General features: G+C 40.0%; 2 protein-coding genes across 3 annotated transcripts; both read left to right on the top strand.

The window, feature by feature from the left end:
• The first annotated feature begins 1,910 nt into the window (after positions 1-1,910).
• ZFP91 (ZFP91 zinc finger protein, atypical E3 ubiquitin ligase) lies at positions 1,911-44,793 on the top strand. Of its 2 annotated transcripts, none has more exons than XM_036076517.2 (11): positions 1,911-2,389; positions 7,349-7,377; positions 33,011-33,223; positions 33,370-33,406; positions 34,460-34,561; positions 35,085-35,219; positions 35,999-36,049; positions 36,468-36,546; positions 37,666-37,780; positions 40,593-40,692; positions 41,038-44,793. In XM_036076517.2, the coding sequence occupies exons 1-11, from the start codon at positions 2,040-2,042 to the stop codon at positions 41,546-41,548; spliced, it is 1,722 nt and encodes a 573-aa protein (XP_035932410.1). In that variant the 5' UTR covers positions 1,911-2,039; the 3' UTR covers positions 41,549-44,793. The 2 variants fall into 2 exon arrangements, with proteins under 2 accessions (XP_035932410.1, XP_035932409.1); XM_036076516.2 differs by having other exon boundaries at positions 1,912-2,389; positions 34,457-34,561.
• A 214-nt stretch (positions 44,794-45,007) lies between these two features.
• CNTF (ciliary neurotrophic factor) lies at positions 45,008-52,249 on the top strand. Its single transcript, XM_036076519.2, has 2 exons — positions 45,008-46,732; positions 47,952-52,249. The coding sequence occupies exons 1-2, from the start codon at positions 46,619-46,621 to the stop codon at positions 48,435-48,437; spliced, it is 600 nt and encodes a 199-aa protein (XP_035932412.1). The 5' UTR covers positions 45,008-46,618; the 3' UTR covers positions 48,438-52,249.
• Positions 52,250-59,826: the final 7,577 nt, after the last annotated feature.

Raw genomic sequence — 59,826 nt, 5'->3', positions numbered from 1 at the left:
AAGTGCAGAACATTTGATAGCGAATATAAAACATTTGCCTAATCTATGGTGGTAACTGAGCCAAAACACCGAGAGGAAAAATGCACTTCAGCACTTGGCTTGCAAATATTAGACCCTCTCTGTAGGTTAAATGGATGATTAATGTGAAATTTATAATTGGATCCCCAGATCTTGTTTCCATCCGCTTTCTGGGGGGGATGGGGGGTGGGGGCACACGGGGGGTTAACCCCAGAAGCTTTATTTTCCAGGGGTAAGAACCGTTCTTTCAAATTTCTCCTTGATTATAGTGCATGAAAGGAAGAAAGGAAGGAATGCTGGAGGCCCACTGCTGTCACTGAATGCAACTTGGAAAACAAATGGAAACTCCCATTTGACGCATTAGAATAATTTAGTTGCACGCGCTAGTGGGCAGAAAAGTAGTTTTTGACACAGCTGCTATTCTGACTGTGCTTCCTGTGCAGCAGAAACATTCAAAACCACAGAAGCCAAGTGGCTTCGAGGCAGGGAGCACGAAGGAGGCCTTCGGTTTCTGTGAGTAGGTCACAGAATCACACTAACAACCCTTCCCCCTTCCCTGCAGCCCAGGGACCACAGCCAAGTTAAGCAGCCGACGCCAGCTCCTTGGCACCGAAAATATCTAGTAGAACAGCAACTCTACAATTCTTTCCAGACTTTTATTAAGAACCAAATGAGTGGTGAGAATTGTGCTACGCCCCGAACACCCGACGGATCCAGATTCAGTCCCTGACCTCCGGGAGATCACAGGTTACTAAGTCACACACAGGATGACGAGGCGAATACTGCAGGCATGAATGCTAGGAGGTGCGAAGTAACCAATCCAAACTAAGGGCTACTAACGTGGCCACCCAAGAAATGTTTCGCCAACACCAACTTAAAAAGTCAGGAAAACCACCCCAAGCTATCCCGACCAGCAACTAGCTCGCCATTTCCGCTCAGATCTGTGCGGGCGTCGCGGCCTAACCCGGAAATACTACCTCCCTGAAAGAGCAAACGCTGACCGCAGAAAGAGTAAACTACCTTTCCCGTCGTGCATCAGTCAAAAACCTCCCAGCATCCTCTCTGCCTCTGGTTTCTCATCTTTTTTTCCTAAAGCTTAGGATATTTAGGACTTCATCTCCCAAGATGCCTTTTGACAAGTTAACCCTGCGCATGCGCCAAGAGGAGGGCCCTCCTTGCCCTCACGACCCCGCCTCTGTTCTACCGCCGCCATTTTTTCAGAGACTTTCATCCGGCAGTCGACGGGGTTTTTTTTCTTAAAGGAGAAGCGACAACTCAAAAAATTTCCCCCTTCTTCCCGCAAGACCTGGCGGCGCTGGGGACAGAAAGGCCACAGACAGGAAAGTGGGATCGGGGTGGAGGCAGAAGAACGCCAAGGCTACTTCCGCGGCTTAAGGAAGAAGGATAGAAAGAGCCCTGTGGCATTAGCGGCTCCTTAGGGAGGCAGGTGCGCGCGCAGCCAGTCCAGGGTGCGCGCGAGGCGGGGAAAAAGGTGCGTTTTCCTCCCACCAATCTCCTCGCGGGACCTGCTCCTCCCACTGCTCCTAGCGCGCATTGAGCTCGTGGCGCGGGGGGTGGGGGTGGAGGAAGGTCACTTTAGGATTGTCGCGAGACGCAGCCGTTTAACGGTGAGAACGGGTGCGCGGGGAAGGAAACCTCGCGCGCTCCCTTAGAGCCGTTTCCTGATTGGTTGAAGTAAGGGGTGGGGGAGGGAACCCAGGACGTCGCTGCGTGAGAGACCACGAGGGGCAGGGCGAAGAAGCCGTCCCTCCTCTCTGATTGGTCCGCTGAACGTCTGTGGCGGGCGCGCGCGCGCCGCCAGCCGTCGCGGGCCTTGAGTGGCAGGGGGCGGGGGGGGCGCCCTCGGAGCCGGGCAGAGGGGAGGGGGGGAAAGAGGAGCGCAGAGTGAGATTGAGCCGGACGCTCCGGGAGGCGAAGGGGGCGGGGGGAGCAGCGCCGCGGCCGCCGCCGCCTCCGCCTCCGCCGCCTGGGACGAGGGGGTGGGGGACGGACGAGCCCCGATGCCGGGGGAGACGGAAGAGCCGAGACCCCCGGAGCAACAGGACCAGGAAGGGGGAGAGGCGGCGGCGGCCAAGGCGGCTCCAGAGGAGCCCCAACAACAGCCCCCTGAGGCGGCGGCGGCGGCGGCGCCTGCGGGGACCACTAGCAGCCGCGTGCTGAGGGGAGGTCGGGACCGGGGCCGGGCCGCTGCGGCCGCCGCCGCCGCCGCTGTGTCTCGCCGGAGGAAGGCCGAGTATCCCCGCCGGCGGAGGAGCAGCCCGAGCGCCAGGCCTCCCGACGCCCCAGGGCAGCAGTCCCAGGCCGCGAAGCCCCCGTCTCCAGCTCAGGGCAAGAAGAGTCCGCGACTCCTGTGAGTAACGCAGTCTTTCAGGCGGTGGGAAAGACCCCCCTCTGTCCGCACGCAACCCTCTCGGCTCCCGTAGCGCCCACTCCACGTGACATCCTGCCTGCTCTGCCCCCTGCCGGCTCGCACGCCAGATGTCACACCGCTCCCCTGCTCGCTGTCTTATCGCTGCTCTTTGGCCCTCCCCCCGTGTCCTCTGTCTGTGGGGCCACTTCCCCTCTCCCTGAAGTCGTCCTTTGTGGGATACACCTCTCTTGCTCCTTGTGACCTTATTCTTGCCTGCCGCCGCAGGCTTCGCCCGCACTCTGGCATCTGCACTCCCTTTGTCAGCCTGTCCCTTCCCCTCGTACGGCGGCTCTCCAGTATTACATCACATCCCCGTTAGGAAATCTACAGCACAATCTTAGCCTTCGAAAGTGTGTGTCTCCCTCCCACCCCCATTAATTAGTTCAAGGGCTAGTTGTACTAGTAGCTTCATATAGCTTTTTCCGCTCTGCTAAATTTTCACATCACGTTTCACCTGTTTGAGAAATCTGGTACTTAGTAGGGTAAAACGTAGCTCTGCCAATTTTAAGTGTAGTCTTTCATACAACAAAATTAGCTGGGTATTTTTTTAGTGTTTTTTTTGTTTTTTTAGTTTTTGCTTGTCTGCTTGTGCTTATGTTTTAATGTAGGAACTTCGTTCTTAAAACTTAGGCTACTCTGAAAGGAATTACCTTATTAACTAGAGATAATGGAGGGACTAGGAACATACATATTTTAAGTTGTTAGTATTAAAATGTTCCTATGTTGAAAATATTGAAGTGCATGTGTTTGTAAATTGTAGAAATTAATCATATTAGTCATTGAATTCGTTACTGAAAACATCGTTTGTGTCTTTTGACTTTCAAGTGAAAAAAATTGATAAAAGGAGAAGTTGGATTGGGGGAATCACAGTTTTAAGGGTCCCCTCCCGTAGAGATTATGGCAAGATTTGGCTTATACCAAATTTAAAACTTGAAACACACCTGTTCCAAAGTTAAGAATTAAGTCTGTGACTTGCTTGCCTTAGAAGCTTGTCAGAGAAAATTCAAAGGTATATTGCGGTATTAGATATGCTTCAAATTTTTGAATGATGTGCTTCAAATTTTTGAATGTTATTGAAGTTAATATAATTTAGAGAATTTATTGTGTGACTACAGTTCTGTGGACAACAAAGATCTGTACTTACAAATCACTTGGCTGCAATTAGGATTCTAATTGCTATAGATGAATTTCACAGTCACAAAAATTTTAAGATTCTATATTTCATCTCACCAATTTGAAAAGAGCTGTCATTACCCTTACTTGGATTAAATTCCTTGAACAAATTTGTTAAACTGCATATGCCTTAGTTTCATTATCTGTAGGAAATAATGTTAATCCTTATGAGATGAATTAATGAGAATTAAGTATAGCATGTGAAGCACTTAACAAAGTCTGGTACATAGTACATACAATATTTGTTAAAAATTACTGTTTTGAGTGGTAATGGAATGATAGAGGTATAAGTGGTGTGTAGTGATTTTCATGTAAACTCTGCAGAATTGGAATTTTTTTTTACCTATTTCTATTGCCATACCTGGGAAGGTTAATAACTTAATATATTTTTTAAATGCCCTTCTGTCCTCACCTACCCATTTGAGAGTTAAATACCCCTAGATTTCCTTATCACATTTCCCTCCCACTGTTCTACCAGTTCTACTTACAGAAATGGTATCTTAAGATAATGACACCTAGTGCAGTAGTTTTTTCCACTTCATGTTTTGTTTTGTTTTTTTCATTAACTCTTGGCAAAAAGTACTTATGAGTCTTTTTATTTCTACAGTATAAATGTTAAAACAGTTGAACTTGGATGAAGATGACTTAATTAAATCCCTTCAATTTTTTCTCCATGTTGTTCCCTGTGGGGAGAGAAATATAATCTTAATTCTTAGTGTCCCTCCCTCTCACATCCAATGTCATGAAAGATAGTAGCGTTCCTTTGCCTTCTCTTAGCCTCAGAACTGTCTCTTTATTATGTATTTTAAGTTACGCAGTTTTGATCAGATTGTTAAAATAAATTTTCAGTGATAATTTATTTGTTACACATTTTTAATTTACTGCATATCCTGGAAATCATGATTGAGCAGTAACTGGGCCTGGTACTGTGCTGTCATCAGCACAGTAATAGGTTTTATAAAGGTAAATGAGACATGGCCCTAGTCTTCAAGGACCTTGCAGTATGAGGGGAAGATGCATTGATTAGTGGAGGTTTGTCAAATGTACACATGGTTTACAGATTTTCAGAGTGATAAACTTTAAAACTAAGTAAGAAATTTAATACTTTAAGACATTTCATGAGATTTTGAGTATCAGTTTACTGAATCCTGGTCAAGTACCTTCTGACCTTCTCTATATTCCTAACAACATGTGACCCTTTTTAAAAAGGAAGTAAGAGATTTATCTCTTAATTACTTGTTCTATTCAGGTTCTTTTACCATATCCCACCATTTCCTCCTATAAATTCTCAGTAATAGCTGTTTCACCTACATTTGTTTCTCTTGAATGAAGAGACAGCAAAATGTACAGTAGTTTAAAAGGTCAATAAATACAGAGATTTGGATTGATTGAGACCTTTCTGCTAGAAGGCAAAGTAGTGCAGTGGAAAAAGCATGGGACTGTATAGTCAAAGTTTCTGTCTCAGCTTTCTGCTTCTCAGCGAGTGACCCCAGGCAAGTCACTTAAGCTCTTTAAATCTGTGTCTTTATCTATAACTGGTGATTTATGATTTGTTACAAGCATAAATGTGTATAAATGATAATTAGGTTACAGTTTTTAGACACATTTATGTTTATAACAACATTTTCATTTGCATTGAAACATTCAGAAGTTAATGAAAAGAGCAGGAAATCCTTGTGAAAGGAAATAATTTTTTAGTGCAGTTTGCTCAAGAGAAAGGCATAAAGTTAAATGCTAAAATCATTTTAAAATAAAACTTAAAGCCAATTATAAGGAAAGAAACCAAATTTGAAGAAAGGTTATATCTATCAGTACTACTTAAGAATTAGGCTCATCATTTGCTGTATTTTGGTCCATAAACTCCAGAGTTCAGATTCTTATATTTTAAATATAGATGTTTATATACATGTCTAATTTTAAATATATATAGTACCAGTTTTTTTCTGATTCAGAAAGTTAAAACACCCATGCTTTCTACTAATACGGAAACTAATTGTTTAAGACTAGTTTAAATTGCAAAAAGGCTTCTTTTCATTCTACCATGATAATAAGTCCTCTGCATTTCATATCCAATGCATTTCATATAAAACTTCAATAAATACTTTTTTAAACTTTAATTTAGCTATTGAGTAACCCTATTGGCTAAAACTGCATATTCTTAGAGATACTACTATAGGTTCAGGTGGGTTCCAAATGAAGGAAACAAATATTGGTCTATTTTCTGGGATATGGAGCTCCATTTTTGCTTTATTTTCTTCTTAAGGTAAAATAGTAATAAAGCTTGAGGTGACACTTTCTTGCTATATCCTTTTGTAAGGAAAAGGTGAATGTCCTGGATAGTGAGAATGAAAAGGCAGTAATATTCTGAATTGAAACAGCTTTTGTGGCTCTCTGAAGAAAGTTACAGTTGTGTAAGTTTAAAATTCTGAGTTTTCCTCCCAGGGCAGTCAGTATGGTAATAGAAACATCTTCCTATTCCAAAAGGTTTTTGGAGGGAAGTTTATTGTGTAATGTTTCAAAATTTAGGTATTACATCTGTATTTCTCTTTAGAGTTGTCTTGTGTTAATTATTAATTGGGACATTGATGGTATAATTTAAAATAAAGTAATACCCAGCTTTTTAAAAAGTGGGATGAGAAAATGACAGCTATTCTTTCTAAAGAGAACAGAATTTGTATTACATTGTTTCTCTGTTTGGATATTTTTTGTGACATAACAGTCCTCATTTATATCAGGTTTACTTTCAAAAAAACAAAAAACAAAAACAAAAAAACTTTGTACTAGCTCAGAGATACCATGTAACATCTTTATAGTAAAGATCCAAGACCTGTGGACTTTTGAATTTGGGTAATGGCTCCAGCGTAGAGGTTCGTTACACTGTGCTTAACAGTTAGGAATGAAAGAAATGTTACCAAATTAAAAACATGACAACATTTTTTAACAGTTTATAACACATTAGACTCTTCACTGTTGCTAATTTGTAAAGTACAAGTTATATTAATTTCTGAGGTCCAGTCTGTTGCCTTTATAGACATAGATTTTGACTTGGGTATACCAAATATTAATTTGGGGTTTTCTGTTAGGTTCATTAAATTTTTATTATGAAAATTGTCAAGTATACACAAAGTACAAAAAATAGTACAGTGAAATGCCCAATATTTACCACTAGATTTAGCAGTTATCAAGATTTTGTCATGCTTATTACCTTTATCTCCCTGTGCCTCTTTTTATTTTTTTAAATTTATTTTTATTTATTTATTTATTTTTGCTGAAGTATTTTAGAGGAAATCTCAAACATTATTTCACCCCTAGTTACTGCATTTGGTAAAACAAGGACGTTTTCTTATATAACCACTTAATATAACAAAATCAGTAATATCTTCTTTGTATTTTTTTTTACAGTTAAAAACTTTTTGAATGATACTTTAGTTGTATGCTGTCAGATATGATAGCTGCGTGGTATCTATTTAAATTTACATTAATTAAAATTAAAAATTCACTTCCTCAATTACAAACAAGCTATTTCAAGCACTCAGTAGCAACACATGACTATCATATTGGACAGCAGATATAGAATATTTTCATCACTGCGGAAAGTTCTATTGACCACACTACTCTAGATGCTTTCTGCATCACTCTGAAGATGAACCTGAAAGAGATAAATATCTGTGTTTTAGGAAAGTATGCAAGATTGTTTATTTAATATTTGGTTCTCATTTCTTTCAGATGTGTAGACAAAGTGACAACTGACAAAGGTAAGACTTGGTCATTCTTAATCTGTCATGTATGTTAACACTGATTACTTTATGATCTGATAGGAAATAGAATAAGCTTCAGCCTGATAATTCAAATCATTCCCATTTAAAAGTGACCTTCATTTAGTAAAAAAAAAATAATTGGCGTAGTTAGAACCTGTTTGGCTAATAGGTTTGGGCTGGTGAAACATTTTGGCATTATTTGGAAACCTAATGATGGGAAATCAGATTATTTAACGTTAATTTATTACAATTTGTTTTTAGCTATTTGCGTTTTTAGTAAAGTAACAAGGAGAGGAATGATACACAATACAGAGTAAAGTGTAGACAAAATCTTGGTACTGGTAGAGACTCAAATTATAAATGCAGTTTGGAGAATGCGGAAAGAAAAATGTTCTAAGATTTCAGCCTGGTGAATAATTAAATGGGATCATTTGGTTGTTTCTCTTTAAAGAGTGTTACCAAAACAAATATATGTATTAAAGGTGGTCTTCTGCTTATCAGGATTACGAAGGAAAGCTAATGTCCACCTTTTTCTTTTTAAACACTTCTTTAAAAAGATTTCATTCCGGCTTTGCAGATTGGGTTATTAAAATTGCCCCTAATATGCTGGACCAGTTGCTCATTCATTATTCATATAAAATATATTTGTATAAAAAATGCTGTATTTTCTAGTTACTGGCTACATTTCTTAATGCTAAGTTCTAATATGCAGCACCCTTTTTAAAACTTGAATAGATATACTTCTAAGCATATTTAATTTATTATGTCTGACAGAAATCTACTTAATAACTGAGGGTTGGCCAATTTATTATATATGTGCATGTGTTTATGTATAAAAAATTAAGATTTTTCCCCTCACAAAGAATGCTTTGAGAATATGTAAAATACATATAACATGTATAAGGCAAGTTTAAAACCTGGATTTTACACTACTTAGAAGAATGATACTGTGGTTAGGAACCAGTAACTTGAATTGGTGGCTGCTTTGTAAATAATTAGCTATCAGTGATCAGTTTTCTTTTTTCTCTGAATTTTAGAATCTGAGGCTAGTATTTCATAGTTTACCAGGCAGAAGTATTTGTTCTAGGCAAATTTTTTGTGTAGAAAACTTTGCATGACTAATTTGTCTAGCAGATTTTCGGTTTTGTTGCTGCTGTTGCTTGAAAAATAGGGTATGTCTGCCAAGGATGGAAGGTCTTGTGCTCCTTATACAGAGATCATTTTGAAATGTTATGATGTGATGAAAATGTAGAGACAGGTGGCAATCAAGTTACCAGAGCAGTTTTTATTAAAACAAAAGACAAAACCCCCAACCTGCCTTTATAAGCTAAAAGTATTTCACGTGTTTAAAGAGTGCGTATAAAGAAATTACTTGGGTTGCCTTGAGGAGAACTTGGAGGATGTGGTGGAAATTTTGAATCCCTGTTGGAGATAAATTAATTGCTCTTTGTGTAGATGTCTTAAACCAGAAAAGTTGGCTTGTTAGGTAGTTGTGCAGCTGTGGCGAGATTACAACTGCATTCTGGGTAACCTCAGTTTCAAAATCAATCCCACTCTAATTCACTCGTTAGATGCTCGATCTAGAGTTAGAGCTCAGGGTTTGAACTCAAGTTCTGCCTTTTATTGCAAATTCAGTACCTGGAATCCAATGACCATGCAGTAAAAGGTAGCTTTTTGTAAAATTTTGAAAAAATACTCTCCAACTCCCATCTTCATCTCTTTTGGTTTATCTATTATTGTAGCTGTTCAACTTTGAGTAGTAAATAGGTACATAAAAACTGATTCTTTACATACATTTTAACAGCTAGATCAGGAAATAAAGAAATGAAGGCTGTGATGGTCACTTTTCCTTTGGTTTATCTATTATGGTAGCTGTTCAACTTTGAGTAGTAAATAGGTACATAAAAACTGATTCTTACATACATTTTAACAGCTAGATCAGGAAATAAAGAAATGAAGGCTGTGATGGTCACTTTTCCCTGTGCTCTGTAATATTTAGAATTCACCTCAATTCTTTCCCTTTTTCTTGTCACTTCTCAGAAAGTTGTTCTGTTACTCAGGAGTTTTCATGTTCAGTCTGCTGAATTTTAACTGAAGTAACTTGTACTTGTTTCAGAGGTTGAGGTTTTTTCAAAACTTTGAACAGGTTTTGATATTTTCTAGAGGTACGACTAGCTCTCTGTTTCATGAATATTGACAAGATGTTTTCAGGATTGTTTTGTTTTGTTTTCAGGATTGTTCTTATTTACTCCAAACGACTTGAAATATACTTTCCTTCAGTCAAAAATAAGAACCTTTGACATGTTTGAACAAATAATTTTGCACACACACAAAAAGCAACTTGCTGTTGTTTTAAAATTATTGTTGCAAAGTGCCATGTTCATTCGTCACACTGAAGTAATAGTGGTCCCTGTTCTTGCTATATTTATTTAATCCTGATGGGTATATATAAAAACAAGTGGAAATTTGCAAAGATAGTGTTTATTAATTCACTAAACAAGTAATTGTTGAGCATCCCACTATGTGTCCAGCACCATTCTAGATACTAGATTGTGCTGATAATCAAATCAGTGCAATGAAACACTTGATTAAAATGTGATACAGTGTTTGATGAAGTTAAGATGTCAAGGGAAGACCTCTTTTGAGAAGGTGACATTTGAGCTGAGACCTGAATATGCAAATAGATAGCCAGATGAAGAGCATCCCACACAGAAGAAGCAAAAAGGGGAAAACTTGAAACATGAAAGCTTAGTTTACCACTGCCAGAGGATTATCATCATCACAGTGGAGCTTCCAAGAGTGTTAGCAGAAATTTCGAGGGATGGAGCCTGGAAGGGTCCTTATTTTTTTTTTTTTTTTTGAGATTTTATTTATTCATTTGACAGAGACACAGCGAGAGAGGGAACACAAGCAGGGGGAGTGGGAAAGGGAGAAGCAGGCTTCCCGCAGAGCAGGGAACCGATGTGGGGCTCAATCCCAGGACCCTGGGATCATGACCTGAGTCAAAGGCAGCCGCTTAACAACTGAGCCACCCAGGCACCCCTGGCAGGGTCCTTTTTAACTTGGCTTTATGTTTTCGTTCTGTTCTCTGTTTTCAACTAATACTACTCTTACGGTAATGAAGTATAGCCAGTTTGTTTCAGTGTAGTTTATTAGTAATTCTAGTGTTACTTTATCCACTAATTTTCTTTCACTTTTAAAACTCCAACTAAAGCTGTGCAAAATAAAGCCTTATTAGAAAAGGGAGACTGTAATATCTTAATGTTTACTAAAGTGAGTTTCACGTGTTTCATGGAATAATGAGTATTAGAGTCAAATGTAGGTGCTGGAGTCATCAGTGTGCTGGTTTATTTGTTGCAGGACCTCTTAAGAGATTTTGATTGTGAGTAATAAGCAATATAAATACTGGGACGCCTGGGTGGCTCAGTCAATTAAGTGTCTACCTTTGGCTCAGGTCATGATCCCAGAGTCCTGGGATCGAGTCCCACATAGGGCTCCTTGCTCAGCGGGAAGCCTGCTTCTCCCTCTGCCTGCCACTCCCCCTGCTTGTGCACGCTTGCTCTCTATCTCTGACAAATAAAATCTTTAAAAAAAAAAAAAAGGCAATATAAGTACCAAAATATGCAGTAACTACCTAACTTAATTGATTATAAGATAGCCCCCCCCCCCCTTTTAATGGATGGTTCATAAAATTAGAATTTGTGGAAAACATATCTTGAAGCACTGGGTGCTTGAAAATTTGATTGTATTAAACTCTGGGTCTCACCTTTCATTCAAAATCATTTTACTATTTTTAGTTACTCCTGTTATGGATGGGGTATATTCTATAATTTGTTTAACCCTTACCTGATTAAAGGACACTTGATAATTCTCAGGTTTTTTTCCTAGGATTGCAGGTGGTCTTTTTGAAAGTCTTTTCAGATATACAATACATATGCAAAAGTACACTTAGCATAAACGTACAGCTGTGAATATTCACAAGGCAAGCTCAGTTATGTAATCATCACCCAGCTCAAGAAATAGAACCAGATCAACTACCCCCAAGTATAACCACCATTCTGACTTTGAACGGCACAGATCTGTTTTGCCATTTTTTGGATTCTATATAAATTGAATAACAGAGTATGTACTCTTGGGTAGGACTTCTTTGCTCACCATTATGTGAGGTTTCTCTAGGTTGTGTTTGTTAGAGATTGTTCGTTTTCGTTGTTGCATAGTATTCCATTGTGAAAGTATGATTTATTCATTTTACTGTTGATTGATAATTTGGGTAGCTTTTAGTTACTGGCTTTTATGACTAGTGCTGTGATGCATATATTATTAATATGATTTTATTGAGACATAACTTACATGTCATAAAATACACCCATTTCAAGTCTGTAATTCTATCCATATAGGTTTTCCTTCTCTGGGCATTTTATAAATGGACTTGTCCATAGAATATGTGTTTTTTGTTTTTGTGTCTGGCTTCTTTCACTTTGCATAATTTTGAGATTAATTCATGTTGTGGCACATGTCAATATTTTCATTCCTTTGTGTGGTATTTGTTTGTATGGAAATACTCCATTTGATTTATCCATTTATCAGTTAATCCACTTTTTAGCTATCATGAATAATGATAGTATGAATATTCATGGGCAAGCTTTTGTGTGGATGGATGTTTTTATTTCTTTTGTGTATACATGGGTAGATATCTACGAGTGAAATTTCTAGATCGTATATGGTAAATGTATGTTAAAGAGACTGGCGAAGAGTTTTCCATAGTGGCTGTGACATTTATGTTCCCTAGTGATAGATGAAGATTTCTGTTTCTCCACAACCTCACCAATGTTTGTTATTGTCATTCCACTATTCTGTCAAGCCAGCTACTTTAGGATGGTGGGGTACATGGTAAGACCAGTGAATTCCATGAGCCTGGGTCCATTGCTGCATTTCATTTGCTGAGAAGTGAGTTCCTTGTTCAGAAGAAATGCTGTGTGGAAAACCATGACTGGGATAAGGCATTCTATAAGTCCACAAATGGACTTTTTACAGAAGCACTGTAGGCAGGGAAGGCAAATCCATATCCAAAGTGTTGATTCAACTAAGATCAAAACATTGCCACTTCCATAATGGAAGTGGTCCATTTTAATGAACCTGCCATTAGGTAGCTGGCTGATGATCCTGGGGAATGGTACCATATCAGGAACTTACTGCTGGTCTCTGCTGCTAGCAGATGGCACTCAGCAGTGCCTACACCGGAGATTGGCCTTGGTGAGACTTTGGTTTGGTTTCCAGCAGTCTCAGCTGTGCAGCTGTAGGAGGTAGGGATTTCTTTCAGGGCAGGCGTAGAAACTTTCAGGTCATTTATGTGATGCTTGAACTAGGCATTTGAATCCCTAAGCACATGCCTGTGTTTCTCAACTTCATCCAGTGCAGTTAGAAGCAGTTAGCCAGTTTCATGTTCATTAGCTTAAAATATTCTAAGGTATCAAATACATGATAACTAGAACCTTGTCTCTTATTTAATAAGTATTTGATCAGGAGTATGCATTGGTGATTTTTTTACCTATTTCTGTTACCATATCACGCCATAGACTTTCAGTGTTCTCTTTACCACTGAAAATAGAGTTATTAGTACCTTTAAATCTAATCAAAGAAACAATTCCAGAAATCCCAGAACCAATTCAGAAAACTCATCCTTAAGATTCTCTTCTTCTAGGAAGTTTATAGCAATACAGGCCTGTATTGTATAAATCTCAAATAAACAACCTAACCTTACACCTAAAGGAGTTAGAAAAAGAACAAGCAAAACCCAAACCCCGTAGTAGGAAGGAAATAATAAAGAGTAGAGTAGAAATAGACAAAATAGAAACCAAAAAAAATTACAACAGATCAATGAAACCAGGAGCTGGTTCTTTGAAAAATCAACAGAATTAGGGGCATCTGGGTGGCTTAGTTGGCTAAGCGTCTGACTCATGATTTCGGCTCAGGTCATGATCTCGGCTCAGGTCATGATCTCAGGGTTGTGAGATTGAGCCCTGCATTGGGCTTCCGGCTCTGCACTCAGCGGGATGTCTACTTGAGATTCTTTTTTTCCTTCTGCCCCTTCCCCTGCTCACGCATGCTTGCACACATGCTGTCTCTAAAATAAATAAATAAAAATAATAAAAAATAAAAATAAATCAACAAAATTGGTAAATCTTTAGCCAGACTCATTTAAAAAAAAGAGCGTGAGGACTCAAAATCAGAAATGAAAGAGGAGAAATAAAAGCCACCACAGAAATACAAAGGACTGGGGCACCTGGGTGGCTCTGTTGGTTAAGCGTCTGACTCGATCTTAGCTCAGGTCTTGATCTCAGTGTTGTGGGTTCAGGCCCCATGTTGGGCTCCACACTGGGCATAGAACCTACTTTAAAAAAAATACAGAAGATTTATAAGAGAATATTATGAAAAATTAAATGCCAAAAAATGGGATAACCTTATAAGAAATCGATAAATTCCTGGAAACATAGAACCTCCCAAAACTGAATCAAGAAGAAATAGAACATTTGAACAGACTCATTATCAGCAATGAAATTGAATCAGTAATCAAAAAACTCCTAACAAGCAAAAGTCCAGGACCAGAGGGCCTCGCAGGTGAATTCTACCAAACATTTAAAGAAGAGTTAATCCCTATTCTTCTTAAACTATTCCAAAAACTAGAAGAGGAGGGAAAGCTTCCAAATTCATTCTATGAGGCCAGCATTACCTTGATACCAATACCAGATAAAGACACTACAAAAAAAAAGAGAACTACAGGCCAATATATCTGGTGAACATAGATGCAAAATTCCTCAACAAAATATTAGCAGACTGAATCCATCGATACATTTAAAAAATCATTCACCACAATCAAGTGGGATTTTTTTTTTCCTGGGACACAAGGTGGCTCAGTATTTGCAAAGCAATCAGCATGATACATTACATCAGTAAGAGAAAGGATAAAAACATGATTATTTCAATAGATGCAGGAAAAACATGTGACAAAGTACATTATCTGTTCATGAGAAAAACCCTCAACAAAGAAAGTTTAGAGGGAACAAACCTCAACAGAATTAAAAAAAAAATGAATGAAATGAATGAAAAACCCACAGCTAACATCATCCTCACTTGTGAAAAACTGAGCACTTTTTTCCTAAGATCAGGGACAAGACAAGCATGTCTACTCTTAGCACTTTTATTCAACATAGTACTGGAAATCCTAACCACAGCACTCAGACAAGAAAAAGAAAGAAAAGGCATCCAAATTGGTAAGGAAGAAGTGAAACTCGTACTATTTGCAGATACAGAAAGCCCTAAAGACTCCACCAAAAAGCTGCCAGAACTGATAAATGAATTCAGTAAGGTCCCATGATATAAAATCAATATAGAGAAATCCATTGCATTTCTATACACTAATAATAAAGTAGTAGAGAAATTAAGAAAAGTCTCATTTACAGTTGCACCAAAAATAATAAAATACCAGGAATAAACTTAATCAAGGAGGTAAAAGAAACTATAACACATTGATGAAATAAATTGAGATGACACAAACAAATGGAAAGATACTTCATGCTCATGGATTGGGAGGACAAATATTGTTAAAATGTCTCATGTGACCTAAAGCAATCTACAAATTTAATGCAGTCCCTATCAGAATACCAACAGCATTTTTTACAAAACTAGAACAAATAATCCTAAAATTTATAGGGAACCACAAAAGATCCTGAGTAACCAGAACAGTCTTGAAAAAGAACAAAACTGGAGGTACCACAATCCCTGATTTCAAGCTATACTACAAAGCTGTAATAAAACAGTATGGTACTGACACAAAAATAGACACATATATCAATGGAACAGAATAGAGAGCCCAGAAATAAACCCATGATTTTCTGGCCAATTTATCTTTGATAAAGGAGGCAAGAATATACAATGGGAAAAAGTCCGCTTAATAAATGGTGTTGGGAAAACTGGATAGCTACATGCAAAAGAATGAAACTGGACCATTTTATTATACCATATACAAAAAAAACTTGAATTAAAGACCTAAATTTGAGACCTGAAACCATAAAAATCCTAGAAGAGAGCATAGGCAGTAATTTTTCTGATATTGGCCATACCAACTTTTTTCTGTCTCCTGAGGCAGGGGCCACAAAAGCAAAAATAAACTCTTGGGACTTATATCAAAATGCTTCTGTGCAGCAAAGAAAACAATCAGCAAAACAGTCTACTGAATAGGAAAAGATATTTGCAAATGACATACCCAATAAAGTTTTAGTATACAAAATATATAAAAAACTACAACTCCACACCAAAGAAAAATCCAATTTAAAAAAACGGGCAGAAGACATGAACAGACATTTCTCCAAAGAAGACCTCCAGATGGCTAACAGACACATGAAAAGATGCTCAACATCACTCAACATCAGGAAAATGCAAGTCAAACCACAGTGGGGGAAAAAAAAAAAACGAGATACCACCTCACACCTGTCAGAATGGCTAAAGTCAAAAACACAAGCAACAAGTGTTGGTGAGGATATGGAGAAAAAACACTCCTGCACTGTTGGCCGGAATGCAAACTGGTGCAGCAACTGTGGAAGACAGTATGGAAGTTCCTCAGAAAATTAAAAACAGAACTGTATGATTCAGTAATTCCACTACTGGGTATTTACCCAAAGAATAAAGAAACACTAATTCGAAAAGATACATGTATCCCTGTGTTTATTGCAGCAATATTTGTAATAGCCAAATTATGGAAGCAACTCAAGTGTCCGTCGATAGAAGAGTGGGTAGAGAAGAAGTGGCTATATATACATGTATAATGGGATATTACTCAGCCATGAAAAAAGAGTGAAATTTTGCCATTTGCAACAACATGGATGGATCTAGAGGGTGTAATGCTAAGTGAAATAAATGAGAGAAAGCCATCTATCCTATGATTTCACTCATATATGGAATTTAAGAAATAAATGAACAAAGAAAAAAGAAAATACCCAGATTCTTAAATAGAAAAAACTGATGGTTACCAGAGGTGAGGTAGGTCCAGGGAGGATGGGTGAAATAGGTGAAGGGGGGATTAAGATACACTTTTTTTTTTTTTTTGACAGAGAGAGACTCGGTGAGAGGGAACACAAGCGGGGGGGCAGGGAGCCCAATGTGGGGCTCGATCCCAGGACCCTAGGTCCATGACCTGAGCTGAAGGCAGAGACGCTTAACGACTGAGCCACCCAGGCGCCCAGGGATTAAGATGCACTTACTATGATGAGCACTGAGTAATGTGTAGAATTGCTGTATTGTATACCTGAAACTAGTATCACACTGTATGTTAATTATACTGGATTTAAAATTTTAAAAATGTTTATGAAATTTAAAAAAGATTCTCTTCCTCTAGAACCACTTTCAGTACCAGAGTCTGTATTAGTTGGGGCCCTTGATTGAAGCAGAACCAATAGGACATATACAGAGAGAAGTTTATTTTAAGGAATTAGCTTATGTGATTGTGGTGGCTATCAAAATCCACAGGGCAAATCAGCAGACTGGAAATTCAGATAAGAGGTGGTCTTGCAATCTTGAAACTAAACTCCGTGAAATCTGTCTTTGCGCTTAGGCCTTCCACTGATTGGATAAGGCCCACCCACATTATAGAGGGTAGTTTACTCAAAGTCTACTGATTTAAATGTTAATCTTATCTAAAAAGGGCCTTCACAGCAACATTTAGTCTGGTGTTTGACCAAACAGCTAGGCACCATAGTGGGGTTGGAGAGGAGAGGGTTTCCCACACAGCAGCCAAGCAATTCTCAGACACCAGCAGGATATCTAAGAATTCAACTCAATCTGTCACTGTCTATAAGGAAATAGCATCAGATTCCATAGGTTAAGGGCTCAGTCCTACAAGACTGCTCCCCCACCCCCCATTCGGATGCCAGTAGCAGGTCCAGGTTGTTACCTGTTTTGAACAACTGGCTATAAATCAAAGGTTCCCATGACCCCCCCCCCCCCCCCCCCCGCCGCCTTGTGTTCAGTTAATTTGCTAGAGCTGCTCACAGAACTCAGAACCATTTTACTTACTGGATCACTTGTTTATTATAAAAGGATATAACTAAGGAAAAGCCAGGTGAAAGAGATGTATAGGGCAAGGTATGGGGGAAAGGGTGAGAAGTTTCTGTAATGGAACCAACATGAGTTAGCTCCTTGGTGAATAACAGATAGAAACTACACCAGAAAAAAGGAAAGGAAACTTTATTTGCAACAAATAAGGTGATCTGGGTGAATAACTTCCGAAGCTGTGACTCTCCTAGTAAGGGTGAATGGGTTCCTTTTATTTAGGGTTAGGGTGAATATTTAGATAGAGAAGCCTTATCATATGTAGAGGCTGGTGTAAGGCCATGTATGTGCCTTAAGGAAACATGCCTATACATATATATTTGTAAATGAGGCTTGTGCTCCTTCTTGGGCAGAGATTTTAGTGTTATAATGAGGTGACAGTAGTTGGTCATTCTAGGGGTTACTCCATGATCCATCTGGGCAGGCGCAAGTCAGGGGTTACATTCATACTGGTTTGGGTGGTGTGGGCTGGCTGGAGGTCTTGTCTGGACAGTCACTGTTGCTTGAGGGGTGGTTTCGGTTTCCATTTGCCTGAGTTAAGAGATAAGCTAGAAAGAGGAGAAAAAATGTGAGACAAAGGTCGGTGAGTACAAGCAGGTGGGCAGTAAAGGTCAGGTCTTGGGGTCTAGCTGGTGTCATTTCCCTTCCCTCCCCAGTCAGAGCATGCCATTCTCCCCAAATCTCCATGTCTTTACCAATCTGGAAGCTCTTTGAACCCTGTCTTGGGTTTTTATAGAGGCTTCATTGCAGCCATGATTGATTAAATCATTGGCTTTTGGTGTTCCATTCATCCTCCAGGCCCTCGTCTCCCCAGAAGTAGGGGGCAGGAGAATAAAAGTTCAACCTTCTGGCAACCAACTGCCTTCCTTAGGTGGGGTCCAAAAGTCATGTTATTAACATGATAAGAAACACCTTTGTCACTCTTAACAGGAAATTCCAAGGGTTTGGGGAGCTGCAAGTTAGGAACTTGTGATGAAGACCTAATAGATTTCTTACAGATCACAACATCACACTAGCCAAGTTGACACATAAAATTAACACATAAATGACATTAAATTAAATTAAAATTCATGTGTTCAATTTATAGCAGGTTTTATGTTCTTGTTAACTGTTACTTTTGCTTTCTCTGTTTAATTTGATCTTTTATCCCATTTCTTAATCCTTTCTACTTTTGTTCTATTTTCTCAGCGTAACACCTTTTCTTCAAGGTTTTAATTCTTGCTATCATATTTTTAATTTCCAAATACTTTTTTTTGAGTGTATTACTATTGGTTTTTTTTGAAGATGTATTTATTTTAGAGAGCAAGTGTGAGTTGGGGGAAAGGTAGAGAGGGGAAGAGAAAGAGAGAATCTTAAGCAGACTCCCTGCTGATCACGGAGCCCAATGCAGGACTTGATCTCATGACCCTGAGATCACCACCCAAGCCATAATCAAGAGTCGGCTGTTCAGGGGCACCTGGGTGGCTCAGTCGTTAAGCGTCTGTCTTCAGCTCAGGTCATGATCCCAGGGTCCTGGGATCGAGCCCTGCATTGGGCTCCCTGCTCCACGGGAAGCCTGCTTCTCCCTCTCCCTCTCCCACTCCCCCTGCTTGTGTTCCCTCTCTCGCTGTCTCTCTCTCTGTCAAATAAATAAAATCTTTAAAAAAAAAAAAAAAAAAGTCAGCTGTTTAACTGACTGAGCCACCCAGGTGCCTATATTCTTTAACAATATACTTGCCTCCCATCCTAGGATATATTTATGTGTGTGTGTGTGTGTGTATATATATATATATATATATATATTTTTTTTTTCTCTTCCCTGAATTGCCCATTTCTTTCAAGTTGTTTTTCCCATTTGTTTCTTTAGCCTCTCAGAAATTTTTATCAAGTTTTGGGTGTTCCCTAACTTCCTTCTGATTTTTTTAGAGTAAAGTACTAAAATGCTGATTGGGAGGGCTGTGTACACAGATTAGACTTCTATCTGCTATAAAGGGATGATGTGGGCCTGGTCTTTCTGTAGGCCATTTCTGTTTCCTCAGAGAGAAATTCTGCTGTCTCTGGTTACATGAGGTAGGTCAGTGATCAGTGAGGAGGGTCCTCAGCATTTATTATTTTTGCTTCCATTTAATTACCCCTATTCTCTGATAATACTTCACCTCTGCTCTTATCTGAAGTTGTTGCTGTCAGAGCCTGTCTAGTTCAGCCTTTCCTAAATAGTAAACCTCTGCTCAAAAGGAGGGATAGTTGCTGGCAGCATGGGATGAAAGGGTCTGGTTGTTCATACTGCTTTTAAAACCTTCCACCTGCTCTTTTCTCTTTTCAGTCTTACTCTTTGTAACCTCTTTCAGAGGTACCTGTGACTTTGATTCCTTTTTCTTTCTGAAGTGGCTAAAAGTGTATATGTGTATGTGTGCTTGCTTGCTACTCGTTTATTTCCCCACCTTCTAGTGTAAGTTTAAACTCCTTTTGATGTATAAAATCTTTATCACTATCCTGGTTTTGGTCTTCTAAAATTTTGTTAAATGAAATCATAGGACTGTTGTCTCCTTTAGAGTTCTTTGACTGTGTTTCTTAGTCATTTTTACTTCTGTCATTTTAGTGACATTTTAGAAGGAAACAGAAAAAAAAGTATATTTCAGTCTGCTGTGTTTAATAGTATTGAAGTCCCCCTGCACATTATTTAAAACTTAAAACCTTGATTAATTCTAATATTCCTCTTATTCCATCTAATCTATGTAACATCCCACCAAATCTATTCTTGTTTTGTTTCTTACATCCAAGAATGTGAAGAGTGAAAGAGTGAATCATTATGTTGGGGACGATCTCAGAGATCATCTCTAATCCTTCATTTTATAGACGAGAAAATTGAGACTATCAGCTATGTCTTTTGCTTTAGGACACATCATCCTGAATTAGTGTCCTAATACAGTTTATTATTTCTTGTCCTTTGGTTGGCTGGATGGTTCTCCTGCTGTTCTCCTGGGCTCATTGGGCAGCTGCAGGCACATAACAGCTGAAAGGGCTTGATGGAGCAAGATGGCTACGCCGGCATGTGTGGCAGTTGGTGCTGGCTGTGAGCCAGCACCATGGTTTTCCTCCTCATGGCCTCTCATCCTCCACTAGGCTAGTCCAGCTTCTTAATAACATGGCAGTCTCTGGGCAGCTTTCCAAAAGGGCAGGCCTCACTTGCAAAAGTGCCTCTCAAACCTCTGTTTGTGTCACATTTGCATCTTATATTCCATCACCAGAACCCTGTATTCCATTGTTTTGGACCTTTCTGTATCACTAAAAATCCTGGGCTTTGCTGTAAAACCAGAGGATTAGAAAGTTGCTTGGTGGACATGGTGTTAGAAAAAGAGAGGTTCTAGGAGAAGGAGAATTACGTGATTCCAGCATTTCCTAGCATCAAGTTACTTGGTAACTCATGCATCCTTTTTTTAAAGGTGTTGCCTGAACCACCATGTTTGACCACAGGATTAGTTTTCTGTTGCTGTGTATCAAATTACCACAAGCTGAAAACAACACCCGTTTATCATCTCTTAGTTCCTCTGGGTCAGGAGTCTGGACACAGTTTAGCTATGTCTTCCACTTCGGGTCTCACAAGTCTCGAAATTAAAGAGGAGATGACCAGTAGATAGTTGGTTATAAAAGTTTGGGCTTTTAGACCGTCCTTGAACTCGGGAGTGGATGAGATCATGCAGGTGTTTTGGTAAGAAGAGAAGCAGGCCTATAAACACCAACATTTCAGGTTGAGTATGGAGAGCCCAAATGAGACCGAGAAGGATGAAAGGTCCAAGAACAAATGGTAGAAGTGAAGGAAAGGCAAAGCATTTTAATTTTTCGGAGAGGGTAGCTGGGACAGTAGTGGCAAAGGCTACCGAAAGATTATGCGTGATTAAGAACAGAAAGGTATCATACTGTTAGCTTTAGTTCAAGGGATCTGTGGATTAACCATATTCCATTATAGTTTTCTTTGTAAGTCTTCTTTTCAAATCCTATTTTATACACTTAAAAATAATAATCCTGGGAAGGAGTATATAAGCTTTACCACATCCCCCAGAGGAGTCCATAACACACAAAGGTAAGAGCTCCTGCTCAACATTGTTGACCTTGGCAAAAGCAGTTTTAAAGGAACAGTAGTATCACAACCAAAGTGCAAGATCTAGAAATGATGATGTATAATGCTGAGATAGTGAAAGTGCATGTAGAGGACAGAAGTGAGTTCAGGGTTTCTTTACTGTAAGAGTATTACCGTTAAAGAGCATAATTTTCAAAATCAGACAACCTGGATTTGAACTCTGCTTTGCTCTGAACTTACCATGTGACCTTGGGAAGTTTTCTTAACTTTTCCAGGTCTCTCAGTTTGCCTGTCTGTAAAATTAGGAAAGTATGTAATAAGTACTTAATGGAAGTATTTTGAGAATTCAGTGTAAGGTGATTCATGTGAACTACTTAGAACACTGGCGGTCACATGATAATATTCCTTATTATTGGTCACTAATTAGGTTAGCTCACATGCTAGATTCATTTTTAGGTGATTCTGCGTATGTGCTGTATTTTCATTGTATATTGATTTGTACTTTAATTATTAAAAGGCAACTCTTTCATAGTACATGGTGAGTGCCTCCTTATTAAAGCACCACCATTGTCTCTCACCCACTATACTGAGTACATATTGAAACCCCTAGGAAGGTGGCTATTACGATGGATACTATTTGACAGGCAAAAGTAGATTACAGGGAGAATGATATACAATAAGAGGAGACTCTAGGGCTGAGCTGTGGCATTTAAATCTAAAGGACAGAGGAGGAGGAGAAGCTACCAAGGAAAACTGAAAAGGGGAAACCAGGGAAGTAGGAAAAAGACCAAGAAAGTGTGATACCGTGAAAGCCAACTGTCAAAAGATAAGTAAGATGGGAACTGAAAAATGTCAGATCTAACTACATTGGGAACCTGAACAACGGCTGTTCTGGTAGAATAGCAGGGGCAGAGGCCACATAGCCATGATGCCCCTTTCTTCCTTACCTCTATATCTCACTATGGTCAGGATCTTCTCGTTTTGTGTAAACCCCCCCCCACCACCACCAAACCTGACCTCAAGTCTATCAACCTTTTATCTACTAGACTTTTTAAGGGGCGCCTGGGTGGCTCAGTCGTTAAGCATCTGCCTTCAGCTCAGGTCATGATCCCAGAGTTCTGGGATCGAGCCCCACATCAGGCTCCCTGCTCCGCGGGAAGCCTGCTTCTCCCTCTCCCACTCCCCCTGCTTGTGTTCCCTCTCTCGCTGTGTCTCTCGGTCAAATAAATAAATAAAATATTTTTAAAAAAAAAAGAATTTTTAAGTAAGGTCCTTAGTGAAATTAGATACACTACAGTTCCATCCCAGTTGATTTCCTTAATTGCAACAACTCAAACTACCGCTCCTTTATTATGAATTCACCATGTGCCAGATTGATCTCCATTCAAGTCCTGTAACTCTTACCCTATAACCTTCAGAGATTCTGTAGTATCTGTCTAACTTCAAATTTCTTAGGCTTGCATCCAAAGCCTCTACAGTGTAGATGAATTATATTTCTTCAGCCTTATTGCTCATAATTCTCCTTAGGTGGACTCCCAAATTTCTCCCTATAGTATTTCCAAGACCGCATTATCTCTGAGCTTTTCTGTTTTTGCAGCACTGTTGTGCTTTTTCCTTTTCCTAGATTTATCTTCATTGTCAGCATCACACCCGTACTTCAGTACAACTGTCTTTACATGCCCAGATACCCTGCTACGCTATATTTTACCATCAAAATATGACAGAGTACTTAGGAGAGAATGGATTCAAAGACCTGAACAAAGCAAAACTGTATTATGGTTAATTTTTTTAAATAGATTTTATAATACAAAACTACTTCTGGAACAGAGGAACCAGTGAATAAGCAAATGTTGGGAATAGCTAAAAACATATTTCATGAAAGTTGAAAATGATCATTTTATGCAGACAATGCTAAATCTAGATCATAGCACTATAATTGAATATGATAATGGCAATTCCCAGTTGTAGGTAGGTAGCCCAGACCCCTTCCTCTGAACTTCACACCCACTGATGTTTTACTCAGCAGACATCTCAAATTGAACTTGTCCAGAATGGAATACATATTCTTGATACTGTTTCCTCAAAACAACAAAAGACACCTGATCTTTCTCTGTGAATACTTTCACCATCTATCCAGTTGTCCAGGTCATAAATCTAGAAACTAAATCCATGACTTCTTTCTATCCCCCTCTATCCTTTTATGAAGTCATTCTTTTAGTCCTCTCTAGTCTGTCTCCTAAGTATTTTGTAAGTCTCCAGTTCTTTTCATCTCCAGAGCTATTACTCCTTTTCAAGCTATTGTTTGTTGCCTGGTCTATTGCAGTAGACTTAGCTAGGTCTCTTTGAGTCCACTCTTCCCCCCCCCCCCCCCCCCAGAGGTGATTCTCTAGCCGGCAACCAGAGTGATCATTAAAACTGCAAATGTCATCGCGCCACATGCCGACTTAAATTCTTCCTCTGGCTTTCTGTGGCTATTAGGATAAAATCTAAAATCCTTCAAGGATCTTTGATCTTTTTTTTTTTCCCCCAAGATTTATATGAGAGAGAGAAAGAGCACTTGAGTGCAGTGGTGGCGGGGCGGTGGGAGAGCAGAGGGAGAGAGAATCTCAAGCAGACTCTGTGCTGAGCACAGAGCCCCATGCAGGGCTCGACTCGGGGCTCCATCTCACGACCCTGAGATCATGACCTGAGCCAGAATCAAAAGTTGGATGCTTAGCTGATTATAAGCCACCCAGGCTCCCCAGGGACCTTCTTTATTAGACATTTTCCTGCCTTTTCAGCAACAGTATAAATGATGACAGTTGTCCTGTTCTCTCTGCTCCAGTCATACTGGTCTTCTTTCTTTCAGTCCGCATCTCATGATATTTGCACATGCTCTTCTTCCTACTTCCCATCTATCACCTAGCTAGCACTTACTCATCCTTCAGAGTCCAGCCATATCTATTCAAATTTAAATGTTAAATTTTGAGCTATAGAGACTGTTCAGTTAATGAACACTAGTTTTCAAAGCGACAGTGTCAAGAATACATCCTTTCACTTTCTCAAACCTGCGTCTAAGCAAAGTCTCAATGTTTTTAAGAGAACTAATTCATCTAATGCCTGTACTTTGAAGATTAATAACTTAATCACTTTGTGATTCTCATTTTTTGACCTGAAATTTTAAGATCCATAGAAGTTTTATAAATGCTCATTAGTATTTTTTTATCCTTTACTTTCTCTGTGTTCCAGTGGCTGATAGCTGCCCTGGTAAGAAAGAAAATAAAAGCATAGATATAGTAAGTAGTGAAGAAAATGACTGTAATAAGAAAGAAAAATCCTAAGTATTAACACATATATACACACACAGTCTTGTTGATTTAAAAATGAGTAAACCAGATTGAAATGTACTAATCATTTGGGGCGCCTGGGTGGCTCAGTCGTTAAGCGTCTGCCTTCGGCTCAGGTCATGATCCCAGGGTCCTAGGATCGAGCCCCACATCGGGCTCCCCGCTCTGCGGGGGGCCTGGTTCTCCCTCTCCCACTCCCCCTGCTTGTGTTCCTTCTCTCGCTGTGTCTCTCTCTGTCAAAAAAAAAAAAGACTTGTTGAAATGTACTAATCATTTAATTTCTTAATTGAAGTTTGAAAATCTCTCAGCTTTGTTCTAGTTTTTTTTTTAAATTTTTTTATTGTTATGTTAATCCCCATACATTACATCATTAGTTTTAGATATTGTTCTAGTTTTTAATAATAAAATATGCCTTCTATTTCTCTGTTTTAAAACAAATATGTGCAGTTTTAGATTAAAAATTCACTTTCATGGAATAATTCTTGTGGTCTTTAAGTCAGTATATTGCATAAATGAGACCCTCTCTTGGCACCTTGAACCTTTGGCTGAGTGGAAATAAGCCAAATCTGAATTAAGCCCTTCACTGGCGCTTTTCCCATTTCTCTTTTATATGGTTAGGAGTGGTATAATAGAAAGAATACAGACTTTGGACTTGAATATACCTGGGTTCAAATCCCAGCTCCACAGCTTAATTTGTGAGGCTGAGGAAGTTAGTTACTTGCTTTCCTCATCTGTACAAACAAGAATAGACAATGTTATGAGGACTAAATTTGAAAAAAATATATCCTCATACTGTCAGGCACTTAATACTTGTCAAGTATTTTTTAGTTTTCCAGGGAAAAAATGTAAATATTTAAATAGAAATGAGAAGATCTTTACTGTGGTTTCTTCCCAGCTTACCAACCAACCATTCCCTGTTTCACCCCAAAGTCAGTGTTAGCTTTGTAATCTTGAACAAGGCATTTAATTTCTCTAAGCTTCAGTTAGAAAGCTAGGGCAACCTGAAGGAGAACCAGATCATACTAGAATAGCCCTTCTGCCTTGAAGTGTTTTATCATGATGAAGTGGCTCTCATCTTTTGGAATTTGATGAGTTAGGTTGTTTTGAAAGAATTATCTGTTGCTGTAGGATTGAGATAAATTACTGTTACATTTTCATCTTTTGCTGCCTAAAAGAATTAGGAGTAACTTCCCTGCCATTAGTGACAGTATCTTTTTGTCTTAATTATACTATCAACCATTCTTTCTTTGTCCCTTTTTCCTCTTTCAAGAATGTGGTTGTATGCTCTGTGCCTACATGTTATGTTGCTCAGACAGTAGTTTGCCTGATGTCTTCCTTCACTTAGGGTATTATGGGGGGTTTTTCTTCTTTCTTACTGTACATCAAGGAGCCTCTTCAAAGTCAACTGCTATTATAAGAAACAGCTAGAAATTAATCTTTAAAGTGTCACACAAAAGAAACTTGGTTCTTTTCTATCTGGTCATGATTGTTTATCCTAATGTATGGGTTATCCTTTGGTTGTCAATTTCTACTGTGGGAACCTGACAGTGCCTTTTGTTTTGGGATTTTTTGAGGTTAAATTCACCCAACAAAATTAACCATATTATTTTCGTATTTTTACTTTTTAGAGAGAGAAAGAGAGCGGGGTAGGGGTGGAGGGAATCTCAAGCAGGCTCCATGCCCAGTGTGGAACCTGTCTCCGGGCTCGATCTCACAATCCTGAGATCATGACCTGAGCTGAAATCAAGAGTTGGACACTTAACCAACTTTACCACCCAAGTGCCCCAAAATTAACCATTTTAAAGCCTACAATTTAGTGACATTTAGTACATTTATAATGTTATTTATACAACATCATTTCTATCTAGTTCCAGACATTTTCATTCCCACCAAACAAGACCCCATGCCCATTAAAAATAGTCTTCCTCTATTAACCCCCCTCCCTAACCTCTAACAAAGATTAATCTGCTTTTACCTCATTTACCTTAAAACATTAATTTGAATCTACCTATTTTGAATATTTTGTGTAAGTGGAATCCTACATACGACTTTCATGTCTCCTTCTGTTGTATAGCATAGTACTTTCAAGGTTCATCCATGTTGTAGCGTGTTAATACATACTAGTATTTCATTCCTTTTTATGAGTAATATGCTACTGTATGGATATACTTCATTTTGTTTATCCGTTCAGTGTTTGATGGACATTTGGATTGTTTTCACATTTTGGCTTTTGCGAATTGTACTGAAATGAACATTCATGTACAAGGATTTGTTTGGATACCTGTTTTCAATTTTGGGGGACCATACCTAAGAGTGGAATTGCTGGGTTAGATGGTAATTTTATATTTGTTTTTGAGGAACTGCCTGTTTTCCACAGTGGCTGCAGCCATCCTTTCACATTCCCACCAGCAATGTACAAGAGTTGTAGTTTCTCCACATCTCTCCAACATTTGTTATTTCTGGGTTGGTTTTTTTTTTTTTTTTAAGATTTTTATTTATTTATTTGACAGACAGTGAGAGAGGGAACACAAGCAGGGGGAATGGGAGAGGGAGAGGCAGCCTTCCCGTGGAGCAGGTAGCCCCAACGTGGGGCTCGATCCCAGGACCCTGGGATCATGACCTGAGCCGAAGGCAGATGCTTAACGACTGAGCCACCCAGGCGCCCTATTTCTGGGTTGTTTTTAAGTTATTATTAGAGCTATCCTAGTTAGTGTGAAATGGTAATCTCATTATGGTTTTTATTTGCATCTCATAAATGATTTATATTGAGCATCTTTTTGTGTTTTGTTTTTTTTTTTTTTGCCATTCATGTATCTTCTTTGGAGAAGTGTCTTAAAGTTCTTTGCTCATTTTTTAGTTGGTGTTTGTCTTTTTGTTGAACTGGGAGTTCTTTATATATTCTGAATATTAGGCTCTTATTAGATATATAATGCCTGTAAATAATTTTCTCTCGTTCTGTAGGTTTTTCTTCCAAGAGTTTTTTAGTGTTAGCTCTTATATTTAGGTCTTTGATCTATTTTGAATTAATTTTTACATATGGCATAAAGTAAGAGTTCAACTTCATTCTTTGCATGCAGATATATAGTTGTCCTAGCACTCTTTTTTGAGGAGACTATTCTTTCCCCATTAATGATCTCAGCAAACTTGTTGAAAATCTGTTGACCATAGATGTATGGGTTTATATTGAGACTGTGAATTCAGTTCCTTTGGTCATTCTGTCTGTCCTTATGCCAGTACCACACTGTGGTACTGATTGATTACTGCAGTTTTGTTTTTTGTTTGTGTGAGTGTAGGGGGGTGTTTAAGATTTTATTTATTCAAGAGAGAGAGAGCACAAGTAGGGGGAGCAGCAGAGCAGAGGGAGAAGCAGGCTTCCCGGTGAGCAGGGAGCCTGATGTGTGGCTCTAACACAGGACCCTGAGATCATGACCTGAGCTGAAGGCAGTCGCTTAACAGACTGAGCCACCCACGTGCCCTATTTCCTGCAGCTTTGTTGTGAGTTGTAAATTGTGAGACTGGGAAGAACAAAGTGAGTCTTTTTTCAAGATTGTTTTGGATAATCTAGGTCTCTTACATTTTCATATAAATTTTAGGATCACGTTGTCAATTTCTGCAAAAAAGGAAGCTGGGATTTTGATAGGGATTATATTTAATCTGTAGATCAATTTGGGGACTATTGACATTTTACCTATATTTAAGTGTTTTATTGTTTTTAATTGAATTGTAAATGGAATTATTTCCCTTTTTCGATTATTCATTGCTGGTACATTTAAAACAGAATATTTTTGTGTGTTGATCTTGTATTTTGCAACTTTGCCAAATTTGTTACCTTTAATAGTTTTGCAGAATCTTCAGAATTTTCTTTAGAAATAGGGTCATTTCATCTGCGAATAGAGGTAGTTTTACCTCTTTCTTTCCAATTTGGGTAGCTTCCACCACCCTCTTGGCTAATTGCTCTGGCTAGAACTTCCAGTACAGCTTTGAAAAGAAATGGAGAAAGGGGGCATCCTTGTCTTGTTCCTGATCTTAGGGAGAGAGCTTTTAGTCTTTTGTCATTGAGTATGTTAGCTCTGGGGTTTTGATAAGTGCCCTCTATCGGGTTGAGGAAGTTTCATTCTATTCTAGTTTGCTGTGTGTTCTTACCATGAAAGTCTGCTAAATTTTGTTAAATGCTTTTTCTACATCATTTGGGATGATTGTGTGGGGTTTTTTTCCCTTCATTCTATTAGTGTGGTATATTATAACAATTGATTTTTGTATATTGAACCACCCTCATAATCCTAGGATACATCCCATTTGATCTTAGTGTTAAAATGCTGCATAGTCTTAATATGCTGCTGACTTTGGTTTGCAAGGGAAATTGTTCAGTAGTTTTCTTGTGGTGTCTTTGTCTTTGGCATCAGAGTAATGATGGCCTTACAGAATGAATCGAGAAGTGTTCCCTCTTATTTTTTTGGAAGAATTTGAGAAGGGTTAGTGTTAATTCTTTAAATGATAAGTAGAATTCACCAGTGAAACCATCTGCTCCTGGGCTTTTTTTTTTTCTATTGGGAGGTATTTGATTTTGGAAGTCGTCATTGTATTTATTTTTTTGTTTGTTTCAAATTATTTAAATTCTAGTTAGTTAACATAATAGTGTAATGTTGGTTCAGATGTAGAATTCATTGATTCATCACTTACATACAACGCTCAGTGCTCATTACATCATGTGCCCTCCTTACTTAAAACCCATCACCCATTTGGCCCAACCCCATCCACCTCCTTCCATCCACCCTCAGTTTGTTCTCTGTAGTTGAGTCTCTTACGGTTTGCTTCCCTCTTTTTTTTTTTTTACCCCTTTCCCATATGTTCATCTGTTTTGTTTCTTAAATTCCACATATGAGTGAAATCGTATGGTATTTGTCCTTCTCGACTAACTTACTTTGCTTAGCATAATACTCTCTAGCTCCATCCATTTCATTGCAAATGGCAAGATTTCCTTCTTTTTGATAGCTGAGTAATACTCCATTGTGTGTGTGTGTGTATATACATATACACACACACACACATCACATCTTCTTTATCCATTCATCAGTGAGTGGACATTTAGGCTCTTTCCATAGTTTGGCTATGGTTGATAATGTTCTTTGGGAGGTTTTTGATTACTGATTCTTTGTCTTCACTTGTGTGTTCAGGTTTCTGTTTCTTCTTGAGTTAGTTTTCAGATGTGTCTAGGTGTTTATTTCATGTAGGTTATCTAATTTGTTCGCATACAATTGTTAATTGTGTTCTCAGTCCTTTTTATTTATGTAAGGTCGGTAATAATGTATTCACTTTAATTTCTAATTTTAGTAATTTGAGTCTCTCTCTCTTTTTTTTTTTTTTAGTTTAGCTGAAGGTTTTAATTCCTTCCTTCTGCTAGCTTTGGCTTCCTTTTTCCCTTTTTTTCTTTAAGGTGTAGATTATTGACATGTGGGTTTTTTTTTTTTTCTATTTTAATGTAAGCATTTATAGCTATAAATTTCTCCCCAAGCACTGCTTTTGCTGCAACGTTGTAAGTTATGCTATCTTGTGTTTTCCTTTTCACTCATCTTCAAGTGTTTTCTAATTTCCTTTGTGATTTCTGTAACCTATTTGTTTGAAGAGTGTGTTTAATTTCCACATATTTGTGAATTTTCTAGTTTTCTTTCTGATACTGATATCTGGTTTCATTCCATTGTGATTAGAGAACATTCTTTATATGATCTGTCTTTTTAAATTTCTTGAGACTTGTTTTGTGGCCTAGCATATGATCTTCCCTGGAGAATCTTCTGTGTGCACTTGAGAAGACTGTGTATTCTGGTTTTGTGTGAAGTATTTTTTATGTATCTGTTAGGTCTGATTTTTTCATAGGATTGCTCAAGTCCTCTATTTCCTAACTGGACTTCTGACTAGTTACTCTATCCATTACTGAAAGTAAGGTATTGAAGTCTCTCTCTTATTTTAGTACTGGCTGTTTCTCCTTTTAATTCTGTCATTTTTTTTGCTTCATATATTAGGTGTGTATATGTTTATAATCTTTATATCTTCTCGATTGACCCTTTTATCAATATACAGTGTCCTTTTTTTGTCTCATAACAGTTTTTGAGAATGAATGAGTGGGAAGGAAAACTGAAAGGAAATGCATATCTGATTTAATAATTATGTCAGGTTATTAGGAGTTCCCACTGCTGTTCTGTGCATTTCAAACTAGTTTTATTTCATTACTTAAATGTATTTTCATAAAACTTTCAAAGAGTATAGTTAAAGTTGAAGTAGCCCCCCCATTCACCCCCTTGTTCCACAGTGGAGGAAACTATATTTTTCAGATCTTAAAAAAAATGTTATATATAGTTTTGTGTCTTATTTTTTGCTTAATTTCTGTTTAACAATATTTTTGCCAACAATTCCATGGCATTCTTTACAGATACCTCTATATAATATTCCATCTCAGTAATATGCCATGGTTTATTTGAACATTTTCTTGTTGAGTGAGGGATAGGTCGTTTCCGTTCTTTAGCTGTTATAAACATGAACCCCCATGTGCCAGTTTATTTTCCTAGGGTAGATACTGAGGAATTACTGGGCATATTTTTGGACCTTCTCTGGAAGTGACCAGTATTTATCAATTTCTTGTATATCCTTCCAGAAATATTATTATCCTATAAAAGATACATGTCTTAACATGTATAGCATATTTATTTCTATGTCTACATATAAAACAAATGTATACCTATGTAATATTTGCATATTATATGGATATGGGTTTTTTTTTTCATAATAAAGTGGCATGGAGTTATTTCCATGCAGTTGCCTACTGACTAGATGTATCATAATTCACGTAACCAGGCCTCTCCTGATGTTTAGTTTTCTGCTCTTTCACTACTAAAAACAGTGCTATAATGACTACCTCTATACATAAGTCATTTCATAAGTGTGATTGTTATTGTAGGATAAATTCCTAGTAGTTGAAATTAATGTGAAAAGATACACATTTATAATTCTGATAGATACTGCCAAATTGTCCTTCATAGAGGTTTTGCCAGTGCACGTGCTATCATCTGTGTTACTGTCTCTTTCCCCCAGCGTTCCCAATACACACTTGTCAAACATTTGGATCATTGCCAGTATGATAGGGGAACAGTGGTGTCACACTAGTCCTTTTCATTTGAGTTTCTCCCATTATGAGAGGATTGACCTTTTGTTTGTGTGAAAGCCATGTGTTTTTACTGAACTGCTCTTTTTCTGTTGGGCTGTTAGACTTCGCGTATAGTGGAATTTGCCATGCTGAAAATTGTTTTTATGTTTATATAGTCACAGGTCTCAGTATTAAGACCTAAAATTTTGTGTTATTCTTAGAAAGGCCTTTTCCATCCTGAGATTATTAAAAGAATTGTCCATAATCAAAATACTTTTAATATACTAACGTATATATATATACATATATATGTAATAAGTTACTCTAGGGATGAAAGTTATATTAAGCTTTTTATTATTTATTTATTGCTCAGGAGTGAATGGCCCTACCTCACTTCATTTGCCCTTCAAAGCATGAAGAAAATACAGGATAACAGGGACAGATTGTGTACCTTTGCACAGCATCTCATAGGATGATTGAAGCAGAGCTTGTCATGATTGCCCTATAGACCAATTCAGATTCATGGTGTGGTTCTAAGAACTATTGAATAGAGTCAAGGGAAGGCATTTTTAGAATGGGATCCCTCTTTCACAATTTCAGCGTTGTTCGATTGTTAAAACATCTGGACCTGTGATTCTTTCTTGTACTTTTATAAGAAGTTCTGGCCATCTTTCTGGGACCACTCCCAGTTTCTTTTGTTTCGGATGTAAAGGTTAGAATCCCATGAATTGAATTTGGTATATTTTGTATACTTCTTAGCAGTGCATTTTTTAGTAAATAAGACGATATAAAACTACTGCTTGACAACGTGGAAGTTTTTAGAGTGATGACAGTAAGGGTAAGTTTTCTCTCATCTTGTTTCTGTTATCTCAGTATAAAAACCTGAGGGGCTTTCGCCTGAACAAAAAATTAATTTACCTTCTTTTTTATTAACTTTTTATTTACAATAGTCGGTATACTGAGACGGTTATTGGTTAACCATAAACAATGGTATGTGTTTTCATCTAGATCCTAAGGAAGAGAAAGAGGAAGAAGATGATTCTACCCTCCCTCAGGAAGTTTCCGTTGCTGCAACTAGGCCTAGCCGGGGCTGGCGCAGCAGTACCAGGACGTCTGCTTCTAGGCATCATGACACAGAGAACACCCGGAGTTCTAGGTCGAAGACTGGTTCATTGCAGCTCATCTGCAAGTCAGAACCAAATACAGATCAGCTTGATTATGGTACAGTACAAGTGGAGTATGGTTATTAATAACCAGTTGCCTGCTGATTTTAAATGTAATGTTGAACAGCTTACCTTTCAGGGGTAGGTGTGGTGATACAGGCTTCGTTTATGAAGATAAGGTTTTGTTTTGCTTTCTTTATCCAGATGGGGCAGAAGAACATCAGTCTCCAGGTGGCATTAGGTAAGAAACTTCGTATTTCGTATTTACACCTTTGGGGACATAAAGTACACACAAAAGTTGTTTTCTGCTTGAAAGAACATTGAGCCTTTAAAAAAAAATTAACTTTGGTTTTAGTATTTAGTTTAGATGTCACTTTGTTCTTGATTAGAGCTTTAACCACGTAATCTTTAGTTACCTTAGTTCCGAAAGCAGGTCTTTTTTTTTGTAAGATTTTATTTATTAGAGAGAGCGAGAGCAGGAACACAAGCAGGGGGAGTGGGAGAGGGAGAAGGAGGCCTCCCGCGAAGCAGGGAACCCAATGCAGGGTTCGCTCCTAGGACCCCAGGATCATGACCTGAGCCGAAGGCAGATGCTTAACGACTGAGCCACCCAGGCACCCCCAGAAAGCAGGTGTTGAGTACTTTCTGTATTGGCTTATTCCGTGCTGGCCACTGATGGGAAGTGTGGATGTTTTGACTAGGATTTTTGAAATTTGTATTCCATGGTAAATCACGTGAACTTTTTTCTTTTTCTTTTTTTTTTTGCTTTGTTGATCTTTTTGGTAAAGCAGATCATTCGATTACTAGACATAGGATTATAAAGTCTGTTGTTTTTGTTTGTGTTTTAAGAGAGGGAGAAGGGGGGTTTAGGGATAGAGGGAGATGGAGAGAGAATCTTGACGTGGGGCTCCATCTCACGACTCTGAGATCATGACCTGAGCTGAAATCAAGAGACACTTAACCAACTGAACCACTCAGGCACTGCATAAAGTCCGTTGTTTTTTGTTTTGTTTTGTTTTTGTTTTTTAGCTCTTAGTGCCATTGGGCAGTCATCATCTTACCTTTGTTTAATCAAGTAATAGCATTCCTAGGATTTATGTATTTTTAGTTACAGTTATCATTGTGAGGATAAAACAGCTAGATTGCAGTCCAGTTAGACCATAAGGATGAAAATTCTAGATAACTTACTATGTGAATCTTTGGCAACCTCTAAATAAATTAGCAAATAAAATCCAGTCAGATAAAATCCTTACAACTAGAATTTCTAATCCAGAAATTTGCTTCTTTTTAGTAGTGATGAGGAGGAGGAAGAGGAAGAAGAGATGTTAATCAGTGAAGAGGAAATACCATTCAAAGACGACCCGAGAGATGAGACCTACAAACCCCACTTAGAGAGGCATGTCTCGGATTTTACTATAGACATGTTGATGAAAAATAAGTTAGGAAAGCACTGTTGCATGCTTTCATTTCACCTTGTTGCTGAACTGATGGGTATAGACTTAATTTTAAATGAGTAATTAATCATGCACTTGTTTTGCCAATTTAACATTATCCTGTAACTCCTTCACACAGCCTTCTCTTCTAGTTATATAACTTTATTTTGATCATATCCAAATTATTGGATGTCTGCATGTTTTACCTTGATGATACAAAGTATCATCAATTGCCGGAATATTTAGAATTTTTTACTTTTGTCTTTCTCTTTACAACTGTAGTGCATTCTGATTCCCAGGTATTGTTAGCCTAACGGCTTTTACTGTGCATGTGAGGAACAATTGACTGGAAATCACATTTCATGAGCTAAGGATCATAATTTTACAATAAATCGATGATAACCGCAGGTTTTACCCTTTTGTCACAGTTCCCTTTGCAAAGATCCTTTGCTGGATACCAGTGTTGAAATGTGTTTGTGTTTTCAGGGAAACCCCAAAACCACGGAGAAAATCAGGGAAGGTGAAAGAAGAGAAGGAGAAGAAAGAAATTAAAGTGGAAGTAGAGGTAGAGGTGAAAGAAGAAGAGAATGAAATTAGGGAGGATGAGGAACCTCCTAGGAAGTGAGTAGGCAATTACTACTAAAAATGGAAACCTAACAGATTTTGAAGCCACTGGTGGGAAAAAGAGTGGGAGTGTGAGGGGGGCTATTGACAGGTGCATATTGCTGCCTCAAGCAGCTGACAATTTCATTGCAGAGGCTCTCTGAAAAGTTTAAATTTAATCCAAAGCAATACTTAAAGATGTCTAAATGAGTGGGCAAGACAGCAGCTAATGGGATGCAGACAGAGTAGAGATAGCAAGAAAAAGTATGGCAAATGTGAATCCTCAAAAGAAGGGCAAATGAGGGCAAGTGATTGAAGAATCTTGACTTCCTGTCCAGCAACCATTACCTGTTGCAGAAATAAGATTTGTTTTAAGTGTTTAGTCTTTTTCGTTCTATTAAAAGGGTTTATAGATAGATTAAAAGGGTTTATATTCTTAGGATTTTTAGATAATAGATTATTTTATTCTACTTTTTAAATTGATTAAATTTAAGTGATAGACTTTTTACTGGAACGACTCTTCAAGTAGTAACCTTGAGGTTTATCCAAATCTTCCATAGTAATGTATAGTTTGTGATAGGTATGTATTTAACTTGTAGTGCAGATTTATTTAAGTGAAATTACTTCAGAATGACATCTTTGTTTGGCTTGTCAGATACGTTTTTGACTCTGTATTCTGCATTATCCTTTGTTTCTGCCACGTGCTCTTTGGTCTTGAGTATATGTCTTCAGCCATCCTTCACTCTGTAAGCTTCAATCTGGAATATGTGGACAGTTACTCTGTTCTTTAATTATAGGAGAGGAAGAAGGCGAAAAGATGACAAAAGTCCACGATTACCCAAAAGGAGGTAATTTATACTCTTACTATGTTCCTTATTCCTGGTGGTAAGCACTTCACTCACGTAATTACTCATAATTACCCTGCAGGAATGGCTATGTAAAAATTTCTTAAATGCAACTTTATTAATGTCCTTGATGCAGAGTTCCTGTGTTTTTATTTCCATTGTTGGGTCTTTAAGTTTCTAAAAATCTTAACACTTCTTTTGGGAGGTCACTAGTTTATTTTGTGCTGTTTTTTAAAACTCTTACCAAACATTTGATAGTTTCTGGTTATTTCTAACATAAATTCTATGCAAGCTATATACTAGTAAAGAGATTTTAATTCTTCATGCTATAAAATTGCTGTTCCCTATAGTGCACTCAGTTAAGCCACTGTGCAGGGTGCCTCTTCTGTCTGCTAACTTTTCTCCTACATATTGATAATAGAAAAAAGCCTCCAATCCAGTATGTCCGTTGTGAGATGGAAGGATGTGGAACTGTTCTTGCTCACCCTCGCTATTTGCAGGTTAGTAAATTGTTATGTAAGGCAGCCTTTCAGGTTATGTTCCATTACTGATTTTTCTATTTCATGAGATGCTATAATTCGTGAACTTGTGTAGGCTTTATCATTGACATACAGTGTCAAAAAAAATCTTTCTTTAAAAAGGCATAAAATTACTTAAGTCATTGTGTTAAAAATGTCTAACAACATGAGGTTATTTAAAGGATTTCTTTGGAATCTTGGAATAGTCCAGTGTTTCCCATTGTGGTATAAATACTTCTGATATAAGAGATGATTGTACCAACAAACCAAAGACACAGATGAACAGACTTTATTTTAATGTGTATTTTTTAAAAATAAAATTAGCAACTCTAACCCGCGATTTCTTGAATAATGTTTCAAGTAAATAAATTAATTTTTAGGGTTTTTGTCTTTAGTAGATTTTTTTTAAATGAATTAAAGATACAGCTTATATTTAGGTCTGGCAGAAAACATGAAAGTGAAATGTTTATCACTAAAGCTTAAGAAATGCCTGTTTGATTTTTAGTTTAGCAGCAAGGATAACATGAGACTAAGGCCCTACTCTCTGATTCTGTCTCTGTGCTAATAGTGATTGCTTCTGTTCTTCCACTGTATGCCGTGTGCTGCGCTAAGCACCATACAACACGTGATCTCTGTATCCTCGCAGTAATGCTGTGAGACACTTACAGTTGTCTTCATTTTACAAATGAGAACTGTAGCTCACAGTATTTAAGCACATTCCTGAGGTCACACTGCTCGTGAATGATAGACCCAGATTGGAATCCAGGTCTGTCTATTTCCATAGCCTGTGTTCTTAACTGTTTTATTATACTGCACCCCCCTTCCATATTCAGAGTATTTGGTTTCCCTTTAGCACTTTTTTAAGGGGGTGGGGGTGGGGGCAGAGGGAGAGAGAGAATCTCAAGCAGACTCTACCCAGCACAGAGCCTGATGTGGGGCTCCATCTCAGGACCCTGAGATCATGATCTGAGCCAAAATCAAGATTTGGATGCTTAACTGAGCCACCCAGGCGTCCCTCTTTAAAACTTTTGACTTAGCAAAGGAACAAGCTTTCAGGAAGTCTTCATTTTTATCCCTCTTTATTTTCTCTTACTGTTTTAGCACCACATTAAGTATCAGCATTTGCTGAAGAAGAAATACGTATGTCCTCATCCCTCCTGTGGGCGACTCTTCAGGCTCCAGAAGCAACTTCTACGACATGCCAAACATCATACAGGTACTTTTTGAAATAAAATGTTTTACCAAGTGTTAAATGCGTTCTACTTTTAAATGTGTAGATTGGTAGTGATATTTTTTCCTAATGTAAATCTTAAGAGTCTACAGTCAAGTGTGAGAGAAAGGTATGAAAATAAAATGTAATAAAACAAATTTTACAAGGGATGAACAAATGAGGGCTTTTTACTTTTATCCTTTGATTTTATAAAGAACTTTCATGACCAGGATAATTTTTTATTGAGCACATATCCTGTATCAGCTGTTACAGCTTATCCATCCATTCAACGTCACCAAGTTTGCTTGTATTATCCTTGTTTTACAGCTAAGAAACCAGAGGCTTTGCACATTATGTAACTTGCCTTTGGTCACACTGCTAGTTTTTAGCAGAACCAGGATTTTCTTTCTTTCTTTTTTTTTTTTTTGAAGATTTTATTTATTCATTTGAGACACACAAAGAGAGAGAGCATGAGCAGGGAGAGAGGGAGAGGGAGAAGCAGGCTTCCCGCTGAGCAGGGAGCCCGATGCGTGGCTCGATCCCAGGACCCTGGGATCACGACCTGAGCCGAAGGCAGACGCTTAACCATCTGAGCCACCCAGGTGCCCCAGAACCAGGATTTTCTAAGTCCATTTCCAGGAGATACTTGCAGTAGCTCTTACAGACTAGAAGTGAGGAGTATGAAGAGAGAGCCTCGATGGTGTAGAGGCTTGCCTGTTGACTTATGGTAACTAGTAAGTAGCTCCCGGCACTTCTGTGCTGCTGCAGTCCTGAAAGCTAGCTACTGACCTCACGTGTCATCTCCTGTAGGAACTGTTGGCTCAAAAAGAGAAACCTAATGTCTTCGTTATACATAATGTCGAATGATTTCAAATTCCATTCATTTGTAGCCACTGACAGTCTCCATGCAGTTCAGCTCATGGGAACAAATGAAGCTGGGTATTAGAGCTAATTGAGTAGGTGCCAGACACTGGATTATTACACACCATCTTCCCAACAGTTGTAGAGGGTAAGACTAGGAATTCTGGTTGTCTCCTACCCAGGGTTACTTTTATTGTATGTGTGACTTAGACAAGTTACTTCTCACTTTCCCTCATCTGAGAAAAGGGGATAATAGTGTCACCGATATTGTGGAGTTAGTGTAAGGATAAAATGAGATCACATATAAAGTGCTCTTTGCTGCACGGGGCCTGGCACACGGTGGACGTTTCAGAGCACCAGGACTTGAGCTCAGGCCTGAATCACTGCCGAGTCTCCTCCAGTCTCCGCATTGTACTGTGCGGCTTCGGGGAGAGGGCTGTCTCCACTCTGTTCCTTGCTGCGAGCTGCCTTTTCTCCACTCCTTCTCCCTGTTAATTATGTTTTATTCTCTACAAAGTAGTTTCTGACAACCAGCTTTAGCTAAATGTCATAGACCTACTATGAGAAACTGACTGTGTTTTAGAAGTTCAGTCCATTCCAAATATTTACATCTGGTTAGTACAGTTTTATGATGTTATTGTAGTTCTCTTTTTCCAAATTAGCGCAGACAGATCCCTTTGAAGATGTGATTTATTTAAGCAAGTGGATGCCCCACCCAGGTTTGCCATGCGACTATGAAGCTAGAAAGGTGGACAAGATCTGGGAGACACTACGAATTGTCCTTGGGTTAAAAGTGCATTTTTAGACGTCGCCTACTCAGCATGTAGAGGATAGCCCAGCAGGCACTGGCGTCACTTGAGCCGCTGTTAGAGCTACAGCATCTCACACTCTGCCTCACGCCTGCTCAGCTAGCATCTGCATTGACTAAGATCCCCCCAGTGATTCCTAAATGTATTCAAGCCTGGGACAGACTTGGCTCTTCTTCTACACTTGGCTTTAGAACTGTTTGGGATGAAATATAGAATTAAATTGCATACTGTTTGCCTTTTAACTTACCCTCATGTTTTCACTGTGACTTTTTGTAGCAATTTTAAGTGAAAGGCATAGAAAACAATAGTGGTCATTTATTCAGGAGATACAGAGCATCTCCTTATCTGCTTCTCTCCCAAACCAAGTGATAAAGAAATAATTAAGTGCAGTGCCCTTTTGGTCCATAGATTCTACACCATGTTACCAAATTCATCAAAAATCCTGTGAAATTTGGGGGGATTGTGAAATGACAGAAAGGGAGGGAGGTGAATGGTGCAGAAGATGTGGGTGGGGTAGGAGAATAAGGTAAAGAACACAGGTACTGTTTGCATATGTTTGATAGCAGCAACTTGAACCTTTTGAGAGAAATTCAAATTGTTTATTTTGGGTAACAATTTTTAAACCTGAAACAGAAGATATGATTACCACTTTAATCGTGGATCACTTTTCTTCTAGGGAATACCAAATTCTGTGGTGGTGGTGGTGGTGGTGGTGGTGGTCTGAGTGCCAAATTCTTTATATATAAGCTTTCACCTTTCACAACCTGAAAAAACTGTTTTAAAGAATAAAATCCAGGGAAAATGTTCTTTACTTACTAAGCAATTTATCCAAGATCTGGATTACTGGGATTGATTGAGATTGGGGTTCTAATTCTCATATTTCCATTAGTTGTTTTTGTTTTGCTTTGTTTAGTTTTTTTTTTTTTTAAACGAGTCCTTATGCTACTGAGTGTATGGACTTTAAAAAAAAATTGAAAATGGTATATTTCTTTTTAAAATTTTGTTTATCCAAGGTGTTCTGTACATTGAAAACAGTATTGCTTTTATTGTAACTGACTTGACTGTCTGCTTACTTATTGTTAACTGGGAAAATTAAATACTTAGAGGGATTCTAAATGGAACACTAACCACATTATTTTTCTTCTTAGATCAAAGGGATTATATCTGTGAATACTGTGCTAGGGCCTTCAAGAGTTCTCACAATCTGGCAGTGCACCGGATGATTCACACTGGCGAGAAGCCATTACAGTGAGTGTTATTTACTGGTGGACATGTGGGGAAGTGCATATCTCCCCTACTTGCTGGTTAGTCCCTGTGCAGACTTTTCAGTCGCCACTGCTATTGACTTTTACCAAATTAGAGTCAGTATTGATTTGGGGATGCTACTTAGTGAACTTTTTCTTATTCCCTCAGTTTTTTAAACAAACGAAACAGATGAATTTTCCATCTGGTTAGCTTTTCCTAATTTTTCCCAAGAAGTGTGTTACTGACTATTGCCTATATATGTGACCTCTAAATTCTTGCCCTGACCCTGAAGAAGAGCCCTCTTCATTTCTCTGTTTGATCAGCCATTTCCTCTTCCACTCTTCCTAGATGCGAGATCTGTGGATTTACGTGTCGGCAGAAGGCATCCCTTAATTGGCACATGAAGAAGCATGATGCAGATTCCTTCTACCAGTTCTCTTGCAATATCTGTGGCAAAAAATTTGAGAAGAAGGACAGCGTAGTGGCACACAAAGCAAAAAGCCACCCTGAGGTGCTGATTGCCGAAGCTCTGGCTGCCAATGCAGGCGCCCTCATCACCAGCACAGATATCTTGGGCACTAACCCAGAGTCCCTGACACAACCTGCAGATGGGCAGGGTCTTCCTCTTCTTCCTGAGCCATTGGGAAACTCCACCTCTGGAGAGTGCCTCCTGCTAGAAGCTGAAGGGATGTCAAAGTCATACTGTAGTGGGACAGAACGGGTGAGCCTGATGGCTGATGGGAAGATCTTTGTGGGAAGTGGCAGCAGTGGGGGCACTGAAGGGCTGGTCATGAACTCGGATATACTCGGTGCTACCACAGAGGTTCTGATTGAAGATTCAGACTCTACTGGACCTTAGTGGAAGGGAAGACTTTGGGCACTGGGACAGCTCAGACTTTGTATTTAAAAGATAAAAAGGACAAAAAAAATTTAAAGCATTTAAAATCTAGTAAAATAACTGAAGGGCCTGCTCTTTCCATTGTGGATCACAGCACACACACCTACACCCACCCTCTTCTCCTTCTATTGTCCCCTTTATAAAATTGATGTTGCCTTTACCAAAAAGGTAGGCAAAAAAGAAGCTCTTAAAGTGAGAGTTATCCTCCTACTCAGTTCCAGCCAGGCAGACTTCCTGCTCACCGGCAGATCCCTTCTTAAACCTGTAACTTTGATGTGCTCTGGATCAGCTTTTAACTCTTGATAGTATATTACTGTCCTCTAAACCCCTTCTCCTTCACTGCTGCCCTATGGTTCTGGCTTCTACCCACTGCAGCACACTTATCCCCAAAGTATCATACAGTTCTAATCTCTGGAGGCTGGCAGCTTGACTTGGCACTTTAGGCCCCTTAGCAGGGTGAGCTGTTAAAACAGCACACCTCTCTCACTCAAGCCCATTTCCTCCATTCCCCGCTGGGTTTTGGAAAGGAAGGATTCACGGGGACCACCTCCCTCCTCTGTGACCCCAGCACTTCAGTCCCCTTCCAACACCTCCATCTGGTTCTCAGTGGTGCTCACTAGCTTGGAAGCAGGCTCCCAATTAGGGGGAGGGGGGGCTGCCCTCTACATGGTTTCTCTGATCATAAGGCAGGGCTCTGTATCAGTGAGAAAAGTCCCAGACTAATGGCAGAAATTTGCACTTTGAACATGTGTGTTTTTGTGTTGTGGAACCTGAGATTCCTTATTTATTAACAGAAAGTCTGATTTTTTGGGGGGGGGGTCTTCGTTGCTATATTTTGTGGGGCTGGGAGAGATTAGGTTATTCTGACATGGGGTCCTTTCCATAAGAGGTACTTTTGAAGGCAAGATATAGGGTTGAAGAAGCACAGCCAGCCTCTAAAATCATAGCTCTCCAGTGGCCTTTAAAGAAAGCTGGTCCTCAGCACTAACAAAATCACTACAGTAGCCTAGTGCTTTTTCGGAAGCCTTTTTAGGGAAGGATGTTAGGTTTTTGGTAACTAGTGCTCTTTCAGTTTTTAGAGCATTGCGATTTAGGAATTTTGAGGGGATGAGAGAAGGGTTGTTCAGGGTCTGAATTACAGATAAAAGATTTTCTCTTGTGAATTTATTTTCTTTTTTTATCCCCATCAATTCTTTCTGTACACCTTCCTATTGGCCCAATTCTGGCCCCTTGCTTTGTTTTTGGTTTTGCTTTGCTTTATCATTGTTTCATTCCAGCTCCCAATTAGTGAAGGACACTACCATTAGTGAAGAGATAGTCTATGACTCGTTCGAAGTCAAAGAAAATTACTCTGTTTTGTTTCCCTTTTATAAAAATAACACTTCAGAAGAGGAAAGGCTTCCATAGACAAAGTTAATAATCTGTATAATAATGGCTTTGGCTTTCACCTAAAATTCTGGGAATTACCGCTTCCATTGAGATAGGGATTTTCTTGGGGTGGATTGCTTATTACTGGCCATGGGAGAGGCAGGTGGTGTTTTTGTACATTTATAGCTCCCAGAAGACTAAAAACCTATTTTGGCTCATTTTTAGAGAATTAGAAGTGCAGTTTCTCTCCTTCTGTGTACCTCACAAGCTGGAATTAAAGGCTCGCCCTATTCATTGTTTGTCAGAAATGTGTGATGGCTGCTGGAAAGAATGAAGTTTTGCTGAGAGCAAAATAAGGAACAGCTTGTTTTTCACAAACACTAAAACTACAAAGTTTATCAATTTTCTCTTTATTTTTTTCCCAAAAAAGAGGGGTAACAAATGTCATCTCTGAAAGAGGCTTACTTTACACCCACTAATGTCAGTGGTTGGGATGCCAGGGAATAGGGAGTCAGACACCTACAGTGAATAGACTTAAATGCACTATTGTTTCTTTTCAGAGTGTTGCAGATTTGCCATCCCTCCACTGTGGGGGTAGAAAATGGAATAAGGATAGAAGGGATGTAGAATATGCTTTCCTGCCCACAGTAAGGATTTGGAATTGACTTGGTATGTTGAGTACATTTGAAAATACTATCAGGTTGATTGGGTGGGTTTACAACAAAGTTGTTCCACTCCCATTATAAGTCCATTTTGTACTTTTTCACTAGCTCGCATCTGTGCCCTACACTATTACCTTTTGTCTTTGTCACATTTATCTTCTCCTTTGTCTCTAAGTTGTTTTTGCAGTGGTTAGTCATCAGATATTTTAACCACCTACACAAAAGCAAACTGCATAAAAAAACTTGATGAGATTGAGGGAAAATACGTTCTTCCCTATATCACACTCCTCCCCACCAAAGCAACAAGTTAGTTCTAATAATTAGAAACTTTCTATTCTTCCTCCTTTTGTTTTTTGACCTCTTTATAGGTACCACTTGCCTACCGTTTGCTTCAATAAATTATTATAGCAGTTTGCAATCAATCTTAAAATATTCTCCATGGCCTTTATCTTTTTTCCTTTTGATAAAGGGATGCTAGCACAATAAGAGTGGTGTAAGTAAGCTGTCTTATACTAGGCCCTCTTCCCTTTCCCTGTCTGCTTCTCATGCTGTTTACTTCTGTGTCCTTCCAAGGAGCCCTTTTAGTCTTAAAATTCTGCATTTTGTACTCTTAATCAAATTGGGTTACCTTTTTAATAACTTCCCATTGCACATTCTCCAATTTGAATTGGCAGTTCAAAATTCTGAAAGTATAGTTGAGATACAAGTATTATTTCTGGGAGATGCGCTTTCCCCTAGTCTCCGGTTGCCCAGGGTTATTCTGCATAATTGAGACTTACTGTCTCCAGAGAGTTTGGATAAACACTGGCCAGGATTACTGGAAGTTAAAAAAGAATTCAGGTATGGAAAAGCATCTACATAGAGCACTTGAACCTCCTGTGTACCTGTTGGAAAAAATACAAAGAGTGTACTAAACCCAGCTAAGGTTATTACAGTCTGGTTGTTTGAAGTACCATTTTTCCCTCCTTCTTTTTCCCACTTTCCAATGTACTCAAGAAAATTGAAAAATTGTAATGGATCAATTTAAAATATTTTTATTTCCTAAAAGCCTTTTTTGCCTGTTGTAATGTGCAGGACCCTTCTCCTTTGATGGGAGAGACAGGTAGTTACCTGAATCTAGGTTGAAAAGGTTATGTAAAAAGAAATTATAATAAAAGGGATACTCTGCTTTTCAAATCCTTGTTTTCTCTTAATCTAGGTAAGGCATATCCAAAATAAATATGTAAAGAAAAATAAAAGTTGTCTTCATGGAAGCAACTTGTCTTCCTTGATTGTACTGAGTTACAGTTATCCTAAGGGTTAAAACAACTGATTGCTGCTGAGAATCCAGTGCCCCCAGGACAGGGTTTATGTGGCAGGTGCTATTGCTTCTCTCCGGCAGAGTCAGATAGTTTACTTCTGACTCTTTCGTTCTTGATCTCTAATTAATGCTGAGTTGCCGTAGGATTCTTTGATCATCTGGCCAACTTGGAAACCCCTCCAGTGTTTTGACAGAGTTCTAGAAAAGATGGCCTTACTAATCTAGTAGAGAGAACGTTAAGGATGCTATGAGGTTTATGTTAGTCTGATGATGACAAAACCTTGATAGCATTTAATATCAGTGCTTTTTCACAAAACTCAGTGTCCACAGCGAGTACTAACTTAAAAAAAAGATAAAAATAGAATCCTCCTACCTTCTTAAAAGGCCTACTGTGAGTGCCAGTCTCAGTTTTCCTCCCCTCCACCCCTTGTTCCCTGTGGAAGTTTGCACCTGAAAAGGCATGTGTTTCTATTTAGAGACGATGTCTGTGGTATGAAATAGTGAAAGCTAATTGATTTGGGGATGACATTTGCTGCTCTTGCTCAGGGAGCATTATCTAACCTACAGAGTTACGTTAGATGCAGCAGAAGAGAACTCTGCACGTGCTTTTAAACTCTTTTGTCCTCATTTCAAAGCCCAGCTCATTCTCGTACTTTGTTAAGAAGCAGTGTGGTATGACTGGGATAAGGAAGAAAAAGGAAAGCATGTTGTCACTTGAGACTGCCTTAGAAATGTTTCCCAGTCAGCACTGGGTGTTTCCTGTCCTTTGGAAGAGAACAGGCCTAAACAGTACCTTCCTCATCCTGTAGCTGCAGGGAAAGCACCGTGATCGAGGTTAGAGATGACTGACTTTGCTGATTTTTAGTTGAGTGTAAATGAAACTAACTTTAAATACATAATGAAAAGATGCTATATTTTTAAAGGACCTATTTTGCATAAATTTTGTTTCTTGAACAAAATGTGAAAAACCTACAGAATGAAATTGCAAAGTCAATGGGAGAATCAGAGACCTAATTTAAGTTTTGTGCCTGCTTGCTGGGTTTTGTGCACATTATTTAGTTTCTTTAAGCCTCAGTTTCTTAATGTAAAATGAGGAAAATAATACTTATCTCATAGAACTATTCTAAAGATAAATAAAGGCTTTAAAGCCTTTCACACAGTGTCTGGCCCAGAGTAGCTGCTTAATCAATGGCAGCTGTATTGATAATAATAACTTAATATTATTGAATACTTTACCAGGCCAAAAAAGGAAAGAGAGAGAGAGAGAGAGAAAGAAGAGGACATGGGGAGTGCAAGGGAGGGTGATAACAAAATGAACTGATTATGTGTATATAAAGTAGATCACATTAGGCAGGGGTGTCATGAGGATTAGTGTGATAGTGACCTTGTTGCTAAGTGCAAAAGCAAAACAATGACATAAAAACAAGTAGGCTCAGCAGTGAGTGGAGGAGAGAGATGGAGGCAGACACTGCAGGAAAAAAAGCTGATTAAAAAGGGGCCTTTGATTCCACAGGCACAAAAATCCACAGCCAGGAATTTGCTGCCACCTCTGAGTCAGGCAGGGGGGTGGGGGTGGGGTGCACAATCCCATTAGTAGAGAATGCCCAGTGGATTTAGTCTGAGAGTCACATTTCTTATTTGGACCAGTGTAGACAGTAGCAAACCCAGCTCACTTGTTTCCTGGGACAGTTGAGTTAGGGGATGGCTTTTGCAGAGCACTCACCGCTGACCCCTCACCGCCGGGACCTCTGTAGCCGCTCTATCTGGCTAGCAAGGAAGATTCGTTCAGACCTGACTGCTCTTTTGGAATCTTATGTAAGTTGCCTGATTTGCTGTTGTCTGTTTTCACTTCATCTCTTCTGATGCAGCCCCTTACTATCATGTTCCAGCCCCCAATACCAATCATTGAAGGCCCTAATCATATAGTCATTCATAGACTGGGCACCTATTATTTGACATGGTTCCTTCCCTTAAGGAAACTCCTATGACCTTATTTTCTTCTCTAGGCTGTTTAGGAGACATGATCTATGAATAAGAAAAATAGACATAGGCTTCTGAGTGGGATTGGCTGCGTGTCATGGAGGCTATTCCTAATTTGATTGCCTACAGTCTGAATTCTACCAGAATAGATTAACCATGTGCCCTCTAAGTGTGGGTTCTTCATTCACATTGTTCTGAATTTTTGAGCAGCATAAACCCAAAGAATTTCTTCTGTACAGTATTAGCCACCCACTTTTTCATTACATATATCAAGTTTCTGTGTGTCTAAATAGAATGGTCACCTACACTATCAAAAGGATTCCCCAGAAGATTCATTGGGAACTTAGGGAAGTGTCAAAGGAACTAACCATGGAGTTCCAGATTGGTTTTCTGATAGAGGGAGATCACCATCAGTCTCCACCTAAGGCTCACTATCACAGAAACACTGAAGGAGAGTTGTAAATTTAAGTTCTCTGAGAATTGGTTTATCTTTGTACAGCCTCACCAGTTAAAAATCAGACTCTTTAGTGCCTTTTTTTATTTTTTAATTTTTATTTAACTAATTCCCACTGAATTCTCTAAAGGATTGTCCTCACCGTTGAGAGTGGATAATGAAGGAGAGGGGGTTAGAAAAATTCTGCAATGGGTTAATTCTAGGGCTTCCTAAGGTCTGGTCAGTGTCTTCAAGTATGTTTAAAATACTTAAAACTCCAGTATGATTCAGGTACTCCAGTTTCCAGGAGGGAGTTCGAAGTGGGAAGGAAAAATTGTAGACTAGTGTTTTTCAACCTTTAGAATGTAATGAAAGCTGCAGATTCTCCCACAAAAAGTGAATAGGTAGTCAAAGCAGTATGTATCATTTCAGAGTGAATAAGGTCCTAAAGTCCAGTCATTGGATCCCAAATGATCCAAAAATTTTGGAAAATTTTTATTTTCTTTACAATTTGGATCCTTGACAAGGAAGGTGAATAAGACTTTACATGAGATTTAGGGATTAAATGAGAATTTTGGGATAATTACAGAAGATGTGATGTTTTTATGTATCCTTGGCCAGATGAAGCATCAGGGCCTGAACGAGAACATAAACCTGGACTCTGTGGATGGTGTGCCAATGGCAAGCACTGACTGGTGGAGTGAGCTGACTGAGGCAGAGCGACTCCAAGAGAACCTCCAAGCTTATCGTGCCTTCCATGTTATGTTGGCCAGGCTTCTAGAAGACCAGCAGATGCATTTAACTCCAGCTGAAGGGGATTTCCATCAAGCAATACATACCGTTCTACTCCAAGTTGCTGCCTTTGCTTACCAGCTGGAGGAATTAATGATGCTTCTGGAACACAAGATCCCCTCCAATGAGGCTGATGGGATGCCCATCATTGATGGAGATGGTGGTCTCTTTGAGAAGAAGCTGTGGGGCCTAAAGGTGTTGCGAGAGCTTTCACAGTGGACAGTGAGGTCCATCCATGACCTTCGAGTCATTTCTCATCAGACTGGGATTCCAGCACACAGGGGCCATTGTATTGCTAATGACAAGAAAATATAGCAGTTATCCCTCCTCTCTCTCCCTCCTTCCTTTTCTAATGGAATATACACAGCCCTGAGGCCTCACTTTCCCATTCTTAAGTTTTGAAAGGTTGAAAGTTTTCTAACCTTTGAGACCATAGGCATTTTCATCAAGTAGGGTTGGAGACATGGACAATTGGGCATACAGGTTTTGTGTGTGTGTGTGTGGTGTGTGTGGGGGGGGGCATAAGGGAATGGGGGCAAGGGCAGCATCCTTCCACCTTAGTGCTCTAACCTTTTCTACCCACTAAGTTAAGTTTACAAGGATTTAATAGTCTGACAGAATAAATATATGTTTAACTTTAGTCCTAGATGACTTTTCTGGGAAGATTGAAACTTAATTAAAAATCCTGGACTCTAGCCAATTCAAACTCTTGGATAATAAAAATACTAACATTTATTGAGTATCTACTATATTGTAGCGGTATGCCAGGGGCTCTGTGTATATTATAATCTTCACAACAACCCTGTTGAGGGAGGTAGTGTTATTCCCATCTGGCAGATGAGAAAACAGAAATTACAACTTGGTAAAGGTTACCCAACTAGCAAATGGCACACTTAAGTTTGAACCCAGATATTTCTCATCCCAAAGCCTATGTGTCCTTCACTTCAGAGGCCTGATGATGACCCTTTATCACTGCACCTCTTTGCCACAGCGGGTTGGAAAATACATTCAAGTATTCTATCCCCGGCCCTGGAAAACAATCCCCATTATATGTCCTGATAGGTCAGTAACAATTGTAGTGTTAAAGGCGGTATTTGTTGCCCACGCTTGGCAGAGACGAGAGCAGTGGAGATGTGAGGATTCTGTTTGGGGAAAAGAGTAGGCCCACCGGACTTCTGAAATTAGGAAACAGGATGTGCAGTAACACAGCGTGCTGTATAAGTGTCCACAAACGTCCTGGGTTGGGCACAGCTCACGGCAGCCTGCCTCGCGTTCACTGTGCTCAGCAGGGCAGCGACACAGGCACTGGAAGCGAGCGTTCATGGACAGTGGTGGGAATAGCTCTCAGGTTGAAATGTCACAAACTCCTTTACCACACGTTCTCTGGACTGAGTCATGAGGAGAGGCTGAGGCCCACTCTTCCCCGTGGGAATGCCAGCGATTCTGAAACAATACATAGCACAGCCTCCATGCTTCACAACAAAGGGGCCGGGCGCTGTGTTTAATGTTCTTGAGAGAAACACAGTGTGAAAGACACAACTGGTAAATGTGGGCATTAATGAAAAGGTCATTTGTGGTCAGGCCTGTGACACTAGTGGTGCAATGTAAATTCAGAAGTTCTCAGGTATAACGTTACTTCACACTACCAGTTAAACCCACCATCTTGGATGTGGGACCCAAATCAATTTAGTTTACTTATTTGAAGCTCCTGTGCTCTTAAGTGAACCATGAGTCAGAGACGGCTAGCACCCATAGGTTGCATGAGATGGGATGGGGTGACCTAGCTTGTGTCTTTTTCCCACAAGGGTTTGTGTCCAAAACTCCACGAGGTCAGTGTTATGAGGACTCTGGGTTGGGCACCGTGGCAATACAGGGGACATAAGGCCCGCTCTGTAGTCTGCATTTGTGGAAATGAGCTTGTATGCGTAGAAAACATCAATAATGGTTGGAATTGGGAGGGAGGCACAGGTTTAAGTGTTAGGGTGTTAAAGAAAAGGAGCTCAGCAAGGGCCCGAAATCCCTTTCTGGAGGAGGGGGGAGTTCAGTTGTGTCTCAGAGGTTGTCTGAGTACCAAATGAGAAATGAGAGAGACAAGGAAAGAGTTGCCTGGTTAGAAGAAAGTAAGGTGACGATAAATATTCGGGTCCCACTGCCACTAGAGGTTTATCGTTTGGTTTTATTTCATTTGTAACTTTGGTGTATAGGTAGATACTTCCTCAGTAAGTGCATAGATGCTTATTTCATTCAAGCTTCAACTGGTTCTTCTGCTTCAAGAGCAATATTTCTCATTGATAAAGTACCTGCTTATTAATGTGAAGCTCTTAGATTTATCTGTGGAATATTTTAGACTCTTTAATGGATAAAGATGTGACTACAAATTCTTAGTGGGGAATGACTGATTACAGACTTGCTGAATCTGAAAGGAGTGACCCCTCCCCAAGGGTTTGTCCTTATATTCAGCAGATGTGGCAGAGCAGACGTCGGCAGAAGTTTCAAAAGTCAATAGAACACGGCTTAAGCTCTGAGTTACATGTGAAGGAGTATTTATATATATAAGAGGCATATTTGAAGTGGCAGAGGGTCCAGAAAAGGTACAAGTACTAACTATTGAATGGGAGGAAATAGGAAGCTACAGAAGTCTCGATTAGGTCACGAGCAGCAAGTCTCCAGAGTGTACTCCCAGCGTTGTACTAAGAGTTCCGTACCAGTTTCTTCTTCAAAAAAACTTGCAATATGCCTCAAAAGAAGTATGGAGAAAATGCTTAGAAAAGTGTAGATAAAATAAGGGAGAAGTGAGCACTTAACTTTAAAAACAAAGTCATAAACGTGAATGGATCTGAATGTGTAGACTGCATCATGCTTATCTGAAATGGACAAGACCGTGAAGAAGGGACCAACAATAGGTCCATGTTCTAGGTGTGTGTCTTAAATACAGATAGGAATAATGGCAACACTGTGGAAGAAGTATGGTTTCTTTAAGGATCCAGAACCCAAAAGAGATTTTTGGTCTTTAGATTTTAGTTTTCTTGTTCCTTAGATCTATATATGGATCGGATCTCTGGGGAATCATATTTTTATATATGTGTAAACTATATTATATAATACATAAATATAAAATTTATATATAATGTATAACATGTAACTATATAGTGATATATATGTTATATGTGTGTGTGTGTATATATATATATATAATTAAAAGGCATGAATGTAGTTCCTAACCCCTAACTTGTATTTTGTAAAGAGTATTCCCACAGCCTGTAGAAGTCCTCTGTGGGAGAGAGATTCTGTTTTCCTGAATCTGTTAAGGAATTGCATATATGAGTGAAGATAAACTCTTTTTACATTGATTTAAGAAGGTGATTTGGAAAAAATTTGCAAATTGGCACAAACTCACAGGCCAAGCATCGAATAAAATTAGCTTTGAAATAATCAGGCCTGAGGGAATTGAGAGTTTTAATAAAGTCATAGCCTTGGTATTGCTGTCATTCCAGCCTGCTGTGGATTAAAGCCCAATGGATGACTCATTCTTGTGACCACTGGTCAAACAGGCAGAGGACAAGTAAATATTTTAGGGAGACCTATCTCAGAAGTGGTTTAGAATGACTTCGTGAATCCTTAGCTCCTCAAGTAGCTGAGCACCTTCTCTATATTAATACGAAGGAGTAAAATAGAAATGCAGGAAGCAAAGGGGCTTCTACCACGGTGAGAAAGTGATTGGTGAAGAGGAAAGGGGGGAAAAAAGGAGTTTGGATATCACTTCAATTGACTTACGGTGTGTGTGCATGTGGGTTAGTCTCTAGACAGTGTTTAGGCCAGGGCATTTAAAAAGAATGGTTTGGCCTCCTGCCTCGTCCCACCCAAGAATGAACCCTCTGAGTGTTGGTACGTTGAAAAAGTGAAAATGATAAAAATGTCATCTTTCCACTCAAAAGCTTCTATAGAGCTCTAAAGTCTACAGATAAAGACAGTAAAAATATAATTTGATCTTTTGGTGAAATGTGTGTGGGGTGTGCAGTAACATCCATGTGCATGTGATTCTTACATTACTTGGATCCATCTATTTTTGGCAGATAGAAAATAAAGATCCAAGAACGGCTAACAATAAAGATCTCGCCTCAGCAGGACCATGAGTTGCTTCTTTTATTTCTGTATCTTTGGATGAGCAAGAAGAATTTCAAGTGATTTCAACATTGGATGAAATGTAATCCTCCCAGCCAGGGCCATGCTCAGTCAAGCGTGCCAGGTAAATCACCATGATGCCAGGCCACTGGGAAAAACTCCCAAGGCCAGTCAGCCTAGAAAAGGTAGATTGTCCCATACCTATCAGCTAGCCTGCAGATGAGGCAGATTTCCTTTCATATGGTTAAATTTCAAGTATTTGAACCCCAGGCAAACTTGAAGGACGGAGAAGAACCCCAATTAGCCCATTTCTAGTCTAGTTTGAAGGTAGAAACTAAGTTGGGAAAGATAAGAAAAATTACCAAGAGATGCTGTATTTTTATCCACATGTTCAAGGTAGTATGAACACTGCATTTATTTACGTCAGGTATTATCGTTTATCCTCTGAGAGACCATCTCACAAGTGAGGGAAGTGAGAATGAGGATTAGCTTGCCCAAGTCCCTCCCCTAGTACCTGACAGGTTTGGAGTTTTAGTTCTGGCTCCCAGACTCACTACACCCCACGGCCATGGGCCACCTAGCAATTGAGGTCATTTTATGTTGAAATCCGTTCTTGATCTCTTAATTCACTTTCCTTGGATAAAGCCATTGTAAACTTGTGCCAAATCCTGCTCTGTGACAAACCTGCTAAGTTTCCAAACTTTGAGACAAGTCGCCTTTTCTGAGCTTCCTCATTTATGAAATGGAAATGACAACTTCACAGGTTGATTGATGGTTCAGACAAGTATCTGAAAGTACTTGTGAATGACATACAAACAGAGAATACAAGGATAAAATGGCTCAAATAGCTTGGATTCATGGAAAGCCTTCAGCTGAGGAGAGAGCTCTGTTAAGGATCTCAGAGAAATACCAGTTGCTCCTGATGATCCCATCTGGTCACAGCCTAGACGTCACCCTGTTGTGCCTGTGAGGCTTTGGCCACTAGAGGCCAACCCAGTCCTACAGGGAGCTGCCAGGAATCCCGCACCTCCCTGAGAGCTGAGACCGGCTGTTGTCTACACCCAAAAGGTGCCGTTCACAGTAATCGGGGTCAGACAAGGCTCTCCCTGGCAGACACTGCCCAGGGTGTGTTAAAGCACGCATTTAGACTTAGAGTCCCCTGCCATATACCCACACCCTCCAGGGCTAGAGAGGTTCGGTAATCCGCCCCAGGTGTCCCAGCTAGAATGTAGAAGAATTAGAACTACAACTTAGTCTTCCTGCTTCTCCATTAGACCAACCTCATCCTAGGAGACATCTGGTGTTTCTCCATCATTTTCACTCCCTTGCATCCAGCACTTTCTGGCAACCCTTCCTCTAACAAGGCTTGGAAACTCTGGGAACAGCAACTCATAACCCAGGCTTCTCTGGCCACCCCAGCCGCCACCTCTACTATCATCTGGTGGTCCTGATACGTCATTGCTCCCCTGATATGGGAAAAGTGGGACCCAGTCTGAGGTAATGGTTAAATATGCTATTCCTTCCAGGATAAGTGACATTCGAACAAGGGATCCAGGGAAGCTTGTTAAAAATACATTTCTGGGGCAGGTGTCTATCTTTAAGTCAGACCAGCCCTATGCCATACCACTAGATAAACATTTAGGACTGCTTTCTCGTCTCTCAATTATCCCTGGCTCTTATCCCCAAATCCTGGGGTGGAGGGAGATTTGGAGGTTACACAGAGAACTTAGCAGGCCACTAAACAAATTGACCAACCTAGTTCTAAGCTCCAAAGCTCAGGCTTTTAGCAGTTTTCCTGCCCTGCTCCAACCAAATTCAACAGCAGTACATATTGATATCTCCTTTGGACCAGTAATAAGAATACAGAAAAGAACATTAATGATAGTAGCAAACACTTACAGTGTTCATTTTACTCTGTGCCGGTCATCATTCTGCTTTACATGCATTAACTCCTTTATTCCTCACAAAAACTTTATGAGGTGGGTACTATGGGCTTGAGGGCAGGCCACCCCAAAATGTGCTGCTTTGGCATATTGATAAGTTACTTAAACAGCCAGTGCAAAAAGGATGCTCTGCCCACCCCCCCGCCACTTTGTCCCCTGAAAGCAAAAAACGCATCTCCATGGGAAAGTACCCTCCCTGTAGCAGGGGTGGGACCTCCTCATCACCAGAGAGAGAACTGAGGGCTGAGAAGGCTATTTAAACAAACCTTGTTACTTCACTCATTTACTACCCCAAGCCCAGACCCCTGGCTCTTGTCAATTCTTCACAGATGTGTTTGTCTAAAAGGTGTAAAATGTGCCTGCTCTGGTCACTTCTTTGAGTCTCATGTTTTCATATGAGTATGTACGAAATTAAATTTGCTTTTCTCTTCTTAATCCATCTTCTGTCAATTTAATTAGACCAGCCAATGAACCTAGAGGGGAAGAAAGAAGTTTTCTGCCCCTACAGTATGAATTCTTATTGTACAACTGAAGAAAGAGGCACAGACAGGTGGTTCCCTGCCCTGCAAGCACTTGAGGTGGGGACAGCTCTGAGAAAGACCACAGGTATGCAGCCGATGGGGACAGAAGTCAGGGTGCAGCGGGTCGCGCCAGGATGTGAAAGAAGAGCTGCGGGAGCCCCAAGGAGGGGAGGAAGGAATGGAGAGAACTTCTCCAAGCAGGCACTTTGGGAGCTAGGCTTTGAAAAATGACAAGGGTTTTGTCCTCGGGGGAAAAATGAGAAGTGGGCAAGAACATTTTGGAGAGAAGGACCAGCAAACAGTCAATGCTTGGCTGCCGGCAGGCAGGAGGCATGTTTGTGAATGTTCGCCAGGACTGAGCACGGGGTTCTCCAAGAGCCACAGGAGGAGATGAGACAGGAGGAGTGAGGTGCAGGCACCTTCAGGAGAGATTCTCTTTGTTTTAGAAAAACAATTCAGACGGTTCTGTGAGAGCTGTCCTGGACGTGGAAGTGGCCTGGGGTAGAGAGAGCCATTAAGATGCTGCTGCTATTCTCAAGGTAGTATATGTTTCAGCTGTTCGTGGAAAAGTTCGCAGCACTAGGATACAGAGGTGAACACAACATAATCCTTGATCTTTTAAAATTTGAATTCTGGTGGGGGGAGACAGGCAACACATAATAATAATACAATTTAGAGAGGGATAAGAACTATGTAGGAAATCAAAAAGGTGCAATTATAAAATTACCAAGAGACGGGGTCAGGATGGGCTTTCTCAAGTGGTTATTTCCCCCGGAAATCTGAATGATGAGGAGTCAGCCCCCAAACGCCCTGAGAGCAAGTACCAGGGGCACAGGGAACTATTGAGTCCAAAGCCTGAGGCAGGACTGAGTTTCCTGTTCTCTTGGAACTGAAAGGAGGCCAACAGCAGCTGAAACCAGGAGGGGCAGGGGAACGATGCGAGTGCCAAGGCCCTCGGCCAAAGACCAGGAGAAACACACCTGTGGTTAAGCAGGTGCTTTATTCCTTGTTACAGCGAGGAAGAACGAACACCATGGGAAACTATGGGGTGTCTTGGTAAGAGAGTGTTGGAACTTACTGTAGAATGAGGCTTCCGCTGCGTGCCTCTGGGGAGGGCCTGGGAAGGCAGAGGTTCGCTCCCGCTTGGACGCTGTCAGAAAGGAAGGGCAATTCTGATTGCGGATTTTGTGGGCGCCACAGGGACTATGCTTTTGTCTGTGATTAGACAAAATTAGGAAGTGGCCCTGTTTTGTTTCACTTATCGTGGTCTCAGGATAGCTTTCTGTGAAATAATGGTTCTATGAGGTTTAGATTGGACCAGCTTGTGACGCTACTGCAATCGAGCTGCGCACCTCGGATCAATGCTGCACATGAGGGCCTGCATGCTTTCTCGCTCACGAGAAGGAAGAGTCTGTGTGGAAAGGGATCTGGGTGTTGTTTTAACTGCTGAACACAGACAACAAGTGTACAACCAACTCTGACAGCAGCCAGTGTGGGGTTGGTGTTTCCTCCTAGATAAAAATGAACCCAATCATAGAATTGCCCCTGCTTTCCCACAGCACCCGATTCAGAGCAAAACTTACTTCGTTGTATCCTTCCCCAAACTAACCCAAGTCCAAAGCCTATAATGAATCCCTGCTTACACTTCCTTACTGAGGTGCCCCAAAGTTCCCCATGATATGCTGCCATCTCCCTCGCTGCAACAAGCCAATAAACCCATCTTTGACTGCAGGTGTGTTGTCCTAGGAGTCTGGCTAAAGGGACCGACACAGCAAAGAGAAATCATTGGAAATGTTTAAGCCGGAAAGTGACATGATAAGACTTACATTTTTAAAATGAGTACTCGAGCTCTTATGAGCACGTGGGTTTATGGGGGCAAGAGTGGATGCAAAAAAAAAAAAAAAAAAAAAAAAATCCAGATGATGGAGAACCTGAATTAAAAGTGACAGGGGATGGAGAGAAGGGGACAGCTCTGATAATCATGGCAGAGGAGTTAGCATGGGAAGCTGGGGAGAAGGACACTGAACTTTAGGAAGAGGGAAGAAGCAAAGAGTACCCTCTCCCATGTAGGAGGAGAGTGAACAAATTAGGCAGGAAACATGGAAGGGGCAGCAGATATTGTGGGTAGCATAGGAGAGCACAAGTCTGCTTTTTATTTATTTATTTTTTAAAGACTTTATCTATTTGACAGAGAGAGAGAGAGACAGCGAGAGAGGGGACACAAGCCGGGGGAGCAGCAGAGGGAGAAGGAGAGGCAGGTTTCCCGCTGAGCAAGGAGCCCGATGCATGGCTCAGTCCCAGGACCCCAGGTTCATGACCTGAGCCGAAGGCAGACACTTAACGATTGAGCCACCCAGGCGCCCCACAAGTCTGGTATTTAAATATGTTGAGTTTGAATGTGGAACATAGCAGTCACGGAAGGAGTGGCGAGGTGAGTACTGAGGAATGAAGCTGGATAAGAAGGTTAGGGCTCCACCACAGGGGCCTGGAACATCATGCTAAGGAATTTAGATTCATTCCACAGGCAATGAGGAACCATTCAAGGTTTTATATCAGTGACCCTCTTAAAGTTAGCACGAACAAGACCAAGACCAGAAGGAAGGAAAGATAAGGAAAAATCACCAGGGCTCAGGTCAGTTCTTCTGCCTTAGTTTTATAGGGAACTGCAAGGGTCCCCTTGTCCAAATCCAAGTGCAGAGCCCCCTGTGATTCTGACAGTCACCAGAGCTTTAGTTGTCCTAAGGCATATCAAGAAATCGCCCTACTCTCCACCTTCCAAATTGGGCAAATTTTCATCTCCCGAGAAGGTTTTCATTATAGCCAAGTTGGAACTAAGATTGAACTTAGTGACAAAAATGTATAGAAAGGGCCAAAATTTGGTTCTAAGCTCTTCAGAAGTCAAAATAAGGACAGAGACCTCTTTATTTTACGTGGCCTGCAGTGTCCATAAGATAGCAAGAACCCCGTTGTCCAAGGCTGCTCCAGGAGACAACATTGTGTAGTGTCCAAGGAACAACTCCCTGACGGTAGCCCAGTGGTCTCCATTCTGTCAGTGCCTGGGACAGGATGTTGGGTGGGTGCACCATGCTGCTACCTCCCCTTTGCCCATTCCTTTTATTTATTTATTTATTTATTTATTTACTTAACTTACTTGTTTACTTATTTAGCCTACTTGTCTAGAATATTTTGAGATGGTGAAAACTTGTTTTATTCACGTTTCTATTTATTCAAGAACCTTATGATGGGCAAAATGGGGCTTAAAACTGGTTTATTAATGAAATAATACATTTAATAATCTCAGAGGAACAGGTAACCTAAAAGGATTTGATAGCTGGCTCTTATTACTTGGGGTCCCATAAGACAACTTCTGGTTTTCTCTCATTCAGCAAACTTGTACTCATTAGGTGTTCTGCCTGATGCTGAGCTCTGGAAGTAACTACGGTGAGCACACTATCCCTCCCCCCCCCATCCAAAGAGCTCATAGTCAATTTGGGTCAAGAACTCATGCCAAGTGACCAACTCACAGTGACATGCCTGCTAAAGAGGTTGAGAGGAGTAAGAGAGGATTCTTCCTGGGAGATTGAAGGAGTGTGTGAGGTAGGAGAAGAGGCAAATAGAAATGTATTGTCAGGGGAGAATTGAGACTATCAGGAAGGAAAGAATCTGTTGAAAGAATCCTCCCAGGCCAGCAGAACTGAACCTATTTGAAAATGTGCCTACCTGAGACTGAGTCCTGTCCCATCCAGGAAGCCTTGCCAGATCCTTCCCACGTAGAATTTGTGTCCCTCATTCACTTTCTCATAATGTTCTGTTGGAAGCTCTATGACATTTCCACAATGAGTAACTTCTATTTTGTGGGTGTCTGACCCACTCAACTGTGAGTCTTGATGACACATCTTTGTGTATCCAGTGCACTACCACTCACCTCTGCACATCACCATCAGAATTATCTGCACATTGTGGGGCGCCTGGGTGGCTCAGTTGGTTAAACATCTGCCTTCAGCTCAGGTCATGATCCCGGGGTCCTGGGATAGAGCTCTGCATTGGGCTCCCTGCTCAGCGGGGAGTCTGCTTCTCACTCTGCCCTGTCTCCCCACCACCCCCACTCATGCTCTCAAATAAATAAAATCTTTTTAAAAAAAAAAGAGGGGTGCGTGGGTGGCTTAGTCATTAAGCGTCTGCCTTTGGCTCAGGTTGTGATCCCAGGGTCCTGGGATCGAGCCCCACATTGGGCTCCCTGCTCCGTGGGAAGCCTGCTTCTCCCTCTCCCACTCCCCCTGCTTGTGTTCCCTCTCTCACTGTCTCTGTCAAATAAATAATCTTAAAAAAAAAATTATCTGCACATTGTGACAGCTCAATGTTTCAAGAACATTACAAAAATGGCTCTCCAAGAGACTGCTGTCTTGGGTTAGGGAATGGCAATTCACTCTGGCATACCCGAGCTAAACAGCACCTCCACCGGGAAGGCTCTGATAGGGGTGGTTGGGAGTGAGGTAGATTTTGGGGGCACATGTAAGTTTTCCAAAGCTAAGCTTCATGGTACATCCCTCCAAAACAGTGGCCCTGTTGATTCCTTCCTACCAAAGACCATCAGGAATACACCTGTATTTGAACAAAGTTGGGCTTATTGGCTCCTTACAAAAAGGGAGAGCGACCTGTGAACCACAGTGGAGAGGGTGGGGCTTCTCAGCAAGATGGTGTCAGGGCAAGGGACTGACAGGACTTGAGTGTTAGGTGATTTGGAAGAGGGTCTGAGGAAACACACTTCAGTTCTACAATGGTGCCTTCCCAAAGTGCAACCAATTCTATGTTTGGATGTCTGACTTTTTATCTAGGTGGCAGAAGGAAGAGAATGGGCTAAAACCTTAATTAGTAATGATGCAGGAGTCTGGTTATTTTTAAGTTTGGACAGAATTCTTGTCATTATCTATGCATTCGGACTGGGCTGGATTCTGCAGTGGCTTGGGTGGCCCCTAGGCCCTCTGTTCCTCTGTCAGGATGCCTCCTTACGGTCTCCTGTACCCCCTCCCCGCCCCCCTTTCTTGCAGCAACTGCAGGCAGAGCTTATGCCCAGAGCAAGAGCCACCACAGCCACAATGGTGCCCACCCAGGTGCCAG

This window comes from Halichoerus grypus, chromosome 11, assembly GCF_964656455.1.
Source record: "Halichoerus grypus chromosome 11, mHalGry1.hap1.1, whole genome shotgun sequence".
Taxonomy (NCBI): domain Eukaryota; kingdom Metazoa; phylum Chordata; class Mammalia; order Carnivora; family Phocidae; genus Halichoerus; species Halichoerus grypus.
This window is presented reverse-complemented; position numbering and strand designations above follow the sequence as displayed.

Bases quoted from the DNA above. Each gene is read 5' to 3' on its own strand.
- CNTF (XM_036076519.2), top strand. From the start codon at position 46,619: ATGGCTTTTGCAGAGCACTCACCGCTGACCCCTCACCGCCGGGACCTC. The intron at 46,733-47,951 runs GTAAGTTGCCTG...ATCCTTGGCCAG, and splicing joins CTGCTCTTTTGGAATCTTAT to ATGAAGCATCAGGGCCTGAA.
- ZFP91 (XM_036076516.2), top strand. From the start codon at position 2,040: ATGCCGGGGGAGACGGAAGAGCCGAGACCCCCGGAGCAACAGGACCAG. The intron at 35,220-35,998 runs GTGAGTAGGCAA...CTTTAATTATAG, and splicing joins GATGAGGAACCTCCTAGGAA to GAGAGGAAGAAGGCGAAAAG. The intron at 36,547-37,665 runs GTTAGTAAATTG...TTACTGTTTTAG, and splicing joins CTCACCCTCGCTATTTGCAG to CACCACATTAAGTATCAGCA.